A 71,477-nucleotide genomic window follows, 5' to 3' on the forward strand; every position below is an offset into this window, starting at 1 on the left:
AGTAACCAAGATTGGTTTGTGTCTGCTCGATTAAAGCTCAATTGAGATTGATTCATTAAAATAAGCTAAGCTTGAATATAATTTTAAAATTCCTTAAGTTTCCATTGATTCAAGTTCGAAATAACATTTCATAATGGTGGCTGGAATGAGGAAAAAATAATTTCATTTTGTTTTGCTCTCAGCCCTCCATCTGTCTAGTACTGTGGCCTATAAAACCACACACAGCAGAGACATTTCCCTTCCATCTCTCTCTGTGTGTGTGTGTGACAGTGTGTGCGTCACATTTCACACACACTCTCTCCCACTATGGCCTCATACAACTGCTCCGCCACAGACCTCATCCTCCACCTCGGCCCCGCCGTCGCCAACGCCACCGCGGTCGCGAACGCAATCTGCGGCGGCTTCTCCGACACCACGTACGCCATCAACAACACCTACCTCCTCTTCTCCGCGTACCTCGTGTTCGCGATGCAGCTCGGCTTCGCCATGCTCTGCGCCGGCTCCGTCAGGGCCAAGAACACCATGAACATAATGCTCACCAACGTCCTCGACGCCGCGGCCGGTGGCCTCTCCTACTACCTCTTTGGCTTCGCCTTCGCCTTCGGCACGTCCTCCAACGGCTTCATCGGCCACCACTCGTTCGGACTCACCGGCGTCCCTTCGCCGGATTTCGACTACAGCTTCTTCCTCTACCAATGGGCTTTTGCCATCGCCGCAGCCGGTAATATTGTTGGAATCTAAGTTTCCCGGTATTGGTGGAAAGTGGTTTTAGAGATGTGAATAGTTTTTAGTCAATGGTCATCTCTTTTCTCATTTAAAGAGTTTTAATTTATTTATTTTTAATATTAAGGAGATTTAAATTAAGAGGTGTTTTTTAAAAGGCGCTTTAGAATCTTATAGGGATCACGATTCACCCTCATCGTTTTGGATGTGAAAATATACAGTTTGATTTCTCATGTAATACATGTAATTCGTTTTTTTCGAACTTCAGAAAATATCATTCATCGTGTCTCATTTCACGATCGAAACCGGCAGTTCATATATTTTATAGGCGTTAATGTGTAATTATTCATGTAATGATATCTAATTGATCAAACATCGCTAATCATTTAGTTGAATCATATTTTTCAAAAGAAAAATAAATGGTCACCCTCTGACTGTTTATTTTATCTTGAATAAGTAAGATGAATTAATGTTCGATAGATCTTGAACGAATGATAAAAAAATATATTTATTATGGTAGTTCACCGTTGACCAACAAAATCTTTACCAAAAGAGGTAAATGGGGATTGCTGCAAATCAGTGCAGAGCAACAATCGACAGTTTGGATTTTAATCGAGTAATGAACGGTTCGGATTTGTATGCGATTTATATGTGCTCAGATTTAATTTGAATTGTTCGTGCTGAGATGAACGACTGTATTAGCCGCTCTGCACCCTCGGCAGCATCATGCTTCTATGCCCACTTCTATTTGAAATTTTCTTGTGCTCATACAGTACTGATTTTAGTGTTCTAAAAAATCCCCAACAGGCATAACCAGTGGTTCAATCGCGGAACGGACGCAATTCGTAGCCTACCTCATCTACTCTACCTTCTTAACCGGGTTCGTCTACCCGGTGGTCTCCCACTGGTTCTGGTCCAGCGACGGGTGGGCCAGCGCGTCCCGTACCGATGGCCACCTCCTTTTCAAATCTGGAGTCATCGACTTCGCCGGTTCGGGTGTGGTCCACATGGTCGGGGGCATCGCTGGTCTATGGGGTGCCTTAATTGAAGGCCCAAGAATCGGCCGGTTCGATCGAACCGGCCGATCCGTAGTCTTACGAGGCCACAGCGCCTCGTTGGTCGTCCTCGGTTCGTTCCTCCTCTGGTTTGGATGGTATGGGTTCAACCCCGGCTCGTTTCTAACCATCACGAAAACGTACGGGACTGACAGGACTTTTTACGGGCAGTGGAGTGGGGTCGGGAGGACAGCTGTCACGACGACATTGGCCGGGTGCACCGCGGCGCTTACAACCTTATTTAGCAAGAGGTTATTGGCTGGGCATTGGAACGTTACGGACGTGTGCAACGGTTTGCTGGGGGGTTTTGCTGCGATTACCTCTGGGTGTTCCGTGGTGGAACCGTGGTCGGCTATTGTTTGCGGGTTCGTGGCGGCTTGGGTTTTGATTGGGTGTAACAAGCTCGCGGAGAAGTTCAAGTACGACGACCCGTTAGAGGCGGCGCAGCTCCACGGTGGGTGCGGCGCGTGGGGTATACTCTTCACTGGGTTGTTTGCGAGAGAAAGGTATTTTTTAATTGTTTTTTTTTTTTCATTCATTAAATCTAATCTATTCTTCACCGAATTGTTTGCGAGAGAAAGGTATTTTTTTAGTTACTTGTGTAAAATAGGAAAAACAAGATGCAGTATAAGATTTTTTCCACAAAGTTGATTTTGAAATTACTATTTCCCAAACAGTTATGTGAGCGAGGTGTATTCACCGGGGCGGCCGTACGGGCTATTCATGGGCGGCGGAGGGAGGTTGCTGGCGGCGCAAATCATACAGATCTTGGTGATCTTCGGGTGGGTCACGGTTACCATGGGCCCACTTTTCTACGGGCTACACAAATTGATGCTGTTGCGGATCTCAAGCGAGGATGAGATGGCGGGAATGGATCAGACGAGGCACGGAGGGTTCGCGTATGTGTACCACGACGAAGACGATCAATCGACCATACCCGGTTTTACTTTGAAGAGGATCGAGCCCATGAACTCGAGTTCCATACATGATCGTAGCCCACCACCACCACCAAATGAGGTCTGAAAAACTCAAGCCAATGCTAGGGTTTTTCGGTGGGCCCCCCGTAATTAGAATAACGATAGTACTGCACTAAATTTGAGTTTATATAGAGGCAAGAATAAACACAAAAATCTAGAACCAACGGCACAAGTTGTTCCAGACACTTATTTTATTGTACGCGTATGCCTATGTTGGTTCTAACAAAAATGGTATAAATATGTGTGATAGTGTGAGGTGCTTCTTAGACAAAGACTTCGTTGGTTTTTTTTTTTTGGCCAGTTGAAAAAATTTGTGATGCATTTTGGGGACCTGATTGAGGCGGAAATTCATGCAAGAGCTCCAAGGCATTGCCAGCCCACCAGTTCTTCTGTACCGATTTTCCCGTGTTCTCGTATAACCAAGTGTGTTGAGCCGTTAGATCGATCGTGTCTTGAAATTTCTGTGTTTTGAAAACTGTCATGTGATATAACGGTTAGTGACACATAGGAATAGAGGTGCATAGAAAATCTGTACAAATGAATGATGCGCAGGGCTTCATCAAGACTAATTCTAAAAATACTGTGGTTTAGTATAAGGAAATTATTGAGCACAAACAGGTCGCAATAGAAAAATCTCACTCTTGTGCCGATGTCCTGCCACAGCAGCAAATCTCCACCACTGAGTCCTGCATAACATATTCTGGATTTCTCCTAGAGTTAGCATGCCAAAATAGCACTAATATTTCAGAATTTTACCATAAAAATACTCACATTCTGGCATGTTATATACGCATACGAAACGGAGGAAAAATTTTGGCAAAATTTCGCATAAAAAGTGGGTAAATATCCTTCTGAATATTTTGTCTCCCACCATACACTGAAATAAATTTTGTTTCATAAAAATAAGAACAATTCATGAGACTGTGGCTATTAAAAATTTAAGGCCACCCCACACTGCTTTGCAATATGAACCATATGTAACTAGAGAAAAAGACAACCACAGCCTTGCCCAGCTTATCATACACAATATACACCAAAGATTTTGAGCTAACAGCCCCCAGATTATCAAAAACTCACACTAGCCTCAAATTTATGCTTCATTGCCCTCACCATCAAGGCTGCAACCTGTGGAACACAACATCTGTGCATGATTTTGTTTTTTTGGCTGCTTCTGTACGTATCCGGCTCTTTCATTGTCAACTATTCGCAGATGTTGTCCTCTTTGTAGATTTCATACCACTGGAAAATTGTGGAAGATAATAGGATAATTTTGATGGGAGAGACTAGCTATTTTCGAGAAATACTGCACACACAACTTTAAAACACAACTCCGGATACAACTGTGTCCAGGACCGTTCGATGCACATTGGTCCGACACATACATCGAATGGTTCCCGACACAATTGCGACCGAAGTTGTGTTTTAAAGTTGTATGCGTAGACTTTCTAATCAAACCTAGAAAGAATATGGGTATAACGGCCAAATCCAACATATATACATGCTGAAAGAACTAGGCTATAGCAAATATTGATGGAAATATGGGACGAAACACAAACTTACGTCACTAGTTTCTTCCTTCTTTTTTAACCCTGAAAGCTGGAGGTAATGCGATGCATTTGTTCAATACGAATGTCTTTCCATTTAGATTGCAAATCATGCTAATTTTCAACTACATATATACTACGACTAAATTGTAACTTCTGCAAAAGTGCAATCGAGACAATTTGTAAAACCCTGAATGCAATTTCAAGCCTTCCCTCAAGAAAGTAAAGACTGTTGCCATAAATAATCATCTCAAGCATATGACCTGTGCTTCTCCTACAAAACAGCTCACTAATTTCGACTTCAACCAAGTATAACAACAGTTATGTTTATGCTGCTACTGCTGAGCAAAAGAAAGCAATTTATCACCTCCAAGTCCAACAAGAATGTACAGGTTGTTATCACAGATTCACAACAACTTGGTCCATGATCCCAGGAAAGGGAAAACAGATATCAAGAGTCTTAGAAGCAATGGTGTCTCTCTATTTTTTACTCTCCTGCTTAGTTTGCCTCTCTTCTGTTGCTGTGTCTCGTTTTCCCTTTGAGTCGGAGCTCTTTTGGGGACTTTATAAGATCCCACGCTTTTGTCTAGCTCGTCCCATCCCCCAAAGCTAGAAGCCCTCTTGTCACGCGTTTGTTTAGTAGAAATATCATTTGCTGCAGTCCATGACTGGTAACTCTCCCTTACATTGCCAGACTCAAAGTCTTCTCTGTCCTCACTAGTTCTCATACTACTTGCAGCTCTAGAAAAGGGTTTCTTCTTTGTCCTGCCCTTCGGCTTAGTGCTTCTACTTGGCTTCCCCCAGAATGTATCTATTGCGAAGGAAACAGCTGACTGAGCTAAGGGAAGCAATAATGTCATCAAGAAAGGGTTTGGTCCTGTGCCCAGTAGCATCGATAAGCCAACGGTAAATTGCTACCCCCCCCCCCCCCCCCCGCCCCCTGACACACACACCCCGGCCCCACCTCCCTTTTCCCAGTTTACCCCCGCCCCTCTCTCTCTCTCTCTCTCTCTCTCTCTCTCTCTCTTCTTTCTTTCCACCATTTGCTGCTTTTCTTCTTCTTTTTTTTCCTTTTCTTTTCCTGTTTTTTTTTCATTTTATTTTATTTTATTTCTTTCTAGTTTGAATTTTTTTCTCTCTTTAATAATAGGTTCAAATCTAATTCTAGGCTTTGTAAAGTAATTGAGAGAAAAAAAGTGTTTCAATTGATCATGTTTATCCCACTATTTTCTTTTTCTTTTTTTTGTCCTTTATAGATTAAAATATATAGTTACGAAAATAAGCGTTTCAATTTTCAATCCGTTTGAACTAGTGCAAAGATGTTATTTTTCTGATCATTTCATCCTAAATGGTCGTAATAAATTTTTGGCTCCAAAGCCTTTCAATGAACACCCTAAAAGAGTCCTGAAACTAAATAATGAGTTTTAGGGTGCTCGTTGAAAGGTCGTAAAATAAAAAATTCATTAAGATTACAATTAGTGTTCGGAAACTAATTACGAAATGTATTTTGCAAACGACATACTAATCCAGAATACAAATGTTATATTTAGGATTACTTTTTTTTAACTATAGTACAATTTTATAAATTTGTTAACCATTATTTAGCATAGATCCTCCTCTCAACTGATTCAGTAGTATGTAGCTTCAAATCACATTTATACTCCATAGGATTGCAAATGGATGGTTTCTATTTTTTTTTAACTAAAACGGAAACGTTTTAGGAGCTACTATGTCAATGGGGGCAGCAGAGCCCCCGGGTCCCTTATACTTTTTAATTTATTTTTTTATTTAATTACTTATATCTGATTTAACCTTTGTATATTTAAAAATATAATTCAAGAATTAAGTGATTTAATTCTCAATTCAATTAAATCAGAGCAAATATCATTTTTTTATTATTTTATTTTAAATGGTCATAATGAATTTTTTGGTTTAAGGCTTTTCAACAAATACCCTAAAACTCATTATTTAGTTTCAAGACTCACTTAAGGTGTCCATTAAAAGGTCTTGGAGCCAAAAATTATTATGACCATTTAAGATGAAATGATCAGAAAAATAACAACTTTGCACCGGTTCAAACAGATTAAAAATTGAAACACTTATTTTCGTAACTATATTTTTTAATCTATAAAGGACAAAAAAAGAAAAAAAAAATAGTGGGATAAACATGATCAATTGAAATACTTTTTTTCTCTTAATTATTTTACAAAGCCTAAAATTAGACTTGAACCTATTATTAAAGAAAGAAAAAAATTCAAACCGGAAAGAAATAAAATGAAATAAAATGAAAAAAAAAACTGGAAAAGAAAAGGAAAAAAAAAAAGAACAAAAGAAGCGAAAGGTGGAAAGAAAGGAAAGGGAGGGAGAGAGAGAGAGGGGGGGGGGGGGGGGGGGGGGGGGCGGGGAATAGCAGGTCTCATGCCAATGGCCGGAAGCATCCAACCTAAGGCATTAGAGCATGTAAATCAAGGCTAGTTAAAATACCTACTCAATTTGGACCTTTATCAATTTTACCTGTTAACTTTTTGTTTGGACTTGTACCAACAGTCTCTATCATCTTCTCTATCTTATAAAATACTATTAAATTCAATGGGGGAGAAGTATGGAAATCAATAGGGTGAGGGAAACGAGAGACAGCTGGAGTGAAAATAATATTTAAATTCACTATTGATGAATACTGGATCGCTTAAAATGATGAGGAAATGTGGCAAAGGTAAAAAAGATTCTCTTATACCTAATCTGGTGCAGTCAGTTTTTTTGGTTTTTCCTCTTTAGAATAGCTAAAAATGACATTTAGCTCAACTGGTGTACATGCCCTCGGGGGAAATAGCAGGTCTCATGCCAATGGCCGGAAGCATCCAACCTAAGGCATTAAAAATCTGCACTGACACATCAGAGTCGCGTCAAGTATATGTGTAAGGCTTGAAAGAAGAGGGCTGCTACTCCCCCCCCCTGACACACACACCCCCCCGGCCCCACCTTCTTTTTCCCAATTTACCCCCCCCCCCCCCCCCCCCTCCCCCCTCTCTCTCTCTCTCTTCCTTTTTTTTTTCCACTTTCTGCTTCTTTTTTTCCCTTTTCTTTTCCAGTTTTTTTTTTCATTTTCTTTCTTTTCGGTTTGAATTTTTTTTTCTTTTTAATAATAGGTTCAAGTCTAATTCTAGGCTTTGTAAAGTAATTGAAAGAAAAAAAGTGTTTCAATTGATCATGTTTATCTCACTGTTTTCTTTTTCTTTTTTTTGTCCTTTATAGATTAAAAAATATAGTTACGAAAATAAGTGTTTCAATTTTCAATCTGTTTGAACTGGTGCAAAGTTGTTATTTTTCTGATCATTTCATCCTAAATGGTCATAATAAATTTTTGGCTCCAAGGGTTTTCAATGGACACCCTAAGAGAGTCTTAAAACTAAATAATGAGTCTTAGGGAGTTTGTTGAAAAGTCTTAAACCAAAAAATTCATTATGACCATTTAAAATAAAATAATAAAAAAACGATATTTGCTCTGATTTAATTGAATTGAGAATTAAAGCACTTAATTCTTGAATTATATTTTTAAATATACAAATGGTGTATTTATAGAAATTAAATAAATAAGATATAAGTAATTAAATAAAAAAATAAATTAAAAAGTATGGGGGACCCGGGGGCTCTGCTGCCTCCATTGACATAGTAGCCCTTAAAACGTTTCCGTTTTAGTTATAAAAAAATAGAACCCATCCATTTGCAATCCTATGGAGTATAAACGTGATTTGAAGCAACATACTACTGAATCAGTTAAGAGGATCTATGCTAAATAATGGTTAACAAATTTATAAAATTGTACTATAGTTAAAAAAAAGTAATCCTGAATATAATATTTGTATTATGGATTAGTATGTCGTTTGCAAAATACATTTCGTAATTAGTTCCCGAACACTAATTGTAATCTTAATGAATTTTTTGCTTTACGACCTTTCAACGAGCAACCTAAGACTCATTATTTAGTTTCAGGACTCTCTTAGGGTGTTCATTGAAAGGCCTTGGAGCCAAAAATTTATTACGACCATTTAGGATGAAATGATCAGAAAAATAACATCTTTGCACTGGTTCAAACGGATTAAAAATTGAAACACTTATTTTCGTAATTATATTTTTTAATCTATAAAGGACAAAAAAAGAAAAAAAAACAGTGGGATAAACATGATCAATTGAAACACTTTTTTTCTCTCAATTACTTTACAAAGCCTAGAATTAGACTTGAACCTATTATTAAAAAGAAAAAAAAATTCAAACCGGAAAGAAAGAAAATGAAATAAAATGAAAAAAAAAACTGGAAAAGAAAAAAAAAAAAGAAGAAAAGAAGCAGAAAGTGGAAAAAAAGAAAAGGGAGAGAGAGAGAGAGAGAGAGAGAGAGAGAGGGGGGGCGGGGGTAAACTGGGAAAGGGAGGTGGGGCCGGGGGGGGGGGGGGGGTGTGTCAGGGGGGGGGGGTAGCAATTTACTTGAAAGAACGTCAACTTGAATAGCCAATTACCATATTTGTCCCTACCGTCACCGTGGGTAGCAAACTGTAGGAACGCGCGCCGTCCAACTTTATGTATGGTTCGCCGCTTGCATGTTAGTAGTAGCATTTAGGCATACCTTTTCGTTTAATAAATTATAAGTTTAAATAGTAAAACCACCAACATATGGGTTATATATAGCTCCCCTGTTCTGAGCATTAGATGGGCATTTTAGACAATAAATTTGTGTTTACGTTTTGGACAAAAGAACAAACTCATTCGTAAGAATTAAAATCGTGGTGGCGGAGTTGTTAAGGGGGGCGGGGTGGCACGTGCCATCACTCGGTCAGCTCGGAACCAAAAAATTATTTTTTCTACTTTTATATGATCCTAACCATTCAACTATTTTAAAATACTTGATTGGGTGGCTTTCAAAAAAAAAAAAAATTAGCCCGATTCAATAATCGTAAGTACTTTATCCAATTTTTCAATAAGATTTTAGGATCCTTGAATCTGAATGAACTTTGAAGAAAAATTAGATAATTGTGTGCCCGGATCCCTTTGATCTGAACTGCAGATATTGTAAGATTTGTGTATCAAAGTTTTAGGATCCAAAACATGTGTACAATTTTTAAATATTAGTGATACTAATATTTATTAATGCCACTTCCGACTTTAAAACCTGACTCCGCCACTGCAATCATGCATGGTATTCAAAGAGGATATAGCTAGCATGGGTTGAAAAGATGGGGATCTCTGTCTTGGCTTTGGCAATATGGAGGCACCGTGGATGGAACAAATGTCAAGACCCAAAACGCATTAATTATTGAGATTAATCGAAAACCAAAGTAAACTGTCACAATGATCGAGATTACACGGATTGCTCAGTTTGCATTCCGAATCTAGATCTAGACGGCAGAGAAGCCATTTCTTTCATTGATGGTCAAGTTGACTGAGATATTTGGTTATTAAAAAATAAAAAATTAAGCACTAATTATTAAAATTTTAGTGGATCATCTTGATAAACGAAAAAACTAATGTTGGTATTTAAAAAATAGGACAGAGGATGACAAGAATCTTGACCCTGAAAGCTGTTTCCTCCAATGGAAACGAATCAGATTCACGAGAGTTTCTTTGACCACCACATGAAATAGTAATAATACAAATACAAGAATAATACTAGTACATTATTTGTACAAAGATACGGGACGTAGGGATGACAAAGAACCAAATTTCTTGAGTTTAAGCTTGAGATCTTGAAGATCGATTTGTTATATATATAAGTGAACAAAGCTCGAGCGGATAAAAAATAAATAAATAAATAAATGAACTATCACTTGATTCGTTCGACTTATGATGTACTACGAAAGAAATCAAAGTAACCAAAATTGGTTTGTGTCTGCTCGATTAAAGCTCCATTGAGATTGATTCATCTAAAATAAGTTAAGCTTAAATATAATTTTAAAATTCCTTAAGTTTCCATTGATTCATTTTGTTTTGCTCTCAGCCCTCCATCTGTCTAGTACTGTAGCCTATAAAACCACACCCAGCAGAGACTCTTCCCTTCCATCTCTCTCTCTCTCTCTGTGTCACATTTCACACACACTCTCTCCCACAATGGCCTCATACACCTGCTCCGCCACAGACCTCATCCCCCACCTCGGCCCCGCCGTCGCCAACGCCACCGCGGTCGCGAACGCAATCTGCGGCGGCTTCTTCGCCGTCAACGCGAGCCTCTCCGACACCACGTACGCCATCAACAACACCTACCTCCTCTTCTCCGCGTACCTCGTGTTCGCGATGCAGCTCGGCTTCGCCATGCTCTGCGCCGGCTCCGTCAGGGCCAAGAACACCATGAACATAATGCTCACCAGCGTCCTCGACGCCGCGGCCGGTGGCCTCTCCTACTACCTCTTCGGCTTCGCCTTCGCCTTCGGCACGTCCTCCAACGGCTTCATCGGCCGCCACTCGTTCGGACTCACCGGCGTCCCTTCGCCGGATTTCGACTACAGCTTCTTCCTCTACCAATGGGCTTTTGCCATCGCCGCAGCCGGTAATATTGTTGGAATCTAAGTTTTCCGGTATTGGTGGAAAGTGGTTTTAGAGATGTAAATAGTTTTTAGTCAATGGTCATCTCTTTTCTCATTTAAAGAGTTTTAATTAATTTATTTTTTTGAATATTAAAGAGATTTAAATTAAGAGGTGTTTTTTGAAAAGGCACTCTAGAATCTTATTAGGATCACGATTCACCCTCATCGTTTTGGATGTGAAAATATACAGTTTGATTTCTCATGATACATGAAATTCGTTTTTTTCAAACTTTAGAAAATGTCATAATTCATCATGTCTCATTTCACGATCGAAACCCACGGTTCATATATTTTAGAGGCGCCAATGTGTAATTATTCATGTAATGATATCTAATTGATCAAACATCGCTCATCATTTAGTCGAATCATATTTTTCAAAAGAAAAATAAATGGTCACCCTCTAACTATTTATTTTTTCCCGAATAAGTAAGATGAATTAATGTTCGATAGATCTTGAACGGATTATAAAAATATATATTTATCATGGTAGTTCACAGTTGACCAACAAAATATTTACCAAAAGAGGTAAATGGGGATGCTGCAAAGCGGTGCAGAGCAGCAATCGATGGCTTGAATGTTAACCGAGTAATGGACGGTTCAAATTTGTATGCGATTTATATGTGTTCAGATTTAATTTGAATTGTCCGTGCTGAGATGAACGACCGTATTAGCCGCTCGGCAGCATCCTACTTCTATGCCCACTTCTATTTGAAATTTTCTTGTGTTCATACAGTACTGATTTTAGTCTTCTAAATCCCCAATAGGCATCACCAGTGGTTCAATCGCGGAACGGACGCAATTCGTAGCCTACCTCATCTACTCTACCTTCTTAACCGGGTTCGTCTACCCGGTGGTCTCCCACTGGTTCTGGTCCAAGGACGGGTGGGCCAGCGCGTATCGAACCGACGGCCACCGCCTTTTCAAATCCGGAGTCATCGACTTCGCCGGTTCGGGCGTGGTCCACATGGTCGGGGGCATCGCGGGTCTATGGGGTGCCTTAATTGAAGGCCCAAGAATTGGCCGGTTCGATGGAACCGGCCGATCCGTAGTTTTACGAGGCCACAGCGCCTCGCTGGTCGTCCTCGGTTCGTTCCTCCTCTGGTTTGGGTGGTATGGGTTCAACCCCGGCTCGTTTCTAACCATTGCGAAAACGTATGGGACCGACAGGCCTTTTTACGGGCAGTGGAGTGGGGTCGGGAGGACAGCTGTCACGACGACATTGGCCGGGTGCACCGCGGCGCTTACAACCTTATTTAGCAAGAGGTTATTGGCTGGGCATTGGAACGTTACGGACGTGTGCAACGGTTTGCTGGGGGGTTTTGCTGCGATTACCTCTGGGTGTTCCGTGGTGGAACCGTGGTCGGCTATTGTTTGCGGGTTCGTGGCGGCTTGGGTTTTGATTGGGTGTAACAAGCTCGCGGAGAAGTTCAAGTACGATGACCCGTTAGAGGCGGCGCAGCTCCACGGTGGGTGCGGCGCGTGGGGTATACTCTTCACTGGGTTGTTTGCGAGAGAAGGGTATTGTTTAGTTGTTTTTTTCATTCATTAAATCTAATCTATTCTTCACTGAATTATTTGCGAGAGAAAGGTATTTTTTTAGTTACTTGTGTAAAATATGAAAAACAAGATGGAGTATAAATTTTTTTCCACAAAGTTGATTTTGAAATTACTATTTCCCAAACAGGTATGTGAGCGAGGTGTATTCACCGGGCCGGCCGTATGGGCTATTCATGGGCGGCGGAGGGAGGTTGCTAGCGGCGCAAATCATACAGATCTTGGCGATCTTTGGGTGGGTCACGGTTACCATGGGCCCACTTTTCTACAGTCTACACAAATTGAAGCTGTTGCGGATCTCGAGCAAGGATGAGATGGCGGGAATAGATCAGACGAGGCACGGAGGGTTCGCGTATGTGTACCACGACGAAGACGATCAATCAACCATACCCGGTTTTACTATGAACAGGACCGAGCCCATGAACTCGAATTCCACACATGATCGTAGCCCACCACCACCACCACCACCAAATGAGGTCTGAAAAACTCAAGCCCATGCTAGGGTTTTTCGGTGGGTCATTGTTTGTACCATAACTGAGATTTCCTTTTACCCGTCGATCGAGCGACACGTGGCAAGGGTAAATATGGGCAAATAAAAGAATAGAATGAACTCACCTTAATTAGTTAGGATGGAATTGAATCGATGATGAAACCATAAAAAGTCTTGTCCGTCGATTGGCCAACACGTGGTGTATTTTTATGGTCCTTTGGTCCGTCGATCAGGTGACAGATGTCAAAGGGAATTAAGTCCCATGATTCCACGATTAAAGAGGATGTTAACCACGATTAACGAAATAATTTTCCAGACGTGGGCATGATCGGCAGTTGAAGAAGTTACTTCGCCAGAATTTGAAGGAATTCCAACAGCTACTTTGGAGGGAAGATTTGAATTCAAAAGTGAAGGGATCTCTATTTATAATCAAAGTGCAAGACGATTTACAAACACACAAACAACGCCAATCAGGCCTTTATCTTTTCTTTTCTAGGAGTAGAGTTAACTTGTAATTGTTCACTCAATCATCTTGATTGATTGTTCTTCTACTTTGAGGGTTAATAAAGTCCATTTTGTTAATCTTCTTTCATACTTCATCCACTTCATTGTTTGTTTCCAAAGAAGTCCTGAAATACGGCAAGGAACCAAATTCCACTTTTCACACCCACATTCCAGCAAGCTTACGATACGATTTTCCGTCGATTCTCCATCGATTGGAAAGAAAACAAGAATTTTGGTAACAATTTTGGCGTTAGAAGGATGGCACTTTACTAATTTGGGAGTAAGCAATGACACCAAAGACTAGGAATCAATTGCCAACAGATGGCAACAATGACAACAATTCTGCCAATACTAATGGTGGAAGTGATGCAAATGGAATCATTACTGTGAATCCAGACCAGAGGAGTCCAGAAAGTGGCCAACCAAATGGTCCAAAGATCGAGTCATTTGATTTGGTTCAACAATTTGCAAGAGTCTTAAATGATCCAGAAAGTGAAATAGCCAAAACTTTGATGGCTATGTCTAAGGCAGCAATGGCACGAAATCAACCAACGGTAGAAGTCCCAGTTAACGTAAACGTTAACCCTGGACAGACCAGTGGATATGTTAACCGTAGTACTGAAGTACCTTCTGCACAGGTATTTGATAATCTAACTTTTGAAACTGTTTTTACTGGAATGAATAGAGTTCCAAATAATGTTAGCAATGGTCAAAATCAGAGCTTTTATCAAAGTATACCAACTACTGTCCCTATGGGAACAGAGATTGGAAATAATGGAAATAATGCCCATGGAGGGCAAAATATTTATGCAAATATTTTTAGGAATGATAACAGAAACATTTCAAATATGGCTAATGGTGATCCAAATCTTTATGGATACGATCCATCAAACATAAGAAGACAAGATTATCCATATGGGTATGATATTAGACCTGAAATCCCTTTTCCTCCTAATCAAACTAGAAGGATTCAGGAGCCCTATCTAAGGGCTTAACTTACGAATATTATGCAAGACATGTATGGTCCTGGATTACGAAGAATTGAAAAACCTATGTTTAGGAAACCGTATCCAAATTGGGTTGATAATGTGCCTTTTTCTAGGCATTATAGAATTTCAGACTTAGTCCTTTTCAATGAAGAAGAAAATCAATCAACTATAGAGCATGTTGGAAGATTTTGCCTGCAAATAGGTGAAGCAGATTTGGATGAGGCTCTAAAATTAAAGTTGTTTCCTCATTCTTTTACTATAACTGCTTTTTCTTGGTTTATTAGTTTGCCTCCGAATTTTGTTCATTCTTGGAGAGAAATGGAAGAACAATTTCATACTCAATTCTTTAGGCATGCACCAGAAATTTCAGTAGCAGACTTGGCTAAAATCAAACAAAAGCCTTCAGAGTCTGTTGAACAATATATGAATAGGTTCAAAAAGATCAGGAATCAGTGTCATTTTTACATCCCCGAGTCTGAAATAGTTAAGATCGCTCAGGAAGGGCTTGATTATGATTTTAAGAAACACTTTACTGGAACTGAATTCAGAGATTTATTTGATGTTACTTCCAAAGCCATAGGATATGAGGCTATTCTTATGGAAGGAGAGTACAGAAAAAGTAAATCACTTGGTACATATTACCAAGATATAGAGGGTGACGTAGAGATTGATATTGCCCAAGTGATTGGAAAAGTACCAATTGTATGTGACACTTTAACAAAGGCTGAGAAGCCTGTGAATATGCCTTCATCTCATCCAAATAGGAGAAATCAAGCAAATTTTAGACAATACTCATTTGATTTATCCAAAGCTGATCAACTATTTGATGAACTAATTAATCAAAAGTTCTTAACTTTATTACCAGGGCATATGATTCCTCCTGAAAAGGACAGAAAAGGAAAAGATTACTGTATGTGGCATAATTCTTTTAGACACAATACTAATAATTGTGTTACATTTCGAAATTGTGTGCAGGACCTAATCCAGAAAGGGCTGTTACAATATGCTAAGGAAAATAAGAAAGTGATGGGTATTGATATTGATCCTTTTCCTTTGGTGGAAGTCAACATGGTGACTGCCAGATTGAAGAAAGGAAAAATGACATCTCAAATTGAAAGAAGGATTCAAGAAGAAGAAGAAATTATGGAAAGAGAAGAGGAGGTACAAGTGAGGCAGAAATTTGAGAATTATTTCTATTTGAGATGTGATGAGGAGATCAAGTCAGGGGAAGAGATTATTGCAGAAAAAGAGTATAATGGTACCTATGCTAAAGGTTCCATTAGATTTAATACTATGGGAAGTAATGATCTGCAGATTTATGTAGAACCAAAGTTGATTTTTGAAGATGAAGACCTTGGGATTTTTTTACCTTCTGAATCACTCAAATGGTATGGAGAAGATGATGGACCATTCCTATTTAAAGGGTATCCTGTGATTCCAACACTATCAGGGAAACCAGATACAAGTCTAATTTATCATCCTTCATTTATGAATGAAAGGGGAAGAGGTTTTTACCCAAAGGGTGCAAGATCAAGGGGAAGAATGCCTTTTGTTAGAGGATCAAGAAAGGATGATAATTCCACCAAATATCAAGCATCACGGGTGGGATACAGTGAGACATCCCAAGTTCCCAAATGTTAGGGAATTTGTTCCTAATTTGTTCCTATTACCAACACTCAGAAAAGAAGGTTACAAAGGAAGATTTCAGAAAGAGAAAGGAGAGACCAACAGATAATGATGGATTCAACATAGTGGCCAGAAATAAAGGCCAGAACAATTCCAAATCAGGCAGCCCCTATGATTTGGACTAGAGAGTCAACTGTACTAGTTTCAACAGTGCCTAAACAAAAAGCGAAGGAGGTAGAAAAACCTGGGGGGGCAAACAATCAAACCAACCATTACTCAAAGGCTTGGGGGGCAAAGCTCAAGTTCGTTCCCTGCTCTATCGATTAAGGAGCAAAAGGCGGAATTCAAGAAGAGCTTGAAGAAGAAGATGGAAGAATTCCAACAAGTGTTGTTAGAAGATGATGAAGATGATGATCTAATGTCAGTTAACAGTTCAGATATGATGAAAGAAGATTTCAAAGATGATAAGAATGAAGTAAACTCTCAAAAGTCTACCACTTTTGGCCAAGCACTGGATACAATCCAATTCGGGTCAGTTTTCCCTACTAGAATCCATTGCAACATGATTTTAGTTTTGCCAAAAACTTTTCAGGAAAAACCTAATCAACCCACAAGTTTAGAAGGGGATGTTGAAGACCAAACAGATGTTATAGTAAAAATAAATGAGCAAGAGGAAGACTCAAAACAGAAGTCTATTCAAATTGAGAAAGACACAAAAGGAAAAGATGTGGTTGTCTTGAGGACTCCTGAAAATGCCTTGGTCAGGCATTTAAAGCCATTATATATTATGATTCATATTAATGGACAACCTATTAATAAAGTTTTGATTGATAATGGAGCTATAGTAAACATCTTGCCCTCAAAAATGATGAAGATCTTGAACAAAAATGAGTCAGACTTGATCCCAATAGAAGTGACAGTTGGAAACTTTGCAGGAGGATGTTCACCTGCTAAAAGTGTGATTTCTTTGCAATTACAAATTGGAAACAGAAAAATGAACACTACTTTCTTTGTTATCGATTCTTCTTCCAATTATAATGTCTTGTTAGGCAGAGATTGGATTCACATAAACGGTTGTGTTCCCTCTTCTTTACATCAGGCATTAATATTTTTGAAACAAGGAGAGGATAAAGATGTTGGTGGAATGGAAATTTTCTGGGCAGACAAACATCCATTCAAAGCAGATACCAACAATGTGGAGGTGGGTCTATATGATGAAGACTTATGGCCGATCAAGTTTAAAGGTTCAAAAGTGAAGTCAGTAGGGGTAAGCCTTACTGAAAGCCAATTTCTTAAATACATTACAGATGGTTTTAAGGAAATAAGTAGAGATTTTGTTAGACCTAACATGATACTAAGGTCTAGTGATTCTAAATCAAAGATTTCTTATGACTAGTGACAATCTGAGCCATGTAAATGAAGAGTTAGCTACTTTTAAGAGATTATTTTCTTTTATTGTATCTAGGAAATTAGAGGTTGATGAGCCTATTTCTTGTAATTAGGCAGACTGTGTAGTGGATGATAGTCTTTTGACTATTAAGGAATTGATTATGGAAGATCTTAAAGCTGCTCCTGCTAAACTTGATGATTATAAAGCAGAAGTAAAAGATCCTTTAGAGGATTTTAATGTAGGAACAGAGGAAAACCCTAGAATTCTTCATGTATGTGCTGCTTTTCCTATTAAAGAGGACTTTGTTCCATATCAACAAATTCCAAGACAGATGACACCTGAAGTTCAAAGAGAAGTAAAGAAAGAAATGGAACGATTATTTAAGGCCAAATTTATTAGGCATGTTAAATATGTTGAATGGATTTCAAATATTGTTCCTGTAATTAAGAAAAATGGTAAGGTAAGAATATGCATCGATTTTAGAAATTTAAATATAGCATCACCAAAAGATGAGTATCATATGCCTGCTGTAGACCATTTAGTGGATGCAACTGCAGGTCATCGATTTCTTTCTTTCATGGATAGTTATTCTGGGTATAACAAGATATTTATTGCTGAAGAAGATACACACAAAACTGCATTGAGATGTCCAGGGTATATTGGACTGTTTGAATGGATTGTTATGGCATTTGGATTAAAAAATGCAGGGGCGACTTATCAGAGAACAATGAATGTAATTTTTCATGACCTAATTGGAAGGTTTATGGAAGTTTACATTGATGATATAGTAGTAAAATCACATACATTTGATGAGCATATAGACTACTTAAGGCAAGTCTTGATGAGGATGAGACAATACAAGTTGAAAATGAATGCAATGAAATGCGCTTTTGGAGTTACTGCTGGAAATTTTTTGGGATTTCTGGTTCATAAGAAAGGGATTGAGGTTGATAAAGATAAGGCTAAAGCTATAATAGAAGCACAACCTCCAACAAATAAACAAGAACTTCAACAGTTTTTGGGACAGGTAAATTTTCTCAGGAGATTTATCTCCAATTTATCTGGAAAAACTCTTGCTTTTTCCCCACTTTTGAAATTAAAGTCTCGGAAGATTTTAAATGGGAAAAAGAACATCAGAAAGCTTTTGAGTTTTTAAAACAATCATTGGTAAGGCCTCCTGTTCTGATGCCACCAATAATTGGAAAACCTTTAAAATTGTATATTTCAGTAGGACACCAATCAATTGGTTGTCTTTTGGCTCAAGATAATGAAAATGGTTATGAACAAACCATTTATTATCTTAGTAGGAGATTAAATGAATGTGAGATAAAATATAAGCCTATTGAGAAGTTATGCTTAACATTATATTTTTCTGCAATCAAGTTAAGAAATTACATGTTACCGTCAACGGTGCATGTAATTGCACAGATAGATATCATTAAATATATCTTAACAAGGCCCATATTAAGAGGCAAACAAGAAAAATGGTTGTTATCTCTAATAGAATATGATTTATAGTACGTGCCTCAAAAGACAGTAAAATGGCAAGCTTTAGCTGATTTTGTAGCTAATCATCCTAACATGTTAATGGAAAAGGATGAATTTGAGATACATATGATTGAAATAAAACCATGGAAATTATCATTCGATGGTTCTAAAACTGACAGAGGGGTTGGAGCAGGCATAGTTTTTACATCTCCGAAAGGGGAACTTTTACAGTTTTCTTTTCAGTGATATGAAAGTAGGATTTTAACCAATAATCAAGCTGAGTATGAAGCTTTGATTATCAGTTTAGAGATTGCAAAAGAATTGAATATTAGGTATTTAAATGTTACGGGGGATTTACAATTGGTGATTCGACAAATAACAGGTGAATATAAGTGCAATCATCCTTTGCTAGCATTACAACTACAGAAAGTTAAAATTCTTGTATCATATTTTGATGAAGTACGGTTACAACATGTTTATAGATTAGAAAATGGTGATGCTAATCAAATGGCACAAATTGCTTCTGGAATTAGGATTCCAGAAGGACAAAATGAAAAATTAATAAGAGTTCAAAAGAGATTCTTGCCTTTCTCTATCGAAAGAGATAGGAATGATTTTGATATAATGGAACTAAATTTGGTTGATGATTGAAGAGTTCCAATAAAGAAATTCCTAGAGAATCCGAGTGAAAAAACAAATAGAAATATAAAGCAAATGGCCATTAACTATGTTATAATAGGCAATGATTTGTTTAGAAAATCTTCAGATGAAGTATTATTGCTTTGTATTGCTAAACCCCAAACAATGATAGTTATGGGAGAAGTTCATGAAGGAACTTGTGGTTCTCATCAATCTGGAGAGAAAATGAAATGATTACTTAAAAAATATGGCTATTATTGGCCAACAATAAGGAAAGATTGCATCTCTTATGCTAAGGGATGTCAAAAATGTCAACAATATGGACCCATTCAAAGGGTTCCAGCTTTTCCTTTACAATCAATTGTTAAACCATGGCCTTTCAGAGGCTGGGCAATTGATATGATTGGAGAAATAATTCCTCATTCTTCTCAACAACATGAGTATGTAATGGTAGCTATTGATTATTTTACGAAATGGACAGAAGCTATCCCATTGAAGAGTGTAGCACAAAAACAGGTAATTGATTTCATTGAGGAGTATATTTTCTGTCGATTTGGTATTCCTGAAACAATTACGCTAGACCAAGCATCTGTGTTCAATGGTCACGAAATAATGACTTATGTTAATTCATATGGAGTAAAAATCTTGAATTCTTCTCTTTATTATGCCCAAGCAAATGGGCAAGTGGAATCTACTAATAAAATTATTAAGAATACTCTATCTAAAATAATAACTGATAATCTCAGAGAATGGCATGATTTATTGCCAAAAGTGCTATGGGCTTACAGGACTTCAAAAAGGGAAAGCACGAGAGCTACACCATATGATTTAATATATGGCCAAGCTGCAGTATTACCCGTTGAAATTAATATTAAATCTCATAGAGTTGCTAAGCATTATGATCCAAATAATGTTGATTTCGAAGAAGCAATGTATAAAGAGTTAGATGGACTAGAAGAGTCCAGAATAGATGCTTTAAATAATATATAAGCACAAAAGAAAAATCTAGAGAGAGTTTATAATAAAAGAGTTCATGAGAAATCATTTGCAGAAGGTGATTTGGTTTGGAAGGCAATTTTGCCTTTAGATAAGAAAAAGAAAATCTATTTTGGTAAATGGTCTCCAAATTGGAAGGGACCATTTCGTGTATTAAAAGTACTGAGAGGTGGAGCTTATCAGTTAGAATCCAATCTTGGAACTGTACATGAAAGAACAATCAATGGAAAGTATTTAAAGGCATATTTTCTATCTCCTTGGGAGTTAATCGATGGATAAAAGAGTTAAAGGTAATTCATACATAAACAGATCATTTGCAAAAACTTACAAACTAAGGCTTACTTCTCATTCAACATAAAACAAGTTACATTTCCTACTTACAAAAAGGAAATAAAACATAATATTTCCTACTTAAAAAGGAAACAGAATATAAAAAAATAGAATTTAAATAATGCCTATAAATTTAGGCATTGACAAGCGCAATAGGGTTACCATCAGCATCAATTCGAATGATTTCAAAATAATGTGGGAAACTCTAAGTGACAAAAACATGAAATTTTTTCCAAGCATAGGTTAGGAATTCATGCTCTTTGTCCCTAGCCATTTCCTTTGCATCCATCTTTATCTTTTTATCTACTAATGGCCTCATGGCCATTACACTCTTCTCAACTTTAGCCAAGAGATTGGCTCTCTTGTGATTTTTCTTTCGGAGCCAGTTCTGATATTTCTTGAGCAGAGTTTTTGAGGGGTTCGGTGGTAGCTCCCAGTTGGAATGATCTAGGTCCAATACTTTGTTATGAAGTTTAACCACTTTTTCATGGTGAACTTCATAATCAACCCAAAAGGGATCATAGTGAGCAGCAGTGCTGGTCTTCATCCAGAGCCTCATAAGAAGCAGTGCAGATTTAAAGCCATGAAGGTGGGTAGTAATGAGACTGCTCTCATAAAATTGGAGGGTTTCACATACCCACAAGAAGTTCAAATATGGGACATGTTCTTCCAGAATGTGGATATCCAGAAAGGCAAAAGTAGCCAGTAGTTCTTTTGCTGTATTTTCATCAAAGCCTCCATGAATCGAATACCCTGCATGGGCATGAGACAGTGGAGGGTTGTACCTTAATTTCTCCAATTCTTGGAACCAATCAGGGTTCTCAGGGAGAGGAGAGATGTCTGGCTGATCATCAGAAAAGCCATCAGGAAAACATGGCTTTCTCACCACTTTTTTCCAATAAGCTTGTTGATTTTTTGTCCTCTCGAAAAGGGATTCGTGATTTTCCAAGCTTGACTTGCCGCCTACCTCTGCCAGTTGAAATGGCATTGGCCTATATTGCATGGAAAGTAGTGAATCCAATAGCATTGCCATTGGTTCCTCTCTGACCCAGGGGAATTGATACCTGACTTTGACATGTAAGCGTCGAATACTTGAGTTGGGATACAGAGGAGGATCCTCCATTCTTACGACCACCCTTTCAATGGGTGGTTTGACGCTCCAATTGGCTGGAGGATTGGATGGCAAAGGGTCATCCCAGCCAGAAATGGCCGTAACGGGAGAGAGTGGTTGATCGACGGCATCAAAAGAAGACGAAGGGGTGGTTAGATCAATTTCCATGGCTTCAATTTGACTATGAGCAGAAAAATGAGAAGCCAAGTTAGAATAAAAAAGAGTCGATGTGAAACCATTCCATAAAGGTTTAATGTATAAAAGAAAAGATCAATAACAGTTCAGTTTTCTAAGCAGTTGATCAAGTAGTTATTACGCATGATCATCTCCACTATCAGGAAGTGGAGGAGACGGTTGGTGTTTCCCATGGGATGTCATTAGTTTATCCCATCGATGAAGAGTTAATATTTAGCCACGGTTTATATCCACTATCAAGAAACGGAATAGTCGGTTAATGGTTTTATGATTTCCTATGAAGTGACCCTATCAATAAGGATTGACGAATAGTCATAATTTGTTGCTTCAAGTGTAAAGAGGTAAACCGGTGAGGTTTGGTATTTCCCTATGGATTTCGAACGGGAATTGACTAGAGATCCTTAGAGTTTTGAGAAATGCAGGAATGGGATAAACATACTCAAAATTAATATAAATGTTCTTATCATAGAAGACAAAAGCCATAAAAGTCTGAAAAGTAGGCTAAACATTACAATAGAATAAAAGATACAACTAAAGAAGCCTGAAACATATAGGCCAAATTTACAGTTGTACTATACAGACTAGCTAATGATTCTTGGACTTAACTTCCAAGAACAACTTGGAGAAGTGGCTCCACTTGCTATTTGTAGCATTGTATTTCTCTTGATATTTCAGAAAGTCAGTGTTGGCCATTGTTATGATGGCTTTAGTCCCTTGCTCATCACAGAATATCTTGGACAATTCATGATTGATCAACTCTTTCCGTGCTAATAAAATTTTCTGTTGCTCATCGAGTTGACTTAAGCGTGCAAGGAGTTCAGCCTTTTCATTCTCAATTTGTTGCAATTCATCCTTCAGCTGATGAATGTCGCTCCCCATTGTGTCCAATTTTGTTGAAATAGCTGCAAACTGACTGAGAGTATCTTGCTTGTTCTTCATTTCTTTCTGGCAATAGGCTGCTATTGTCAGACTTTCGTTTATAATTGAGCCAAACTCCTCAAGTTTGATTTGCTCAGATAATGGAAAAACCTTCTTGGATATCAAATAATTCACACAGCTAGTAAAAGCTGTAGTGTGATTAGTAGCAATTTCCGATAAAGGAAGCTCAAGCAACTCAAATAAGGTTTTCATTTCATCTTTGGTTTGTTCACTAAATTCAAAGGAATTTGGAGGAGTCAAAGATTCAGAAAATTCAGAAATGGACCTTGAGTAGAATTCAGAATATTTCTTGGCTTTAGTCAGCATGAGGTCCAAGTCAGAGGTTGGTGAATTGGTTGTCAAATTAGCATCAGCCTTATTAACAGATGGAGGAGAGGCCATTGGAGTTGTGGATTTAATGGTCAAATCTGGGGTGTCGATTCCCACTTCAGTCTGTGGCTGCTCTAGGACCTCAGTAGCCTCAATCGACGGTTCCATTGAAAGAAAAGGCTCTGGCACTATTTCTCCTTGAGTAAGAGAATGAATCTCTGGCTGTTCAACATTAAAAGTCTCATTTTCTACAGGAGGTTCAACTTCAAGAATCGTAGGAAAATTAGGAACTGAACTCAAAATGAGGTCAGTAATAGGATCGAATGGTAAAACCCCTGGGGAAGTTGAAATGTTTCCCATGTCAGAAATATTGTCACCTTCATCCAAAATTGGTGCTGGACGTTTCCAAGGTGAAGGGGCATTAGATGAAAGATCAGGTTTATTGACAGAAGAGGGACTGACAGGAGTTAACAGGTTTGTAATCGAACTTTTGTCTTTATCACCTTCATCATCTGATTGAGGTGCCAGTTGGAGTTTTCTCCTTGTTTTCTAACATAAAAGAAATGAAATGAATCAATAAAGGACTAAAATATGATATCTAAGTCCAATAAATTAGCAGAGAAAATGAAATTACCCTTTGAAATGTTACCAATATCTCTGAGTCCTCAGCTATCTCTGTTAGACTTGTCTGTAGATCGGGGAAGTTAAGTCCCTTCATTGCATCTGCCATAAGTGGGGAATCTCGCAATGTATCTTGGACTTGAGAACTCCTGGTTCTTTTCTTTGTTGGAGGTAAAATCTCAGGTTTCTTTCCTTTATCTTGACCTCTTGGTTTAGAAACAGGAACCTTCTTAGGAACTGAAATTATGAAAAATCAATAGTAAGAATATAACCTTTATAACCATTAAGTAAAGGATGATTTCATAAACATAATGGAGGATACCTGGCAAGGAATCTTCAGGGTCAAGCCTCAAAAGACAGTTACTCAACTCTTTGTTGAATATGGTAGGTTTGACACAATCCCAAAACAACTTGAATTCTGAAGTGAAAGAAGGATCGGCCATAAAACTCACAAGCTGGAAATTGGCCTTGATACCTTGAAACTGACCAATCAATTCCTTGATCAGAGAAGTTTGAGTTACATTTGGCCTTGTCTTAGCCAAATCCTTAATCCTTGGATGAGTATGAGGGACAGGGATCCCCTACACCAAGCCAAATTGTCTAGCACATTGATTTGACATATAAACTTCAAAACTGCAGTTTGAGAAACGCGTAGTTGATGGAGAGAATCCTATCAATAGGAACCTCGAGATCAAGATACTAGCCCAAAATTCATTGACCGTTTGGGCTGGAACTAAATATTTAAGGATGGGTTCTATCCTTTTTGATGCTGAGTAATGACAGTCCTTAAAAGGAAGCCAATTAGGTAGTTCTTCAAAAACAGGGCTATAAAAAGCCTTGAAATACCTCTTGAAAGATGAATCTTCATGTTTGGGTTCATGAGCTAGTAAGTGTTCCGCATAGCTCAAGCATTCGCCCCCATCTTTCCTCTTCGGATAAAAACTCATGGGCTTAAGATATGGAAAGTAGGTGTACAGCCATGCTTGGAGGATCCAGAAGGGACCACCACAATTGCTAGTGATTTTATTCTGTGTGAATGTCCACAATCCTTTATATAATGTCCCTTGCACGAAGGGAGCTAATGCAAGCTTCGCATCTTGAGCCAAGCAAATGGCTAAGCGAAAATATTCTTTGGTAATCTTCAAACCAGACACACATAGTATGTATTTGTTGAGCTAATACAAGTAAAATGCTTCTTTTTCAGTAAATGATGGCTCTCTGAGATTAGAAGTACTAAAAATGGATATAAAATTTGCATAACTCCATGAGTTATCAGAATCCTCAAACGGTGGATCACAAGGGTGATGATCCAGGGCAGCATTAACTTCTGCGCCCGTACTCGATAGGCCAGTCAGATGAATAACGTCCAAAACAATGAGACTCATGGGGCCATACGGAAAAACAAAAGCGTTGGATGAAACAGACCAAAAACAAGCGGCAACAGCAATCAAATTAGGGTTAAATTCGAAGGCCTGTGCAGATAGGTCTATAGCTTCATAAATACCCATTGCATGCCATGAGAGATGTAAATATCTCTTCATACGATCAACCCACTTTGCCCAAGATGGGAACACGGTGGGCCATGATCGAATTGTTCCTTTGGTATTCCAATCAGTGCGATGGAGACCTGGGAGCGAAAAGAGCAAAAACTCGTTAAAATTCACCGGATAGTAAGTCGGTAGTGCTTCAGGGGAACTTGGAGAGTAAATAGGACCCAATATGAATTTGGAGGGATAATTAACTACAGGAATGAAATAGAGAGTTAACTAAGGTGTCTCCCTTAGACATTGAGGGTACCTTGGAAAATATGACTCTGTTGGGGTCTTAGTTTCTTGAGAACTCGATTATTTCTTCTTGCTTGACTGAAGAGTCAATGACTTGGAAGAAGCCTTTGAGGCCATTGCTTTGCTTAGTAGAGCTTTCTTGGGCGCCATCGATTCCGGAGTTGATTGTTTGTAACGGTGCCCTAATTTTTATAAACAAAATAGTATATATACATTGGAAGAACCCCATGTATTGATCACGCCTTTTAAAAAAGGTGAAGGACTTATTTATTCGAGTTTAATGATTTTAACTCAAATAAATAAGGTGGGCATTGTTTGTACCACAACTGAGATTTCCTTTTACCCGTTGATCGGGCGACACGTGGCAAGGGTAAATATGGGCAAATAAAAGAATAGAGTAGACTCACCTTAATTAGTTAGGATGAAATTGAATCGATGATGAAACTATGAAAAGTCTTGTCCGTCGATTTGCCAACACGTGGCGTATTTTTATGGTCCTTTGGTCCGTCGATCAGGTGACAGATGTCAAAGGGAATTAAGTCCCATGATTCCACGATTAAAGAGGATATTAACTACAATTAACGAAACAGTTTTCCAGACGTGGGCATGATCGGCAGTTGAAGAAGTTACTTCGCCAGAATTTGAAGGAGTTCCAACTGCTACTTCGGAGGGAAGATTTGAATTCAAAAGTGAAGGGATCTCTATTTATAATCAAAGTGCAAGACGATTTACAGACACACAAACAACGCCAATCAAGCCTTTATCTTTTCTTTTCTAGGAGTAGAATTAACTTGTAATTGTTCACTCAATCATCTTGATTGATTGTTCTTCTACTTTGAGGGTTAATAAAGTCCATTTTGTTAATCTTCTTTCATACTTCATCCACTTCATTGTTTATTTCCAAAGAAGTTCCGAAATACGGCAAGGAACCAAATTCCACTTTTCACACCCACATTCCAGCAAGCTTACGATACGATTTCCCGTCGATTCTCCATCGATTGGAAAGAAAACAAGAATTTTGGTAACAGCCCACCTGTAATTAGAATAATGATAGTACTAAATTTGATGTTTATATAGGCAAGAATAAACACAAAAATCTAGAACCAGCCGCGCAAGTTGTTCCAGACACTTACGGAGTATTTTATTGTACACGTATGCCTATGTTGGTTCTAACAAAAATGGCATAAATATGTGTGTGAGTGTGAGGTGCTTCTTAGACAGACTTCGTTGGTTTTTTTTTTTTGGCCAGTTGAAAAAATTTGTGATGCATTTTGGGGGCCTGATTGAGGCGGAAATTTATCCAAGAGCTCCAAGGCATTGCCAGCCCACCAGTTCTTCTGTACCGATTTTCCCCTGTTCTCGTATAACCAAGTGTGTTGAGCCGTTAGATCGTGTCTTGAAATTTCTGTGGGAGTATCATTTCCACAGAAACGGTTGTGAGAGTATCATTTCCGTTTGAAAACTGTCATGTGATATAATGGTTAGTAACAAATAGGAATAGAGGTGCATAGAAAATCGGTACAGAGGAATGATGCGCAGGGCTTCATCGAGACTAATTCTAAAAATACTGTGGTTTAGTATAAGGCAAATTATTGAGCACAAAAAAGTTGCAATAGAAAAATCTCACTCTTGTGCCGGTGTCGTGCCACAGCAGCAAATCTCCACCACTGAGTCCTGCATAACATATTCTGGATTTCTCCAAGAATTAGCATGCCAAATTAGCACTAATGTTTCAGAATTTTACCATACAAATACTCACATTCTGGCATGTTTTATACGCATACGAAACAGAGGAAAAAATTTGGCAAAATTTGGCATAAAAAGTGGGTAAATATCCTTCTGAATATTTTGTCTCCCACCATACACTGAAATAAATTTTGTTTCATAAAAATAAGAACAATTCATGAGAATGTGGCTATTAAAAATTCAAGGCCACCCCACACTGCTGTGCAATATGAACCATATGAAAATACAGAAAAAGCCAACCACAGCCCTGCCCCAGCTTATCAAAAACTCACACTAGCCTCAAATTTATGCTTCCAGCTTGTCGTGAATTCAGACTAGCCTCAAACTTATGCTTCATTGCCCTCACCATCCCGGCTGCAACCTGTGGAACACAACATCTGTGCATGTTTTTTTTTTTTTTTGGCTGCTTCTGTATCCGGCACTTTCATTGTCAACTATTCGCAGATGTTGTCCTCTTTGTAGATTTCATACCACTGGAAAATGGTGGAAGATAATAGGATAATTTTGATGGGAGAGACTAGCTATTTTCGAGCAATACTGCACACACAACTTTAAAACACAACTCCGGATACAACTGTGTCCAGGATTGTTCGATGCACAAGGGTCCGACACATACATCAAACGGTTCCCGACACAATTGCGACCGAAGTTGTGTGCATAGACTTTCTGATCAAACCTAGAAAGAATATGGGTATAACGGCCAAATCCACCATACATGCTGAAAGAACTAGGCTATATAGCAAATATTGATGGAAATATGGGACGAAAACACAAACTTACTTCACTATTTTGCTTCTTTTTTAACCCTGAAAGCTGGAGGTATTGCGATGCATTTGTTCAATACGAATGTCTTTCCATTTATACTACGACTAAATTGTAACTTCTGCAAAAGCGCAATCGAGACAATCTGTAAAACCCTGAATTCAATTTCAAGACTTAATTGTAACTTCTGCAAAAGCGCAATCGAGACAATCTGTAAAACCCTGAATTCAATTTCAAGCCTTCCCTCAATAAAGTAAAGACTGTAGACTTAAATAATCATCTCAAGCCTATGTCCTATGCTTCCGCTGCAAAACAGCTCACTAATTTCGACTTCAACCAAGTATAACAACAGTTATGTTTATGCTGCTACTGCTGAGCAAAAGAAAATTTATCACCTCCAAGTCCAGCAAGAATGTACAGGTTGTTATCACAGATTCACAACAACTTGGTCCATGATCCCAGGAACGGGAAAACAGAAATCAAGAGTCTTAGAAGCAATGGTGTCTCTCTATTTTTTACTCTCCTGCTTAGTTTACCTCTCTTCTGTTGCTGTGGCTCGTTTTCCCTTTGAGTTGGAGCTCTTTTGGGGACTTTATAAGATCCCACGCTTTTGTCTAGCTCGTCCCATCCCCCAAAGCTAGAAGCCCTCTTGTCGCTGGTTTGTTTAGTAGAAATATCATTTGCTGCAGTCCATGACTGGTAACTCTCCCTTACATTGCCAGACTCAAAGTCATCTCTGTCCTCACTCGTTCTCATACTACTTGCAGCTCTAGAAAAGGGTTTCTTCTTCGTCCTGCCCTTTGGCTTAGTGCTTCTACTTGGCTTCCCCCAGAAAGTATCTATTGCAAAGGAAACAGCTGACTGAGCTAAGGGAAGCACTAATGCCATCAAGAAAGGGTTTGGTCCTGTGCCCAGTAGCATTGATATGCCAATGGCCGGAAGCATCCAACCTAAGGCATTCAAAATCTGCACTGACACATCAGAGTCGTGTCAAGAATTACACAGGCTCCACATATTAATCATCGAGAAATCATTTAATAAAAGTTGTAAAACCGCTTAAAACACACTTTCAAAACATCGTCCCAAAACTTTTCAAACAGGAAATGAACAGGAAATCAGGAACTTTCAGTTCATATACGCCACAGAATTACACAAATTGCAATAATCTTTCCACCGAAGTCTTTATGACTTCAAACTTGAAGTTCATTAATTGACCTTGTACCAGATAATTATGAACATGTGAGTGAATTAACATCCATTGCTTTGCGAATTAAATATGACTAGTGTGAATGATTTAACTTCACCTAGACTGTCCTAGTTTACGACAGATCACATGCAAAGTGGCCCATTGCTAATTCTATGAAGCATTTTCATGTGACTATGCAGTATGCTATATAGTTTAACCTTCCCCACGAAATATGCATCTTGCGGTACGAGCTGAAGGCTACGGCTAGGAGTGTTGGTGAGTACAACTGAACGGAGTGATGTTAAAAACTTTGATATCAACGCTGCAACTGAGTTCATTAACAGTTTAGATGTGCTAAGAATAGATGATTTTAATGCTAAGGGCTTCTGGTTTTCTTGGTCTAGCAAAAGTGGGGTCAAGAAGAGTAGAATTGACGGAGCAACGTTGAATTATTGTTGGCTAAGATACTTTCACAGAATCTGAGGTTTTGTTTGTAGTATTTCTGATCATTGTCCTCTAACTCTGACTATTACCCCATTCAACAAGGATAAAACCTGTCGATCCAAAAAAAACAAGGATTAAACCTATTGCTAAGTTTTTAAATTTCTGGATGGATCATAAGTCATTCAGGTCTCTGTTAAATGAGTCTTGGAGGCAATACAGTTGGGACATCCTATGGAAAGACTAGTAATAACCATGATGAACTTGAAAGTCTTTTGAGGGACATGAATAAGAGCTGTTACAGAAATATAACAGGACTCTTGAAGCCAAGGAAAATCTAATATGAATATTGCAGCATCAAATGCCTTGCAGATGAGAACGTTTGAAACCTTGAGAAGGAGGCTACTCTATGAATACAGAAGGTTAACTATTGCAGAAGAGTCTTTCCAAAAGCAGAAATCCGGGGTTAGATTGTACAGCCTAGGGGTTAAAACATAGAAAAGTGCCTTCTGATAGAAAGAGGAATAAGATCCTTTCTACTTGTGATACTCAAGGAAGTAGGATTGAAGACCCTAAAGAAGTTAAAAAGGTTTGTGAAGTTCTATGAAGACCTACTTGGCTACAATTTTGATCAATGAAAACTAAAGCTTTTTTCTGAGAGAGGTGATAAAGAGGAAGGTGTCTGCTGAGCTGGGAACTGGACTTATTCAACCTGTGTCTGCTATTGAGACTAAAGAATGCCATGTTTTCTATCAGGGGAGACAGCGCCGGGCCAGATGGTTTCAACAGGAAAGCAATAGATCCTTATCCAGTGTTTGCATCTATTGGAAAGGATCAAAGGATATTAAAGATAAAGCGAGTACGGGGAACAAAGTTGAAGCCAAACAAGCAAGCTTGGGCTAGTAACTCTTGGAATATCTCTAAAAGATAGCTTAGGAATACTACATGTTAGACTCAATAGAGTAGTGATCTTTTGCATAGCTAGCTGTTTTGCTGTGGTGTATTGGGTTTTTTTTTTCTGTTTATCGTTGCCAGGGGATTCCCTGAACTGATGGTAGCAGTATGTTTTTTATTTGTATAAATTCAATTTACCACCACAAAAAAATGTGGCCAATGTTTGCACATTAAACTTGACCTGAATTGTCCCTATTGATTCACCAGCACCTGTAAAATGAAAGCCAGCAGTTTTCTCCAAATCTCGAAATTGAACCCTTATCCTCGCGTCAGTGATATCTCCAACTTCTAATAGTACCGTGCTAGCAAATGTTTCGTTTATCCCATTTGAACTAATGTACGGGTCTCTTCAAACACAACATAAGGAAACAAATCCCTATCAATTAAGATGGGCAGTGGGCACAACCGAAGGACAAGAAGAAGGAATTTGCACTATTCGACGAAACAAAATGCACTTGCATAACTTCCTGAGGCCATAGTCATACAAGCATTCCAGCCCATTTTACTTTTCTAGCAGAAGGACACACTGTTTCTTTAGATCCATTAGTTTGTAGTGGATTCAATACAGACTTTAATGGGAAATCAAATCGTTGTTCATGAACCTTTCTTTCTTGAGGTTCAAGCATAAGCTCATTCTACGCACGAACTCCAGATACACATACGCGACTCTATATATGCACGAACTCCAGATACACATACGCGACTCTATATATGAACAGCTGGGAATCGTCGAGGTATTTGTGAAAATAGATACAACCCAGACCATCCTAAAAGTATAAACACAAAAGAATTGCCTATAAATTTCGTTTTCCAGCATTTCCTAATTAACCAACTCAACCCAGCTAGAGCAGGAAGTGAAATTGTCGGCACCATATACTACCGTGCATTTCTAATGTTCAAATCTCACTAACTACAACTAAAAATGCTGACTTTCATTGAGTAAAAAAAAAAAGAACCACAGCTTGAGCAAAATTTAAAATTTCAAAATAACGATAGGCTTCTTCGGTTTGTACCTTAAGAATCCAGGACGTGTCCAAGGCCTCTTCCAAACCCCCAAACCCTCCTTTATCATCGTCGTCGTCGTCGTCCATATCCTCATCGGACCACCAGACCCTCTTCTTCGCACCTTCTCGAAAACCAAACCCACCTCCGACGTCGTTTTCGCGGCCTACATCGTCTTCGTAATTGAACCTAAATCGCTCGGCTCGGTGAGTTTTCTCGGCGTTGGAGACCCAGTCGGGCCTACCACTGCGGCCGCCGTGGCCGGTGGAAGGACACCAAGTGCCGCCAGGAAGGAGAGTGTTGCGACGGTTTGGAAGTAAAAGTGGCGGCGGCGATGGCGCAGTGGATGAGGGAGGGAACTGAAGCAGCCGAGCAGTCCCCATTTTGTCTCAACAATACGATTTGAAAAGGTAATAAATATGGACCGATAATAAAAAAAAAATCACGTAGGACAACATTTTAGATAAACAGTTGTTTTATTTGTCTAAAGTGTCGTTTTATTTGAAAATTTTCATTATCGATCCATATTTTTATGCATTTTCAATTTGTCTCATCGAGATGAACGATTAATCCAAAAATTAAGACGAAAAACTAAATTAAAAGCTACAAAGTAAAAAATACTAAAATAAATTTCACACTTATAAGTTTACAAGAATGAACCTAATGTATGCCGAACAGACGGCTCGAATGTCACGCTGCAACTCCTATAGTGCGGGCTCCACTACATACTCCTAGCCCCTGAGCAGTGCAATTATTTTGACATGTGTGTTAGGGACCGAGGCCTTCGTATCCCGAGGTGGGGATTCTTAAGCTCCGTTTGAAAAAGAAAGTAATTGCAAAGTCAAAAATTATCTGTTTACGTAAATAATTTTTCTATCAATATGGATTTTATTTGATAGATTTCATTGAGATCTTTTAAACGGTAAAAAAAATTAAAAAATTGTTTTTATTTTCATTATATTTGATCTTGAAATTATATTTTTTTTGAAAAAGAAGGTTTAAAAAGAAAGCAGAACGACAACTTATAGGCTTTGTTTTTTTTTCTTTCAATATTTTATATTTAGTGGGGAATTAACAAGGTGTTAGAGCATCCGCACTAGTATTTTTAAATTTTAGACCAAATTAAAGAGCAAAAAGTTACTTATTTATTATTTTAGCTACTCACTTTTAAAATGTATTTTGCAACAGGCTCTCTGTATTAAAACTATCCCATTAAAAATACTATTTCTTTATTTTAAAAAAAGCACCAAACTTTCCTATTCCAAGCAACTGTTTACTTGGTATTTATTATTTTTTAATATATAACCTGTCTAAAAAAATTAAGTGCTCTAATTTTCAATCCATTTGAATCGGTACGAAAATTTTATTTTTCTGATTATTCTATTTTAAAAGTTCATAATTAATATTTGTTTTTAGGACTTTCATATGAGAGTTATGGAACTAAATAAAGTGGTATTCATTTTTTAAGTGGTGGATTGCCTTCCATGCATTTAAGGCATCGTAATAATAATATACTACTCCATATCATGTAGCAAGGGAACAGTGACTAGCCAAAGAAAAAGAGCCACCGTAAACATTGGGCAAGTGGTCCCCACGTTTGAAGAGTTTGATGCGAGGCCAATTTCTGCCTTTGGCTAGATCAAGTGGCATACAGGGCAATTTGCCTTGTCTGACGGGATGCTCTTAGTATGTTACTTTACAGGGTTCAGACTTTAGAGGTTATCTATAATCTTAAATTCTAATCACGCTTCTTGTGGAGCTTGAACCCCTGCCTCCGAGGAGGGAGAGGGTAAGGCCAAGTGGCCAACCAAGGGATTAGAAGATTTCAACTAAATTTGTGTTTTATCTTTATTCAAAAAAATATGCATTTGTTGATTTTGCGCAAAAACAATTGGTTTTTTGGATTCGTCTCAAAAACCCAAAGTTTTTTATTTCTACTTAAATATTTTTAAAAATATCCAAGGTAAAACCAAGTTTTACACTATAGCTGGCTATAGTGACATTTTCTTGGATAATTTCAAAAATATTTAGGTAAAAGTAGAATTTTTGGATTCTTAGATTTGTCTTGATGAAACAAATCTAAAAATTCAATTTTTTTGCGCAAAATCAACAAACGTGAATTTTTTTTTGAATAAGGACAAAACACAGATTTTGTGGAAATCTCCTAAAACCAGAACAAAGCTTTATTCTTATTAACGTAATTGAAATTTATTTAGCTTGTATCAATGAGACCAACAGGGAAAAAATTTATTTTTTCAAAATATGACAATGTTTTAGGAAAGATAGTAGTGTTTCCACCAATGAAAAAGTTATGAAATATGATAGACGCGTAAATGTTCACATAAGCGCCTTCTAATTTATCTTTACTAAGTCTATTTATTTTATTACTTTGTGTTTTTAATGCTTAATTTTTGTGTTGTAAATTTTTGGAGGTTTTGATATTTTAATGTGCTCTGCTTAGCTGCTTACTGAATTAAAAGGATCATGGATGGCGCCTCACGATTTTTCTCCACCGGTGCTTCTGTCTTGTGATATTGGAAGTGAATGGGTAGCAATAATTGGTCGTGCACTTGATCTTGTAGGTGGGTCTTATTTATAATCTGGACTTAAGGTTGGGGCCAAGGTTTCAACAATTGTAGTACATGGCTAAGAGCCCGTTTCAAAAATCTTTTTAAAAAATAAACAGTTTATTTCACATTTTCAAACTAAAAAATAACGTAAATGAAAAATTTTTATTTTTATTTTTTTTGCACTGTATAAAAGATCTTAATGAGATCTATCAAATAAGATCTATATTTATAAAAAACTTATTTAGGTAAACATATTATTTTTAAATTTAAAATTATTTTATTAAAAAATAAGTACTTATTTATGGTTCTGAAACGAAGCGGCCCACAAGGATTATAAAAAGGCAACAATAGGGTTTTATATATATATTGAAAAAGTGGGTTGACTGATTCCTACAGAAAAAAAGGAAAAAAAAAACGGAAGAACTGATACGCACGACTTTATTCGCATACTTTCCGACAGAAAAGGCTGAACGAAGAACGTGGCAACGACAGAAGTTTCGAATTAGCCTTGTTCTTTTTGTAATTCAAAAAAAAATTTAAAAAAAATCCCCTTAGATTCTTCCTAGATTTTTTTATACTTTCAACATTTCTCTATCTATTTTTCTCCACTTATTACACCTACTATTTTTCAAAAAAAAATTCAAATATTAATCCATTTAGAGTTTTCTTTTCCTTTCAATTTTATTTGAAATTTAGTTCAATTACTTGCGTCCTAGTAACTTGTTTTTAATTTTTGTTTTTTTTATAAAAGTTGTTCGTTGGTTATTGTTTAACTTAGATCTTTTATTTATTTTTCATCTCGCGTATTAGAAGCATGATTCAAATTAGGGTTTCTTCTTTTTCATGCATAATAATTAATGAGTAATCGTATAAGTAGGGTCGTGAGGTGATTAGCACACCGTGGCCAATTCGGGTAATGCTCCTATTTTCAAATAATAAAAAAAAAGATTTTAGATTGAAAAAAATACTTTCCGTAGAAGAACCCGGGCATTGTCAGAACCCATTTGAACGGGGGAATGAGGGTCCAAAACTCATTCTCCGCTGCGTATGGGTAAACGGCGACCCTAAGGTTTCGCATCTTGCAGGGTATCTTTTGCAATGTAAAATTGAACGTTTTTAAGAACACCGAATCGAGCATGTTAATCCGGACTGGTTACAAGAGCTATGAACCCTTCGGTTGTACCTCATTTTAATTATTTGAAAAAAACAGTTGTTTCCTTAAGTTTTAGTTAATCACAATCAAATCGACAAGGGGTGACTACCTAAGAGCCTGTTAAATTAGTAAAACCCGAATTTTTAGTCAGCATACATCATCGTCTCTGTGGATTCGACTCCAGATTTACCGGATATTGTGTTGCGTCGGTCTCCGCTTTACGCTTAGGGCAACCAATAATTTAGAACTAGAAAATCGTCAAGCAAAACACAACTTTTTTATCTCGTCATTATTAAAAAAAATCGCATTTATTAGTTTTACGCTAAATTTTTATGGAACATTGATTTATTTAGTTAGAAGAGAAATCGAAAAAGTAAAAAATTATGATTTTTACACATCTTTTGAAATATCCAAACAAAATCCAAAAATCGACTTTTTGAGTTTTTCTTTGGATATTTTCCAAAGTACTTGTATTCGGTTGCAAAGTTTGAAAAAAAATTCAAATTTTTTAGAATACTTTTCTTCTCTCTTTACTCATTACTCCTCTCAAATCATTACTATATTTCTCTCTCCACTCATTATCACTCTCTCTAATCATTACAATCATTTCTCTCTATCTCTCAACTTAGGCTCCCGTTTGGCTAAATTAGCCAATTGGTTTATTTTTTTGACCTTATTCAATTTTTTTCGTATTTATAAGTTTTTGTCAATTTTTTGAGAATTATTACAATGTCATAACGAAAGAAATTTAAAAAATAAAAAATTATGATCTAAATCTAATTTTTTTAATAAAGACAAAAAAATTGATTTATTTTTGTCTTTATTAAAAAAATTAGGTTTTGATCGTAATTTTTTACTTTTTAGATTCTTCTTCTCATGACAATGCAATAATCCCAAAAAAATTGACGAAAAATTAACAAATAAGAAAAAAATTTGAATAAAGACAAAATAATAAGCCAGTGGGCTTATTTAGCCGAACAGGATTATTACTCTCATTTCTTTCTCCAATATTACCCAAAAAGTATTTTCAAAAACCAAACCAAACACTATATTAAAATACACGGATTAAAAAAAAACACTATCTCAAAAATATTACATAAATACCAACCAACTAAAGTCATAATTTTACTATTTCAATTCTTCTCGTCGAGACGAATCAATATTACATAAAAATTTGACATAAAATTAATAAATACAAAAAAAATTAAATAAAGAGAGAACAAAAAAATTGATAACTTTTTCATCACTGGAAATCCCCTATAAAAAAGGCTAATGACTTTGTCACTTCCCTATTTGTTAATATCACTTTCCTTTTTATTTTTATTAGGGTGAATTTACTAAAACACTATTACACTTTATGACGTTACTTTTTCTCACTTCGCAAATGTTAGGATGTTTTAGTAATAAATAAGAGAGTGACAAAATCAACTGTCATAAAAAAAATGAAAAAAGGGGGTGCTAAATTTATTGTCCACCCTTTGGACTGATTATTAGTGGGCCCCACAGCTTGAAAATCCATGGGGGAATTACATTTCAGTGGGAGTTGGGGCAAATAATGCCAACTCATGGAGGGGTTTTTTCAGAATTGCATAAATATGGAATGGAGGAAAAAAAATTCCCCATACATGAAATGCAAGAAAAAATATTCCTCATACATGGAGTCTATTGTAGTCGAATCTGGGTTTCTTAAGTTGCCATTTCTATGAATTTAAGTTGCCCCTTATATGGACCTAAGTTGTCCCTTCTATGAATGTAAGTTGTCCATTCTGTGAACTTCCTAGGTATTCAATTTTTCGAGCATTTCTTCAATCTTTTTACCATTTCTATTATTTTCTGAGAAATTTGGGATCTGGGTTACTTGCAGATTTGCATGAAAACGGACCAACTAACATTCTCCATGCATGAAATGGAAGAAAAAAAAATCTTAAAACATGAAGTCGGTTTGTAGTCAAATCTGAATTTAAATCTAAGTTGTCCCTTTTATAGATCTAAATTGTCCCTTCTATGAACTTAAGTTGTCCATTCTATAAACTTAAGTTGCACCTTATTTTTTTTTAAAAAAAACAGCCAGTGAAGCAAATTGGTAGTTAGTAGCATAACTTCTTCACATTTTCAAGTAAAACCAAACAAGAAATTTCAAGTGGTAATTCCTAGAATCTAAAAGCAAAAGTATAAAATGGATGCTAAAAAACATACATCTTATTTTCTCTATCATTTCTCTTTCTAAAAAATTACCCAAAATACACTAATCTTAAAGTACTTTAAAAACTCAAATTTGCAAGTAACCCAGATCTCAAATTTCTCAGGAAATAATAGAAATAGTAAAGATATTGAAGAAATGCTCAAAAAATCAAATATTCAGAAAGTAGACAGAATGGGCAACTTAGGTTCATAGAAGGGGCAACATAAGTCCATATAAGGGGCAACTTAAATTCATAGAAGGGGCAACTTAGGAAACCCAAATTCGACTACAACCGACTCCATGTATGGGGAATATTTTTTCCTCCGTTTCATGTACGAGGAATTTTTTTTCCTCCGTTCTATATTTATACAATTCCGAAAAAACATCTCCATGAGTTGGACATGAGAGATTATTCCATGCCCCCGGGGCATAATATAATTTTTCCTTTAATTAACAAAACTAGCATGTTGGGGACTTTCCACTTAACTTTCCCTCTTTTTTTCTTTTACTTTACTCTTTCTTTTTCCATTTCACACTGCATATTGAAGTTTTTTTTTTCGGTCCTCAATGCAATAGTTGTTATTTACGGGATCGACCTCTATTTTGGAAGTCATAAAAAAATTAAGGTATGTTTCACTCTGAAGCTGTGGTTTCAACCATGGAAAGTCTTAGGTCCCATTTGTTTTGGAATTTTGGATTTATAAGTAATAAATGTAAAGAGAAATAGAATAATGATTGGAAATATGAATAATGATTGGAGGGAGATAGAGAGAAAAATGAAAGTAATGATTGAAGAAAAATAGAATAATAATTAAAATTCAAAATCTAAAACCTTTAAACGAACATGGTCTAATCTTCACTTTGAGGCTCCGTTCCGGAACCAAAAAAAAAAGTCTTTATTTTTTAAGAAGGTAATTTCAAGCTTAAAAATTATGGGCTTATTGAAATATAAAAATATGCAATATGGATCTTGTTTGGAAGATCTCATTGAGATCTTTTATATGATGCAAAAAAAATTGAAAAATTATTTTTCATTTACTTTATTTTTTGAGTTTGAAAATGTGAAATAAGTTGCTTATTTTTTAAGAAGATTTCTGAAACGGGGCCTGAATCATTTACAGATTTGAAACCTAGTTTATTCGTTTTTTTTTTTTTTTGACATGGTCATAAGACCTAGTTTATTCCTTTATGACACATAATTGTGGATATCTATTGGTGAGTAAACACTCTTGAACTTTGTGAAAAACGCTGACTAACATTTGGGACCTATTTGAGTTAGTGGAATACCCGCTTATTGAATGTTAAAGTAAACACTCTTGAAAAATAAGTGCTTATTTGAGTTAGTGAAACGCCATCCTAATCTAGTTGTTAAGGAAATAGAGTCTCGCATTGCTTGGGAATGAAATGTGATAGTACTTAATAACATACCTCTCCACACATTGGTTTTGAGAAGGATATAGAGTTTTCACATGGTATCAGAGCGAAGTCCATTCCACCTCACATTTAAAAAAATTCACAATCCACACTTCAGGATAGCAGACTAGCAAAAAGGCTGCACGATGATAGGACTTAAAAAGTAATCACACGTGACAGACCTCAAACACGGCTTCACATAAGGGGATGTTAAGGAAATAGAGTCTCATATTGTTTGGGAGTGGAATGACTAATCACTCAATAATATTTGAGACCTCTCTACAAATTATCAATTGATTTTGAGTTGGATAAAAAGTTTTCACGCCAATAAGAAAAAAATAAAGGAAGTTAAAGCTGGAAGGAGAGAGAGAAGAGCTCGTCACACATTGTCAATTAATTTTGATTTATAGATATAAAATTTTCACATTAGTAAGGAAAAATATAAAAATAAGATAAAATTTCAAAATAGCACATGACCTTTCACACAAATCATACACAGGCATCTGACCTTTTAAAATTATCAAAAAAATACATGACCTATTTAAAAACCCATCAATTTTCCACCCGCCGTTAATTTTCCATCCAAAACAGACTGAAATACTAAAAATGTGCATTTTGGCACGAATATTGGCAAAACAAGATTAAGGCTCATTTCGGCAAAACACAATATTATACTCATAAACAAGATTAATGCTCGATTTGGCTTTAAAAGTCAATTAATAACTTAAATTTTGTCTTTATTCAAAAGAAAAAAAACACATTTGTTAGATTTGCGTCAAAACGAATCAATAAATCACAAAAATTACTTAATTTTTCAATCCAAACCCACCCTAAATAAGGAATCAAGCTTAATTTAGTAATTAAATACCCATAACTTTTCACTTTTCACTTTTCACACTTACCAATGACTATTCTATGTTTTTTATTTTTGTTTTTACATTTTTCCTTATTTAATACAGAGTAATCTTATTTGACTGGATAGTTATGGGTATTTAATTACTAAATTAAGCTTGATTCCTTATTTAGAGTGGGTTTGAATTGAAAAGTTAAGTAATTTTTGTGACTTATTGATTCGTCTTGACGCAAATCTAACAAATGCGTTTTTTTTCTTTTAAATAAAGACAAAAATTAAGTTATTAATTGACTTTTAAAGCCAAATCGAGCATTAATCTTGTTTATGAGTATAATATTGTGTTTTGCCGAAATGAGCCTTAATCTTGTTTTGCCAATATTCGTGCCAAAATGCATATTTTTAGTATTTCTGTCTGTTTTGGATGGAAAATTAATCGGCGGGTAGAGAATTGATGGGTTTTTAAATAGGTCAGGTGTTTTTTTTGATAATTTTAAAAAATCAAATGCCTATGTATGATTTGTGTAAAACGTCAAGTGCTATTTTGAATTTTTTTCCAAAAATAAAGTTAAAACAAGAAGAAGAGAGAGAATAAGAGAGCGAAGACATAAAGTTAGAGAGAGAAAAAGTGAGAAGCGTACGGAGTTCCGAAAAGATACGGTTTAGAATGGTCTTTTACAGCCTATGCAAAAGAATCCTTGCATTCATTGAAAACCTCGTCGGCAACTACAGATGTGGGACACGCGGGCTTCTACTCGGCTTCGTAGTGCGCTATAAATGTCAGGGCACTCTCGTCCTCGTCGTGTATACACCCTCTTCACGAGAGGTGCTCTTGAATTTCTTTTCTGATCAACAAATGGCTGCAACGGATGAGACAGTGCTGACAAAGATTGCCGAGGCTTTTAATGAACTCGCCGACGATGTGAATTCTCCTAGTACTCCGCCGCGACTTTCTCTGAGCAAGTTCTGTAGTGCTTGCCGACTGCTTTCCCCTCTTATCGGCTGCATGGGAATCGCCTGTAGGTTCGCCGAAATCGAATTCTCTGCTAAGGTGGGTACATGATCGTATTCATTATTCTTAATTTCTTGGATCTCAAGTTTTATTTGAATTCCGGGTCTGTGGAGAGCGAAAAAGGAAAGGGATTAATAGTTCAGATTCTAGCTTTAGCTTAATAGCCTTCACCTTTTCCACCGAACAGTCTCACACACAGGTGCATTTCGCTGATGAACACACACGAGCGCTTTTGTTTTTCCAGATACTACAAAAATGCAATTGGTTTTTCCAGGATACAAAAAAGAACTCTCTCGGCTTCCAAGAGAATCTAATGGGATTCCTATGTGCAAGCCATGTGCCACAAACGTGTAGAATGTTGCACCAAAAGACTAACCCACACAAATTAATACTTTGGGGTCAGACAAACTTGTTATTGGGCTTACAAAATACTAGGCTAGCATTAAGGAGGGAATCTAACATCTCCTAGCCGAAAAGCCATTTAGGGTGGTAAAAGAGGCTCTGATACTATGATGATGAGAGAGAAGAGAAAGTATATAAGGTGTTTAATTAACCCTAACACAATTAACTATTATTTATAATACGAGATAGACTGCTACAATACTTGACTTAGCGATGTGGGACTAACTATTCTAACAGTATTGTTGATTTATATGGTCCTATGTGTTTTCATATGTATGCGTACGTAGGATATGTGTTAAAAACCGATTGCTTCAAAACCTTAAGCTGATATGGAGCAATGTAACATGTGTGTTTATTCAAACAATGCAAGTGTTGATATAGGATTATATACATCAAACATCACTGGCTTTTTTCTTTATTAAACATCACCAGAACGTTGTGTGTGGATGAAAGGTTGATGATCTTACAAAGGCATCGGAGTCCATCGATACAATAGAAGCTTTAATTGATCTAGACATTGCACATAGCGTTGGAAAGATTTCGTGGAGCAATTCGCGAAACCTTATCAGGGCGAACCGCACGGTCGACCTGCTTAGAATAATGTTCGAGCAGATTTTGGCTCAAAGGTAACTAAATAGAAAACTCCAATTCCATTTTTTTTTCTGTGGCTAATTTTCAAGAACTATTGGTATGTTTTTCATGATTTTATGGATCCTATTTCTATTTCTGTTAAATTTAAATTTAGATGGATGCAACATTCAAAACTTACACCTGAGGAATATATATTTACTCCTTGTGCAATGAGTCACTCGGACCCGGTTGAAATTTACAATATCTGTCAATTATCTATTGTAATATATAAAGGGAGAACACCCTTTGGTGTCACCTTTTTTTATTTATTTTGAAGCTGTGTAGACTTTTCAACTACCAAAAGCACCCTCTAAAATTAAGCATTTTTTACCCCTTAAATGTTGGGAAATGATAATGCCAAAATCGTTTTTGTTGGTGTCAAAATTAACTCTAATGTACAAAAGGCTTGTACCATTTGCAATGTACAAGACTTTTATGCTCTGGAGTTTTGACACCAACAAAAATAATTTTGGCATTATTATTTTCCATGATGTTTTCGGTAGCCGCTTTGCATATTTGGTAGCCGCTCTTGTGCTCTCTCTTAAACCATGTAACCACCCGCCCCACACCCAAAAAAAACTATCCACCCCCACTCCCACTCCCACTCTCAAATATTTCACTTGCACTTGCCAATGCATACATGGAGGGTGTGCCCCCAACCGCTAGTAAAAATAATACGGTAATGAGGTTTTTGATTTCTCAATGATACTAAATAATTCCATCGTATGTGAAGATTAGGGCAGAGTTTAAACTTTGTCGAAGTTTTAGCAGATTCAATGTTTTAGTACGCATCTACTGAATTTTGAATAAATCAAGAATTCATCTTGAATGATACTATCAAGCAAGATTGGATAGAGCCACCTTAAATGCTATGAAAATTACATTGGATTATGAACTCACATGGGACATTGCATCGCATATAAAATTTTCTGTTTACACAATTGTCTTGATAATATTATCTCATAGAAAAAGAAAAAGTGACGGTTGGGGTATGATTAGCAAGGCATTTTTTTTTTCCCCATCTTGACGTATCTATAATTTCTGAAGAATTAGTGAGCAACTAAGTTTGTGTTTTCAGAATTCTGTACCAATATTACAATTTCATTGACAGGGGAAACTTCATAACTGGTCCGGGTTTAACAGCATACGAGCTGGTATTTGCTCCATACCATAGTTTGGCCATCAAGACAGCCGTCCGTGCTGTGGCATTGACCCTTCCCACAAAGGCACAGTTGTTGAGAAAGCTAAAGGAAAATGGTAATTGCATATTATTAAACAACATGCTAAGTACCTACGTACGTATCACATGGACTCGGGTGCAGTGTGAGATTCATCTAATTCTTGTGTCTGAAAATACACGACTAGATTATGTAATTTTAAATTATTATTTAACGTTCTTATGGTAAAATGGTATTCACAAACTAACATAGAAAATTTCATGAGTGGAGGCTTATGGCTCATGCGTCATTGACTCATTGCACAGTAGTGATCAACTACTTGGCACGCTTATGGCCGGGTGCGTGTCTAACTAAGCGCGCATCTCGGACAGATATCCCATAGTTCCTTACTCAAGTGTGAATGTAGGGTCTGAGTACTCCATAAATTTTGACCCAAGTACTCCACAAATTTAGAAGCGTACTTCCATATAACACAGTTACACAGCATGCCACTACACGCAGAATACTTTATGCATATATGTATGATATGTAATAGCTCATCCAGTTCATCAGTGAGGTTCTAAAGTTGGCCCCTCTCATTCTATTAATCTTTTGAGAGTCATAACTATGCATGTTTGCGGATATGTTCATGTTTGATTATCGCACAAACTATCAATTCATTTGCTTGTGCAATTTTCAGAGGCCTCTGCAAATGTTCAGATGCAGAAGTTTGTTATTGCATCCTCCACCGTCATACAATACATTAACAACCTGTTTCACTCAAAGGAGTATGCTGATGAGTTGCTCGAAATGATATAATTTAATTAGTTGGTTCTCTGGTTATATATAGCTTGTAATTAATAACATGGCTTCATCAAGATCGATCTTGTCAATGCGCTCGGGCGCGGGTTTGTGTGTACGTGTACTTCGAAACTATATATCTTGTATTCACCTTCCAGAATCTGGAAATGAGGTTATAAGGAATAAAGCTTAGTGGATATATGATATATACTTGTCACTTTTACTGCTAATATATATGTAAAATTGGTTTAGTTGGTGGAACAAACATACGATCAATCTGCAGGGTGGTGAAAAAAGTACTATTGGATGAGTTGCCTGTGCCAAAAAAGACTTGATTTGTTTTTGTTTCCTAGCAGTTTTTAATAGTGGTTATGCCATGTTAAATTTATGTGCGTACCTATTAAGCTATTTCCTTTTCAGCACAAAAAAGTTTTAGTTTACCAATTTTTATTGGGTAAATTTGATTGACCTCCCCTGAGTTTTTCTGACAAATGTAGGGACCTCTCCTGAGGTTTCTGAAATATTACTGACCTCCCTTACTTATAAAAATATTATTGAGATTCCCCCTTCGGTTACTCTACCATTAAAAAACTAATAGAATTCGCTAATGTCAGCTAGTTTAGTTCTTGAAATTCCAAGGTTGTCCATAATCAGTAATGAAAAATCTCAAAAGGCCTCAAGAAATTTTCACCCCCTTTTAAATTCTCAAATTTCTTTTTGTGAAGGAGAGAGAAACAAGGTCATGAGTGAGACGAGGCTTTCTTGGAGGAGAGAAAGACTACTTGTACAAGCAAAATCAAACATAAATATCTCTTAATAAACTTTGTGTGGACCGACTAATGAGTTTGCTCTATTTTGTCCAATCTGCACTCTATATATTCTTTCTAAAGTTTTTCCCCCCCAATTGTGAGGGTTTTCCATAAACCATGAGATGGATTTCACGCTATTTTCTAAAGTTTTTTTTTTTAATTTCAAAAAGAAAAAAAGTGGAGGCCTTGGTATGTATCTCCCCGATTGCCCTAAGCGTAGCTCGATCCATGGCATCATTGGCATGGAAAGGCTGCAATTTAATAGGGAAGTGCCTCACTTTCCCAACACATATTTTCATCTAATTCTTTATGAATCATTTACTCTTTTCTTTCTACAAATGGTTACTTTTAATTTGTATTTTTTCCTTCAACAAAGTGGTCATTTGTTGTAGACTAAAATAGTCGGTTTTGTCATGGATGCATGCGGTATAAAAACAGTTTCTTAGGAATTGATTTGGTGGGTTGACAGTCAAATAAGTACTGAATACGTTACTTTATGCCCTGACCCATTATATTATCTGTTGGCAATAAAGAAGAGTGTTAGAAAATGTAATTTGTAATCTTCTAGAATAATGTAGAATAGGTATTTAAATATTTAAGTTAAAAATAATTAGAAGTGTGTAGAAGTAATAATTATATTTATGCACATGGGTAGAATTAAATAATTCTAGAAGATGAGAGATCTTTCATGTAATTAAGCACATGTGTTTAACTAGACTTTTCTAGAGGAAGAAAAGTCGGTGGAGTAGCTTTATAAATAGAGCATTGATGTACTTTTTCATGTATGAATGCAATCCTAAAGCCTTTGACTTCTTTGTACTAATTCCATCAATCATCCCTTTCTTTCTTTACAACCTACTTCTCTCGACCAATTTCATTCAAAATATAACTAAACACCCCAACAATTTTGGTATCAGAGCCAACATAACCGATCAATCCTTTGTGTGGACTGCGATAACTCCTTTTCCTTTCACATTTTGCAGCTTCCCATCTCCCAGCTTTACTTGTGAAGAGATTTTATCATCAAGCTGCACGAACTTTTCACGATTGCTTGTCATATGATTACTGCATCCACTATCCAGATATCAAATATTATCTGATTCTTGTTGAGCATTCATGTAAGATAATAGGTGTTCAGCTTCATTTCTTCTGAAAAATTAGCTTTGTTTTTTTCTTATTTGAACCAGCAATCTCGATCAGAATGATTAGAAACCTTGCATCTCTTGCATTTAAATCTGCAATCTTTGGATGCATGATTAGTTTTTTTGCAAATAATGCAAGAAGGGTTAGAGTTACCACCATTAGGATTCCTCTGATTGTCATATCCTTTTCCTTTGTTCCGGGCTTGAAATGCATTTTGGCCTCAACGTCTTTTTGCGTTCATGCCTCCTCCTTGAGATGAGCCCTTCTTTTGATCTTCTTGGTTCTTTCCTCCAAAATTGATTTTGTTTTGAAATGCTTGCTCCAAGAATTGATTTGTGAACCTGCTCATTCTTTGTTCATGGGCCTCGAGAGAACTCATTCGTTCATATCGAGTTTAGACAAATCCTTAGATTCTTCGATAGCAGCTACAACATGATCAAACTTTGGAGGCAAACTCCTAAGAACCTTTTCGACAATTCTTTTATCCAGAAGGGTATCTTCATAACTTCGAATTTGATTGATAATTCCAGCAACTCGGGAAAAGAACGTTTGAACGGATTCATTTTCCTTCATTGCTAGATTATCAAAGTCTCTCCATAGTGTTTGAAGTTTAATGGAGATAACCCTATCATAACCTTGATATTCAATTTTTAATATCTCCCATGCTTCTTTTGAAGTTTTTGCACCCATAATTCTTGGAAAGATAGATTTGCTTACCCCACGTTGAATGTTGAGGAGAGCCAAAGCATCTCTCTTCTTGAACTTCTTCTTCCTTGCTTCCGTCCAAGTTGCTTTTTGTTCGGCATTTACCGGTGCCTCGTATCTGCTTTCAACAAGATCTCACAATTCTTGTGAGACAAATAAAGTATAACGCCCCCAATTTTGGGAACGTTAAATGGACAATTTCATTTCAAGATAAATGGAGTCTGACTCAATATTACATTATCAACCCTACAAAGGTACTTTTATTACAAAAGGGAGAGGTAAACTAGGGCCTATCTACTGTTCCGCTTCCTTCTCCATCCTAGCAAGCTCCTCGGCTCCGAAAGCTTCTAAGGTATAGTATTCACCCTGTTCATCTATAAGGTCTGACACATTATACCGGCGTCGCCACCAATATAATATGTCAGGGTCACCAAAGGTAACACCGTGAGCTACAAAAGCTCAATAGAATAAACCCTACCCACTAACTCTTAACTTACAACAATAGATCATAAGATCAACATAGTATATGCAAATTTAACAAAACGATAAACGATAACACATTCACATTCATTATTAACGTTGGTGTCCGTGGTTTTCTGTGTTTCTCCTATGGGACTCATCGTAGACCGTGTCACCATTTTCACTTTTCTTTGTCCAAATCAACATTTCCAAAATCATTTTTAACACACCCAACCTCGGTTCCGCCGTTCCGGGTTTCCGAGTATCCTCCCAATGGTTCCGCCGTCCCGGGTTCCCATTGGCACACATTTGCATTGGCTCCTCTCCGCGGATAACCAAGCCACACACCCAACCTCGGGAACCTGGAAGTTCCGCCGTTCCTGGTTCCCGAGTATCCTCACAATGGTTCCGCCATCCCGGGTTCCTATTGGCACACACTCACACACACATCTCATATAATGCCATCAAAATCGGTCATTATGTAGTTTCAAAAATATTTCCTCATTCGAAACACATTTTTCTTGTTAACCACACCTTAGGTGTCATGTTTCTATTTTCTCGATTTTCGTGTCTCGTTCTCATGCATAGACTCCGCGGTAGGACTTTTTTTCAAAGTAAACATAAAATCATTCATTGAAATCTTGAAACTAAACTAACAAGATCATCCAACTCTATATTACAAATCATGCTTATAACCATTCAAAGATCAAAATACGAATACCTAGAATAAAGTCTTAACTTTCGAAAAACCGTTCTTTCTTTCTTTTGAGAAATTCTAAGCAACATATGTTTATTTCGAGTAACAAGTTGATTAATTCAACATACTCGCCTTCCTTTTCCTCTTTTTAAAGAAAACTCCATTCAAGTTCTTCATGTATACAAGTATCACACATAACATTTAAAGTCTAACAGGTAAGTAACCTTTACGCATACTTAGTAAGTAAGTAGAGATATGAATTTTATACTTCGAGAGAGTGGTAAGAAGTATTCTACGTATATTTAGAGATAGAGGTAAGAGTATTCTACATGATCGTAATGTCATTTCAAGATTTTTGTAAAACGAGCTTGCTAATTATTCCTAATACTTTAACTTGCCTTATCATAAACAAAAATAACTAAAGTTATACTAGGGAGAATGAGTAGAGATTTATCTACCTTGATCCGAAACTAGTCGGGGCCGAATAAGCTAGTTGGAAGTTTTCTACGGGCGGTGAAACTCGCAAATCTGGACCAAACTTTGGATGGCAGTAACTCGGTCAATATTTGGCCGAATATGATCGTTCTTGGGTCGAAATTGAAGCTCTCGAAGTGCTCTACAACTTTTGTGAAGGAAGTTGATCCTAGAAACTACTTTAGGTAGGAGAAAAATGGTGATAAAGGAAGAGACAGTATGCTGTCTGGAAATGGAAATCTGAGATTTTTACTGAACTTCAGATGCCAATATCTTTGTCATTTCTTTACCGATTGAGGTGGTTCTTGGGTCTAACTTGAAGGTCTCGAAGTGCTCTACAACTTTCCCGAAGGGAGTTGGTTCTAAAAACTACTTTAAGCAGGAGAAAAATGGAGATTTGTGAAGGGCAGTAGGCTGTTTGGAAATGGAAATGGTTTCTAGAGAGAAGTGAGAGCAAAGGAAGGAAGGTGTGAGTTGAAACTTGAAGTGAGCTTGCTATTTATAGGCAAAAGTCTTGGCTCCCTCTCCCTCCATATGGCCGGCCCCCCTCCCTCTCCCTTTTCCCATGGATTTTGCTCCATTGAATTGTCATTTCATGCCTTTCAATCAGCCATGCCTTCCATGACTTGTCATTTCTTCTTTAAGCCAAATCCTAGACATTCATGGAGGGTTTCATGGCTTGTCAAGTCTATGGGGAGGTTTCTTGCAAGAAAGCACAAAATCATTGTACTTTGGAAGACTAGAAATGGGTTGGAAAATGGTTTATAGGCTTATGGGCTAAAGGTTACATGTTGGAGTAGACAAAACACATGCACACACTCCACCTCTCTCCCTCACTCTCGGCTTCTCTCTCTCTCTCTCTCTCTCTCTCTCTCTCTCTCTCTCTCTCTCTCTCTCTCTCTCGCTTATATATACCTACGTATATACATGAGTACACTAGACTTACTAAGACTAAGGAAAAGTAATGAAGGGAAGTTAAGGCTTTCAATGACAAGAACATTGTCCAATGAATAATATTTCTCCTAGAAGGTGCATGTATAGTCATCTATAGGCATGCTTATTATAGGCTATGAGGTGTATATACCTATAGATAAGGATATCTTGTGTATTTTAAGACTCTAGGAAAGTAACTGTAGAATAATTAGGCTTAAGGCTATGACATGGCTAGGCTTGCTTTATTTAGAAGCAAGATGATGGCTATGGCTTGTCTTGTCCAAGTCATACACACATTGGCAAGTCAAATATCCATTAACCAAGGGATAATAATTTCCCTAACAATTATGGATCAAAGGTTAAAGTTTTCCCTTGCTTTTATTATCCGATAGGTAGAGGAATAATGATGACAAGGCTTGGCTTGCTTCATTTAGAAGCAAAAATGATTGAAAGAATCTCATGAGTTGTCTTGTCAAGTACATCCATTCATTGGCATGCCTAATATCTATTGTTCAATGGATAATATCCTCCCTAACTTTTATTGTCCAAGAGATAATATTTCCCCTAGTATTTATTGTCCAATGGTCAAAGAAATATTTGTAAGTTGGATATGACTAGTCATGGGATATAATGATTATCTCTAGTGGCCTATTGGTTCAATTAGGGTTAGGAGGGTTCATAAGGCTTGAAGACGGTCAAAAGGGTCCATCTAGGGTTAGGGAATTGTAACTAGGTGGATTGGTAGTTCGGTTTGTCTAACCAATTAGTTGGATGCTAATTCTTCTTGCCAAGTAGGATTTCTAGCCAAGAAATATAATTTAAAGATTTTATCTAACTCGTTAGGAAAATATACAAGTGCTTTTATAAGCATACTTGTCTTTCGAAAATGACTTGATTGCTCGGCGTGAAAGATATAATTTTATAAGTCTCAAATCTAATTATGACGGATTATTAAAATTAAAAAGAAATTTTTAGTAGCAAATTCAAGTAATTAAAATAAAATTTAAATATTTAACGAAATTTTTATTTACTAAAAATCAGGGTCGTTACATAAAGTTTGCATATGGATGCTCCAATAGTCATAGTTCTCTCCCTCAAATATAGAGATGAGATTTTGTGCATAGTTGAAAGTGGAAGAGTTGGTCTCCATGGTGGGTGGAAGACGGACAAGGATGGATCGGTTATGTTGACTCTGATACCAAAATTGTTGGGGTGCTTAGTTAGATTTTGAAGTAAATTGGACAAGAGAGTGAGATTTATAAAGAAAGGATGAGTGAGAGATGTTATAAGGAGAAGTTCTGAAAGGCATTTGTTAGATTTTCATTGTAACAAAATGAGTACAACAAGGCTCTATTTATAGAGGACATCCAATTCTCTAGAATTGTCTAGCTAGAGATAAGCACATGCACTTTAATTACAAAGATCTCCTAACTTTTAATTTTTTCTAGTTTTATGATAAGCACCCGTTAATACAATGCAGGGTGCGCTAGTATCTAGTTTTAGTTAATTTCATCGCTTAATTAGTTGCTTCTTAATTGCGTTTACTCATAAGATATGTTTTTAGTGCTTTCAGGTAAATCATGTGAATAAGGCATATTTTGACATCATCCATGGCCCGAGTGCGTCCAAGTACCCGAGGAACCAATGAAGACCCTGTCGGCCCCTGAAAATCTGTCTAAGTATGGAAAAATCACTTTTCGAAAAAATATCGATTTTCGAGATAAAAAATGACGGTAATTGATCCTTGAATTTTTCTAAAAGCAACTTCAAAATTGCAAGGTTTTATTCAAAGATTAAGGTCATGTTTTGAGTCATTTATTCGATAGAAAAGTGTGCTGTTTTCTGTTTTACACTAAAAGCTGGGGGTCAACATTTTGATTGGATTGAAATCTCAAAATTCTGGTAACGCCATTGTTTCCAAATGGGGGGTACTTCCTTATTTTCATTAAATAAATTAAAGTAAAGAAAAGGTAAAAGAAAGGTTTAAAATGCAATCTTTACTTGAGCAGAAGCAGAATTGCCCGAGCAGGAGTTGATTTGCCCGAGCAGAAGCTGAGTTGCCCGAGCAGAACCAGATTTGCCCGAGCAAGAAGCAGATGGCCCAGGCAGCAGCAGGCCAGAGCGCCGAGCTATGGGGTTCGGCATCGATGGGAAGAATGGAGATCCATCGATGCCGAAGCACTTAAGAAAATCTGAGCTATGGACCTCGGCATCGATGTATGGTTTCAAGGTCCATCGATGCCGAGCATGTTAGCAGAGCACCCTAAGGTCGTTGCCATCGATGCCGAGGGGCTTAGCATGGGATTTTCAGAGCATCTAGGGAATATTCCAGGCGCGGATCTTAGAAGTATAAAAGCTTATTTCATTGTTAAGTAGCATAGGGGTAGACTTAGATTTGCTTACCTAATTTTAGATCTAGATCTAGATTCAAATTGTTCTTGAGTGTTCTTGTTGTTCTTCATTTTTTCAGCACTTATCTTTTAATTTTCTGTCCTTAGTTGTTACTTTTTGTTATTGTTACCTTTATTAAAGTTGTTTATCTTCTCCCGATCTATCTTAATCTCTAATTTTCTTCTAGTGTTGCTTTTCAATTATGCTAAGTAGTTTTTCACTTGCTTTTATCTCTCTAGATATGAGTGAGTAGTTTCAAGGGTTAGGTCATGGGATGATTAGCACCTCATGGCTCGGGCGAAAATTGCATTTTGCACCCAATAAAGCTTTAAACTTTGATTTGAAAATTGATGTGGGGTTCGGGTTTGTTTGTCAAATCACCGAGGTGTTAACCTCTTTGATCATGTGTAGGTGGGAGCTTCGCCTACCCACCACACATGATGCTTAGAGCTCTTTCGCACGAAGTATTTGCCAAATGAACTCTAGAGCTAGCTTGGTTCTCAAATCATTTTATTTTCCGATTTGAGAACTTTAACCAAGAATCTTAAATTGTGTAGTTGGGTGGAAAGTGTAATTTAGCTTGAGTCTTGGGTGTTAATAATTCCTAGACCTCGCCTATCTTTTCTCTAGTTAATTCGTTTTTAATTTAGCCTTTTATTTCCACCGTTTAAAGTAAAACAAAGTTGGCTGTCTTAAAGCCGAAAGCCCCTACTTGCACCTACAAATCCTAGCAAGCCATATAATTATTCCCTCGGGTACGATCCCGGATTTCCGGTTTATTATGCTTCAACAGACGTTTTAGGCCCTACTCTTGGGGCGTTATTCCATTACATCGGAGCAAACGAAGCATTTTACCCATACAAAAATCTTCCTAGGGTAATTATATCTTCTACACACTTCTTTAGACTTTTAGCTTAGAAATTTTATTACATGTTCTACATTATTCTAGAACAAGATTACAAAGAGATGTGTTCGCACCACACTTAGCGTGCCTACATCTCACAGATGAGTCCAGGTGTGTTTGTGTTTGTGTTTATGGATGGAAACTTTTGCCAAGTTTTTTGTGGCATATTGTAGGTGACACTAATATGGCAATTGTATCATGATGGTGTTTTTATAACACGAAAATGTGTTATGTGGCTCTCAATGAGCAATGTTTGGTGGCCTTGATCAAGAATCAGATTACGTATTGGGATAAGTACAAGGTTAGAGTACTATTGGACACGTGATCGGTGGTTAACCGAATTGGTAACTATTTCAATTACAGTATCTTGAATGTTTTGCTTTGTGCAAATACTATATATGGAGGTTTTTGACATTCTTAGTTTGAAAGTCATTTCCAAACTGAACATACCATCATAAGTTCGTAAAATTTATATGCATGTTCTTTGCATAAAGTAATCAAAATAATGAGTGTTATGAATTCTTTAATGAATGGGTTTGTGTTTATATAGGAAAGTAAAAGCAGACGGTGTGGCTCTTCTCTTGCCTTTACCAAAATACACTTTGATATATACATGTTAATAATGTATATATGTAGAGGTTAAAGATTTAACCACTAAGGATAACTTAAAAGGTGTGACTCTTGGTTTAGATTAAATGGTGTGACCATTGGAAGGTAACCAAGGGATGTGAAAACCTTCTGAAATCTCTGATGCTCATGCCTCATGCTAATTTGCTTCAAGGATTGGCATTCTGTTTTATAAAAAAGGTACATCCTATATTTTTCGTACTTTTCCTAATTCCTATCATCCATGCCTTTTAGTTCTCCATGTAGAGTTTAATTTTCAAATTTTGTCCACTACCATTACCACACCTTCATGTGCACTAAATTTCAGTGTCACAATATGGCAGACCACAAAGGGGGAAAATTGACGTCGGATTAAGTGCAGCAATCATTCTACAACTACAAATACTTACACAAATTTACATTTGGGTCCACACACACTACACTTCCAGTGTGTGTGAGATCCACCAAAAAATGTAAGTGTGTGTGTGAAGTACTTGTTTGTGTATATGTGTGTGGTTATAAAATAATTGTAAATGTAAAACATGTGACACGCGCTTGGGACTAAATGCAGTTTGGGACTCTCTTTTCATTTAAAAATCTTCTCAGAGATTAATGTTTTTTTATTTTATTTTACGGAGAGTGCAATTGGGTTGTTTATGTTGAAAAAAAAAAAAAGTGGATTGTTTAACATATTGATTGTCTTTGTTCACAGTTCATAGCTAAATAGAGGGAATTCATCTTATTCTCCACAAATTCAAGCATGTTTCTCGCAATTTTTTTATTTTCAGCAACTCATTTTCGTCCTACTGTAACCTTTTCTACCATTTGTTTTACCCTATCGATGTCTTTGTTTAAAGGTTGTATTGCGATTTCTAATTCATTTTTTTCTTCTGCCTATGTGTAGTTTCTCTCTTAGGCCGTGTTTTACTGGGAATTGTCTTCATAAATCGAGGTATGTTTCTCTCAACTTTTATATTTTAACTAGAGGCCGGACACAAGCGATGCATGTGCAAATCAGAATGTTGACAAAATAATTAAGTTGGAAGCTAATGCGCAAGTCAAATGTTGAAATATGAGCATCTTCCGGTGTATTTTTATCAACATTCAACTTGCATATGCATCAAGTGCGCCCGACCTCTGGTTTCAAATGAAACTGGAAGTTCATGAGTTCTCTTTGTTACTGTATTATTAATTCAAGGCTAAATTTATTCTCTGCCCTTTGGGTTATTGGTGGGTACCATCTTGAAAATTCTGTACGCGTCTTTGGAGGATGTGGCAAGTAAAAAGTGTGTAGATTGTTTCAATTAAAATGATTGAAATAACACCTTCCCTCCCTTTAATTAACAAAATTAGCATGTTGGGGACTTTTTCCACCAAATCACGGCCACTTTTTCCGCGTAACTTTCCCTCTTTTTTTCTTTTACTTTACTCTTTCGTTTTTCCATTTCAGACTGCATGTTGAAATGTCGGTCTTCCATTTCAGACTGCATGTTGATGAAGTTTTTTTTGTTGTTCTTCAACGCAATAGTTGTTATCTATGGGATCGACCAGATATTTGGCCGAAATCTCTGTACGAATCACCCCTATCGGTGACATGTAAGCTCTAATTTAGAAGTCATAAAAAAATAAGGTATGTTTAAGCGGTGGTTTCAACCATGGGAAGCCTTATGCTGTGTTTGGATGAGTTTTTGAGAAATTTTGTAAGATTATGAATAGAGAGAGAAATGAGAGTAATGATTGGAAGTAGAGAAAATGATTGAAAAAAGATAGAAAGAGAAATAAAAATAATGATAGGAGATAGAGGTGAATAATTATTGAAATTAGGAGTAATGAGTGTTTTTTGAGTTGAGAATTTTTTTTTCCAGAAAGCAATTCATACAAAGCAAATCTTCACTCTAAATCATTCACAGATTTGAACTTATTCCTTTATGACACATAATTGTGGATATCTATCGGTGAGTAAACACTCTTGAATTTTGTGAAACTGACTAATATTTGGGACCTATTTGAGTCAGTGGAACACCCTCTTTTTGAATGTTAAAGTAAACACTCTTGAAAAATAAGTACTTATTTGAATTAGTGAAACATCCTCTTATTCTAATTGTTAAGGAAATAGAGTTTCATATTATTTGGAAGTAGAATGAGATATTACTAAATAACATTTAGAATCTCTCTACACATTGATTTTGAGATGGATATAAAGTTTTCACATGGTATTAGAACGGAGTCCATTCCATCCCATATTTAAAAATTCACAATCTACACTCCATGATAACAGACCAGCAAAAATATTGTACGATGATAGAACCCACAAAATAACCACATGTGACAAACCTCAAATGCGGCTGCATATAAGGGGATGTTAAGGAAATAGAGTCTCATATTGTTTAAGAGTGGAATGAGTGATCACTTAACAACATTTGAGACATCTCTACAAATTTTGCCAATTGATTTTGAGTTGAATATAAAGTTTTCACATTAGTAAGGAAAAATATAATAAAAAGAAAGAAAGTTAAAGCCAGAAGGAGAGAGAGAAGACCTCTTCACACATTATCAATTAATTTTGAGTTAAATATAAAGTATTCACACTAATAAAGAAAAATAAAAAAAAATAATGTGAAAGAATGAAGAAGAGAGCGAGTAAGAGAGAGAAGACATAAAATTAAAGAGAGAAAAAGTGAGAAGTGACAGAGTTCCGAAAAGATACGTTTAGAATAGTCTTACTATCTATGCAAAACGAGAGTTGTAAAACGGGCAGTGCCGTGCTGGCCTGACCCGTTTAGCTTCGTGCCAATTGTGCCGGTCTGTTTACTTAAATTATGTCGTGCCATGCTTTTTTCAATTTTGTTGTGCCGTGCCGGCTCGTTTATTTGATTGTGTCGTGCCATTTTTTAATTGTGTTGTGCCGGCCCGTTTACGGTTTACTTGGTGGTGCTCGTTTGCGGTATGGTGGTAAAGTGTGTTGCCACTAACGGTCCGTTTGGATGCGGGATAAGGATTGGGGGTATTAGTTAATAAGGGGAGATAAGATAGTAGGGGGTATTAGTTAATAAGGGATGACCCACGTTGATGTGATGTTTATGGAGGGGAGATTAAATAGTAGGTTGTTTGGATGAGGTATTAGATAAGGGGGATTAAATAATACTTTGTTTGGATGGAGGATTAATAGGGGGTATAAGGGAGGGTGGATGATGTAAAAAGCTATCAAATGACCTTTTTGCCCTTGTACAGTCCCTAAATTAATTATGTATTACGTTTTATATATAATTACAAATTTAATTATTCTTTCACAATTTAAGCCGCAATAATTTATTTTACTTATAATCTAATCATTGTAACAAGTATCAAAAATTAGAATTTTTTTTAAGTGTTTTATTTTATAATTTCATTTATTTTGGATCAAAAGCAAGCAATAATTTCGGTTTTTTAAGCATAGTGGATGGGTGGGGTTGCATGGGCACACATGCACTGAGTAATTTTTCCCAATCCTTTTATAATCTCGGAGAGAGAGAGAGAGAGAGAGAGAGAGAGAGAGTCAGAGAACAACCGAAGAAGAAGAAAAGAAGAAGAAGAAGCGCAGCAGCAGCAGCCGTCGTCCCAATTCGTCGTCGATCGTCGGCGGCTCCTCGCCGTCGTCACTGTACGTCTCTCTCTCTCTCTCTCTCTCTCTCTCTCTCTCTCTCTCTCTCTCCCATTTTCCCCAATCTGGGTGTGCATGTGTGTGATAAAGTGGGCTACTCCAGAAATGGAAGATCGGGGTTGAGGGAAGGGGGATAGAGAAGGGTAAAATCGTCAGATTTTGAGGGGATTGGGGGGGTATAACTTATGGATACCTCAAACCCTATCCGAAAATAAGACCCCCGATGCCCCCTTTCTCCGGTCTTGGCCAAGAACCGGTCTTCCTGAAAACCCCTCTGTTTTTGGTTTCCAAACGGGGGTAAAGCCTGGGTCCCAGGTCTTATGAAGGGGTGAAAGCTAATCCCTCCTCTCATGGATGCATCCAAACGACCCCTAACGTGATAAGCTTGGGTTCGAATTTCCCCAGCGCCATTTGTTCCTCCTTTTTTTATATGGTGGTGGCGTGTTGCCACTATTTTTTGTCCCTTAATTTTTTTTTCTATTTCCCTAAAACTCATCTCTCTCTCTCTAAATTTTTGGATAGATTCCCATAAAATTTGTATTTTTTCCACTAATTGAAAAAAAAAAAAAAACAACATGAGTCACATGACCCATTCGGAGATTAAATTTTTACGTGACCCATTTCAACAATTTTTTTTTATAATGTACAATTTACAAACGAAACCCTATTGTCTAAGTTCAAAATAAACTAAAATAATTTCATTCAATAAAAATTGATAATTTGTTTTCAAATCATCGTAAGATAAAACGCAATGTATGTGCGGTATTTTGTCAAATTTACATGGCAAGCCATTTTTTTTTACCTTAATTAATGACATTACAAGAATACGAGTCATAGACTCATGATATAGCAAGTCAATTTATTTAATAACATTAAAATTATTATCTATTTTTTCGTGTCGTGTTGTGTTGAAAAATGTATGCATTATAATTTGTGAAAATTTATATGCATCTCTATTAATTATTTTGATGATTAATTCAATGATATTTTTATTCGGCAAATACAAAATTATCGAAAAGTCGATTCCCGAATTAAATATTTTCGTGACCTTGAAATATAGCATAAAGTCTCTTGGATTCATGATTTATATTTACAAAGACTTTATTGAGCTCAATACATGCTTTAACGGTTTATTTAGATGAAATTGTGAGCCACAGGTTGACGAACCGGCTGACAAGCCGGCTGTCTGAACAGAAAGCTGTGACAACCGGACGACCACCCGGATGACCACTCTATCAAACGGCTAGTTTCAAACGGCTAGTTTCCAACGGCTAGTTTCAAACGGCTAGTTTCCAACGGCTAGTTTCCAACGGCTAGTTTCAAACGGCTAGTTTCCAACGGCTAGTTTCCAACGGCTAGTTCCAACGGCTAGTTTCCAACGGCTAGGAAGCATATGGATGGCTATATAAGGCATCAAGAACTCATTAATGAGTACATACACAAGCTACAACATTCCATATTATTGCAAGAGCAAATTCTCAAAAGATCAAAGCCAAAAATTCTCATTGTTCTTCCACTTTCATATTATTCTTGAGAGAAAATTTGTACAAGTCGTGAGCGATAATTTTCATACCTTCTTCACATACTTGTATTTCCTAAGTGAGTGTTTGAGTCAAACACTTGAAAGCTTAGAAGACCAAATTCGGGTTGGAATTTGGGTGTTATTGTTTTTGAGAAGTTTTCGGAGAAAATTCTTGCGGTTGTGCTAGCTCCTCGGGAAAGCTAGAGGCATTCGGTTCTTGTAAGCACCCGCAAGACTTACAAGTTGTAATCTTTTAAAGATTAGTCTAACCTTCAAGTAATTGCTTGAGGAGAAGTGGAGTAGGGCCGGACCGTGGACAAATCCGGACCGAACCACTATAAACGGGTTCTATCTCTCTATCTCTCTATTTTGATTGCATACTTATTGTTTGCATATATTGTTAGAGATAAATTTTTATTGGTAATTATTACTAGCAATCCTATTCACCCCCCCTCTAGGTTGCATAATTTGGGTAACAATTGGTATCAGAGCCTCGGCTCTTGTTTGTAGATTTAACCATCTAAGAGTTAAGATCCATGGCAACCACTAGTAATGTTTCTTGTATCGAAGGTCAATCGTCCAATAGACCTCCCTTGTTCACCGGAGAAAATTACTCTCATTGGAAAAATAGAATGATGATCTTTATTCAATCCACGGATTATGATCTATGGAAAATTATCAAAAATGGTCCCATTATTCCTACTAAGAAAATTGGAGAAGAGACTATGCCTAAACCAGATTATGAGTGGAGTCATTTGGAAAAGGCTTCAATAGAAAAGAACTATAGAGCTATGAACCTTCTTTTTTGTGCTATTACTCCCAATGAATATGATTGTGTTTCCGCATGTGAATCGGCTAAAGAAATATGGGATAAGTTAGAAATGTCACATGAAGGAGATAGTCAAGTTAAGGAGTCCAAAATTGATATTCTTGTGCATAGCTATGAGCTCTTCAAAATGAAACCGGATGAATCTATATCTCAAATGTTTGCTAGATTTGCTAGTATTACTAACGGTTTAAAAGCTCTTGGAAAGATTTACAGTCAATCCGAAATGACAAGGAAGGTGCTCCGTTCCATGCCAACCAATTGGGACACTACCACCTCCATCATCCTACAATCCAAAGATTTCTCAACATACACGATGGACAAGCTCATGGGATCTCTCATGACGGAGGAAATGCATCACAACCTCAAGGGTGAAAAAGAGAAGAAAGTTAAGGATCTTGCCTTCAAAAGTACAACAAGCAAATCAAAAAGCAAGAAGGATTCAAGCAACGAAAGTGAGGATGATGAAATGGCGCTCATCACAAAAACGTTCAAGAAACTCCTCAAAAATAGAGCATCTCACAAAGGCAGAGGATTTTCAAGAAAAGATGGAGGCAAAGAAGAAAATAGTAAAAAGGATCCAATCATTTGCTACGAATGCAAAAAGCCCGGCCACATCAAAAGTGAATGTCCATATGCAAAAAAATATTCAAAGAAGGACAAAAAGAGAGCTATGATGGCCGCATGGGACAATAGTGACGATAGTAGCTCCGATGAGGACGATGAGCAACAAGAGGTCGCTAACTTGTGTTTCATGGCCATCGAAGAAAACGAGGTAGATCTCGACTCATCCTATTCCTTTGATGAATTATTTATTGCCTATAAAGAGTTGAAAGTAGAATTTGAAAAGGTTGTTTCTAAAAACAAATTTCTTAAAAAGGTTGCTAAAGATCTTTCACTAGAAATAGATGATTTAATTGAAGAGAAAGATATTTTGGAGGAAGAAAATGAAAGTTTAAGAACCTCTTTGGAAAAAGAAAAAGAGTATTTGAAGGATACTTCCAAAAACGAATCTTTAGAAAAACAAATTGATGATTTAACTAATTCTCTTTCAAAACTCACTAATGGAAAAGAAAGTTTAGACATTCTTCTTGGAAAACAAATGGTTTCTTTTCACAAGGCCGGAATTGGTTATAATCCCACTCAACACAAAAATCTTTTTGAAAAAGATGTTCCTCCTTCTAGCCATTCTAAATTGACATGTCATTATTGTGGTAAAATTGGTCATATTTCTCCTACATGTCCTATGAAAGGATACTCATCTTCTAATGCAAAAAAGGTTTGGGTTCCTAAGAACCGTATCAATGCTAACCTTCAAGGACCCAAGATGATTTGGGTACCAAAAGTCAAGAATTGATGTGCTATTGTAGGTATGCTTCAAAAGTTCTCTCAAGGAAGGAAGTTGGTACCTTGATAGTGGATGTTCAAGACACATGACCGGTGACAAGAGGGCTTTCAATTCTCTTTCGTCTAAAGATGGTGGACATGTCACATTTGGAGACAACAACAAAGGTGAAATCATAGGAATCGGCAATATAGGTAATTCTCCTATTATTGAAGATGTTTTACTTGTTAATGGTTTAAAACACAATCTTCTTAGCATAAGTCAATTATGTGATAGAGGAAATCGTGTTATCTTTGAAAAATCTAAATGTATCATTGAAAATGTCAAAAGCAACAAGACACTCTTCGTTGGACAAAGACTTGAAAATGTATATGTTTTTAATCTCAATGATTTAAGTAATTGTGATATAAAATGTTTTTCCGCTTTGAGTGAAAATAGTTGGCTTTGGCATAGGCGCCTAGGACATGCAAGTATGGATGCTATTTCAAAACTCTCTAGAAAAAATTTGGTAAAAGGTCTTCCTAAAATCAAATTTGAAAAAGATAGACTTTGTGGTCCTTGCCAACAAGGAAAACAAACCAAGGTTTCTTTTAAGTCCAAAAATGTTGTTTCAACTACTAGACCTTTGCAATTACTTCATATGGATTTGTTTGGACCAACTCGCTCTCCAAGTCTTTGTGGAAACTATTATTGTCTTGTTGTTGTTGATGATTTCTCTAGATATACATGGGTGATGTTCCTAGCTCATAAGAATGAGGCTTATCCTAATTTCACTAAACTTTGTAGAAGAGTTCAAAATGAAAAAGGATTTGTTATTTCTAACATTCGTACGGATCATGGAAAAGAACTTGACAATTCTTTATATGAAAAGTTTTGTGATGAACATGGTATTGGTCATAACTTTTCCGTACCTCGTACTCCTCAACAAAATGGAGTAGTAGAGAGAAAAAAATCGTACTCTGGAAGAAATGGCCCGCACTATGCTTTGTGAAAACTCTTTGCCAAAATATTTTTGGGCGGAAGCCGTTAATACCTCATGCTATATTTTGAATCGAGTTTTAATTAGGCCTATCCTCAAGAAAACTCCTTATGAGCTTTGGAATGGTAGAATACCCAACATTAATTACTTTCATGCCTTCGGTTGTAAATGTTATGTATTAAACAATGGAAAAGATAACTTGGGTAAATTTGATTCAAAATCGGATGAAGGCATCTTTATTGGTTACTCTCTTACTAGCAAAGCATATAGAATTTATAATAAGCGCACTAATCTTGTTGAAGAATCTATTCACGTTTCCTTTGATGAATCTAATCCTTGTGCTACTAAGGATGTTGTTGATAATGATGACTTAGAGATTACACATAAGATTCATGGCTTGACAATTCAAGAAAAAGTTGATGGTGATACTCAAGTAGAAAGCTCTCAAATCAAAGAAGATGAAGTTATTAATCAACCTCAAGATGCCATGGGAGACAACCAAGATCTTTCCAAGGATTGGAGATTCGTGCAAAACCATCCAAAGGACTTGATTCTTGGAGAAGTTTCGAAAGGGGTAACCACTCGCTCGTCTCATAGAAATTTTTGTGAAAATCAAGCTTTTGTTTCTCAAATTGAGCCTAAAAACTTTCCGGAAGCTCAAGATGATGAAAATTGGATTTTGGCCATGCAAGATGAGTTAAATCAATTTGAAAGGAATAAAGTTTGGGCATTAGTACCTAAGCCTCTTGATCACACTATTATAGGTACTAAATGGGTTTTTCGTAACAAGCTAGATGAATCCGGAAATATTGTTAGGAATAAAGCTAGACTTGTTGCTCAAGGTTATAATCAAGAAGAAGGTATTGATTTTGAAGAAACTTTTGCACCGGTAGCTAGATTAGAGGCTATTCGCATATTGCTTGCCTTTGCATCTTTCAAAAATTTCAAGCTTTATCAAATGGATGTGAAAAGTGCATTTTTGAATGGGTTCATAAATGAGGAAGTTTATGTCAAACAACCTCCCGGCTTTGAAGATCATGTATACCCCGATCATGTTTTTAAACTCTCAAAAGCTCTATATGGTTTGAAGCAAGCACCACGTGCATGGTATGATAGACTTAGTTCATTCTTGCTTGACAATGGCTTTACTCGTGGAAAAATTGATACTACTCTTTTCATTAAAGCCAAAGGTAAAGATATGCTCATTATTCAAATATATGTTGATGATATTGTCTTTGGTGCCACTAATGATAATATGTGCAAAGAGTTTGCTAAGTGTATGCAAGGTGAATTTGAAATGAGTATGATGGGGGAGCTTAACTTCTTCCTCGGACTTCAAATCAAGCAAACAAATGAGGGGATCCTAATCAACCAAGCCAAGTATGCGAAAGAACTTATTAAGAAGTTTGGCATGGAAGGATCAAAGCCAATGAGCACACCAATGAGCACATCAACTAAGCTAGACAAAGATGAGAATGGTAAGGCCGTCAATGAAAAGATGTATCGAGGTATGATCGGCTCATTACTTTATCTCACTGCAAGTAGACCGGATATAATGTTTAGTGTTTGCATGTGTGCTAGATTTCAATCATGTCCTAAAGAATCGCATTTAAAAGCTATTAAACGTATTTTTAAATATGTTGCCGGTTCTCATGACTTAGGATTGTTTTATCCACGTGGAGTTGCATTTGATTTAATTGGTTATTCGGATGCGGATTTTGGAGGTTTCAAAGTTGATCGTAAAAGTACAAGTGGGACTTGCCAATTTCTAGGGCACTCTCTAGTGTCTTGGCATAGCAAGAAACAAAATTCCGTAGCTCTATCTACCGCCGAGGCGGAATATGTAGCGGCCGGAAGTTGTTGTGCCCAAATATTGTGGATCAAACAACAAATGGAGGATTTCAATTTGCAATATGATCATATTCCTATTAAATGTGATAATACTAGTGCAATTAGCTTAACCAAGAATCCAATTCAACATTCTCGAACAAAACATATTGAGATTAGACATCATTTTATAAGAGATCATGTTCAAAAAGGAGATATTGAACTTAACTTTATTAGTACCGACAAGCAATTGGCGGACATTTTCACAAAACCCCTTGGTGAAGAACAATTTTGTTTCATTCGACGAGAACTCGGCATGTCTAATCATTTATGAAAAAGTTGTGTTCTTGATGTCAAAAGTTTTTTTTTTTTTTTGGATTCAATGTTGAGTTGATTGAATTCGTAAATATCATACTTGATGGAGAGTACAAATGATCTTGATAAAGAAATCACCCTCCAAACATTTTATCATATGATTCATTTTCCTGTGTTTGGTATGCAGAAAAACAGTTTTATGGTCTTTAATGCTACTCCTCTTAAACGCTTTCTGGACTTAACCTGCATTTGTCAGTGTAGAGACCCGTATTTTATTTCCATAATTCTTTATGTTTTATTAAGGCATGAGTTGTGATATAAAATGGAGAATGAGTTCGGATGTCGAATGTGCTAGAATTTAGAAGTTCGGGATGCAAGTGTAATATGCATGGGTGTATAAGTGAAGGTGTGTGTAGGGGATAATTCTCCCCCACATATATTTCTTTTCTTTTCCGGGTAGACACACACACGTTTCTCTCTCTCTACTCCCTCGACCGACTCTCTCTCTTTCTCACCTCTCGTCCAAACTTCTCTCTTCGATTTCATCGCCTTAGAATGAGATTTCGGAAAAATCCCAAGTACTAAAGTTGTTCTACGCGACGAGATCTTCCTATTGATCGAAGAAGAATCATGATCGGAGCACTTTGAGGTTTCCTCCATGTTCGGGCTTGCTTCTAACCCTCGAGGTAGGGATCTCCTACCTTCTTTACATGTTTAAGTGTTGGTTAGATGTACAAGAATCAAGTTTGATCATTTATTTTGAGTCTTGAACAAATCTGTTATATGCTGATAATTTCGTGGGTTTTGGAAATCTGTCTTTTGGGAGCCCTCTGCTAGAAATCACTGGCATTTGTCATGATTAAGACCTCAAGGGGCGGGTCAGGGTCGTGACAGTCAGTCGGATGTCCAAGCGGATGTCCAACCGGACAACCGTGAGGTTGAGACTTATTCAAGCTTTTGCGTTGCTAACTCTGATTTATTAAGTCTCTTACACTTAGTTTGTATGAACTTCATGGCTTAGTGCTTAAATTGTCTCTTATATACTTCGCCGATATGAATTTCTTGTCTCTAAGCTTGCAGGGATAATCATTCTCGGTAATACCCCTCGCATTCTTTAAAAAAGCTCTCTTTTAGGGGGAGCATGTATTAAGGGGACACAACAATAAACACCCGAACACAATTTTCTTCCCCTATTCTTGTTCTTTTCGGCGCCACCCCTATTCTTGTCCTATTCGGCGCCGCATCCCCTATCCTATCTCTATTCGGTGCCGCATCCCCTATTATCTCTCTTTCGGCGCAGCAATTCAATCAATTCGGCGCACCATTTCAAACAATTCGGCGCCGCATCTCTATCCCTTATCCTCAAACACTTCTCTCATACTCTATAAATTCAACAACACTCTCTCTATCTCTTCATCTATCTATCTTTCCTTCTCTCTCGGCCTAAATCTCTCATCAAGCAATGGCAAACATACCGCAAGGGTTACCGTTTGAGTTTTACGAAAGAGATGCCGAACGAGCAGAGTTCAGGTTGTTTATCCAAACCATTTGGATGCAACTCTTTATCTTCATTCTGCTGTGTGCGTTACTTACCATGAGAATACCACCATGGTTCGGATGGAATGTAAATGTGGATACTCTGTGGTATTGGATTGGCATTATAGCTGCCGTTGTAGCAGCCATTATTCGAGAATACGAAAATCAAGGACGCCAAGCTCTCAATGAACGAAGATAGAGTGCTACAGGGCAAGAGCGGCATGGTGCTGGAACCATGGCCCTATTGTTTTTCTCTTTTTAGTTTTTTTTTTTATGATGTCACAGGGGGAGAAAAAGCCAAGTTTTAATTGATCTATCTTGCCATTTTGGGCAAATTTAAAAAAATTGCTTGCTATGATCTGATGATTATTGCTATTACTCGTTGATCATAGATAACTGCTTTGGTGCATGTATTAAGGGGGAGATTGGCATAACTCCTACTTGAATAAAAACTATCATTTTGTGTCATCATCAAAAAGGGGGAGATTGTTGAAAAATGTATGCATTATAATTTGTGAAAATTTATATGCATCTCTATTAATTATTTTGATGATTAATTCAATGATATTTTTATTCGGCAAATACAAAATTATCGAAAAGTCGATTCCCGAATTAAATATTTTCGTGACCTTGAAATATAGCATAAAGTCTCTTGGATTCATGATTTATATTTACAAAGACTTTATTGAGCTCAATACATGCTTTAACGGTTTATTTAGATGAAATTGTGAGCCACAGGTTGACGAACCGGCTGACAAGCCGGCTGTCTGAACAGAAAGCTGTGACAACCGGACGACCACCCGGATGACCACTCTATCAAACGGCTAGTTTCAAACGGCTAGTTTCCAACGGCTAGTTTCAAACGGCTAGTTTCCAACGGCTAGTTTCCAACGGCTAGTTTCAAACGGCTAGTTTCCAACGGCTAGTTTCCAACGGCTAGTTCCAACGGCTAGTTTCCAACGGCTAGGAAGCATATGGATGGCTATATAAGGCATCAAGAACTCATTAATGAGTACATACACAAGCTACAACATTCCATATTATTGCAAGAGCAAATTCTCAAAAGATCAAAGCCAAAAATTCTCATTGTTCTTCCACTTTCATATTATTCTTGAGAGAAAATTTGTACAAGTCGTGAGCGATAATTTTCATACCTTCTTCACATACTTGTATTTCCTAAGTGAGTGTTTGAGTCAAACACTTGAAAGCTTAGAAGACCAAATTCGGGTTGGAATTTGGGTGTTATTGTTTTTGAGAAGTTTTCGGAGAAAATTCTTGCGGTTGTGCTAGCTCCTCGGGAAAGCTAGAGGCATTCGGTTCTTGTAAGCACCCGCAAGACTTACAAGTTGTAATCTTTTAAAGATTAGTCTAACCTTCAAGTAATTGCTTGAGGAGAAGTGGAGTAGGGCCGGACCGTGGACAAATCCGGACCGAACCACTATAAACGGGTTCTATCTCTCTATCTCTCTATTTTGATTGCATACTTATTGTTTGCATATATTGTTAGAGATAAATTTTTATTGGTAATTATTACTAGCAATCCTATTCACCCCCCCTCTAGGTTGCATAATTTGGGTAACATGTTGTATTATGCCCAACCAAAATTGTGTCGTGCCGTGCTTGTCTCACTTTCGTGTCGTGTCTGGCTAAGACCAGGCTACGTTGTGCCCATCCCACCTCCGTGTCGTGTCGTGTTGTACCCGGCTAAGACTGTGTCGTGTTGTGCTGTGCCAGGTCAATTTCTGTGTCGTGTCGTGCCGTGCCAGGAGCACGATCGTGCCCGTGCCACATTTAAACGTGTCATGCTGGCCCAACCCACTTGACACCTCTATGCAAAAGAATCCTTCCATCTGCATTCTTGTAAACTTAACTTATTTTTTTATTTTGTGTTTTTTGAATTTTTGTTAGATTAGCAAGATTTTATTGGATTAATCATTCGTCTCGACAGGACGAGTCTAAAAAGTAATAAACTATGACCAAAGTGAAAAAAAGTTCAAAAAAGACGGCACTCAGGCTCCAAAAGATAGCTGTTTGATACTTTTTTTCGTTTTGAGTGAACTTTTTTACTATTTGTTATAATTTTGTACTTTTTAGACTTCTCTCATCGAGACGGGTGATTAATTCAAAAAAAAAAATTATGAATCTAACAAAAATTCAGAAAAGACGGAAAAAAAATTTAGTATAAGTTAAGTTTACAAGAAGGGAATGCAGCACGTGGGCTTCTGAGATTTAAAATAAACTAGTCAGATTTTGACAAAATGTTTGAAAATCCGATCAAACAATAAAAGGGAAGTTATTGTGCAAATTTTGTCAAAATTTGAGTTGCAAAAAATAAAGAAGATTTTAAAGTGAAAGATCTGTGCGACGATGCTATTAAAATGTATTTAGACTACAGTACATACATTTATCTCTAACATATATGAAATCTGTTCTAATTTTCACTAGGGGTGTTTTCTATAGTGAAAAATTCATAGATTTTTATTTGTAGTTGATAAGTTGTTAGGTGTTTTCGGTAGTAAATAAGTTGTTGAAAAATGTTAAATTATTTTCGGTAGTGAATAAGTTGCTAATAGGTTTGTGAGTAGAGTTATCATAGCAAAAAATATTTTTGTTGACAATTTTTTCGTTAGTGAAAACGAGATGATAAAATGCGTTAAAGTTTTTGTGATTTTTGTTAGCGAAAACATCCCCTAAATTGTGTTTTTTTCTTTATGTAGCATACCTAGCGGTACTTTTCTTCTTTGGTTTAATCCGGCATCCAATCCGGTTTGAAATAGATATAAAAAAATGATACTCTCTCTGTCCCTTTTTAAATGTCCTGCTTCGTAATTTCAACTTATTAAAAAGACATCATCATTATACCTTTCACATCAACTTTTTCCCCCATTTTCCCTACTTACCCATCATCATTACACTTTTATTCACTCACTTTTTAAAATGGAATCTACTTTTAGGGATAAAATAGACAATTCACCAATTTTTACCCACTAACTTTATAAAATGGACACTTTTTAAGGGACAACCCAAAATAAAATACCGGACTATAAATAAGGGACGGAGGGAGTACCTAGTATCTCATCGATACCATCTGACTAACCATTAACTAATAGCAACAATGGACCGAAGATTGCATTGTTATTGGGCCAATTTCACTGACCTCCCCTGAGGTTTTTGACAATTGCAGCAACCTCCCTTGAGGTTTCTGAAATATCACTGCCTTCCCTTACTTTTCAAAATATTATCTCCATTCCCCCTTCTGTTAGTATGTGCTGACTAAGTTAACAGAAATTGCTGATGTCACTTATTTTTCACTTCTTAATTCCCATAGTACCCCTAAACTCATGTTTTTACTCAACCAAACTTGATCTTTCTTGCTGAAACAACTGTAAGGAATACATAACTTATTTTTTCAAATCATTATTATCTTTGGTAATTTTATTTTAAATTTGATTCATTTGTTAATTTTTTTATTCCTCTCACTGAGATGAATCCACATGGTTAAATTTTTTTGCGCAAAAGTATAAAAAAAAGTGAATAAAACACAAATAAGAAATAGTTACTTTAGTCTAAACTACACTTATGGTCCTTTTCGCTAACTCAAATAAGTAAAGGTAATGTATTATGAGAGAACGACTTGTCTCATAAAGCAAAAAATAAATTTTAAAAAATAAGAACCTTAGTGGAATAGAGCCAAAATGCCTCATTCTTCCTTATTTTATTTTTGGTATTTTTTCTTTCAACACGTGCCGAAATATCCATACCCACCATTCTCCTTAAAATGTTTGACTTATTCTTCCTAAACTTTTCTTTTGTTTTTCTAAACATGATGTTGTTTCTTTACTCCCATTAGTTTTGTAATCTTCAAGATTAATGAAATTTTTTTGCCGTTCAAAAAAAAAAAAGAAAGAAGACAAAATGTTTGAAACAATTGGCATTTCTGTTATTAATATTGTCCTATCTCATTTTTTTTTTTTTACTTTTGACCACATTTTTTTACTCTTCTGATTCCTCTGGTCGAGACAAATAATTAATTCAAAAATTATGCTGAAAAACTCAATGAAAATAACAAAAATTAAATACTACCAAACAATGCCTAAAAAATGGTGAATGAATTGTCTTTAACATGAAGACAAAATGGGTCCAAAAATACCATTTAGATAAAATACGAAAAAAGGTTGGGGAGAACAAGGCCTATGTGCACCATAACACAGAAATAACAGTCCAAATTCTTAGTGGCGACTCGAGGGAAAACAATTAAGTGTTTGCCTTGGCCTCATATCAATTAGGGGCTCTATTTTGTGTATAATATTTTTGGACATCATTTCTCATTTAAAATTAAATATAAATATTTTTTTAACAATGTTAATTTTCAGAAACCAAGAAATAAATAAACTTATTAAATTTAAAACATAAAAATTTCTTGAATGGCCTTATATTTAATTTATCATGTTGCATTAACTTTGTTGGTCCCACTAGGCTAAATGATTTTTATGGATAACTTTGAATGCAAAGAAAATGTTGTTTGCTGAGGGTATAATAACCAATCTCGAGAGATTGATCCAATTTTTGCCTTTAATGGCTTTGTGGCTTTTTTCTGTTCAAAATTGTTTTGGCATTTATTAGTTCTGCGTCAATTTTTTGTGAGTTATTGCTTCATCTCGATGAGAAGAATTAGAAATCTAAAAAATTATGATCTAAACTCAGATTTTTTGGAATAAAGACAAAAATAAGCCAAAAATTTGTCTTTATGGCATATTTTTGTCTTTATTCTAAAAATTTTGAGTTTTGATCATACGTAATCTTTTACTTATTTGATTTTTATTATCGAGATAAACCAATAATTCACATATTTAAAGCAAAATCGACAAATGAAAAAAAAATGACAAAAAAAAAAAGCGCAACCTAGACTCATTTACCAAAACCAGGAAAAAAACAAAGAAGTACTCTATGTTGGTTTTTTTTTGTTTCTGTTGCATCTTGATTTTTTGTTACTCCGATGAACAAGGCAAAAATTACAGGAAAAAGTGGAAGAAATAGCTTTAGGCTTAAGGGCAAGACAGGCATTTAAAAATTTTGAGAGCAACTACTGTAGCCTGTAGGCTTTTGAAAAAGACGCATAAAAAGCTGGCACAAAGGACTTTGCTGTTCAAAAAGGACTTCACTTTTGCTTTTAAAAATGGTATTCTTATTCCCAAAGCAACAACGGAGCAACCCATCGGGCACTACCTAGCAAAACCTTTACCCAAAAAAGGTTATGCCCTGTTTGGTTTCACATTTGAAAAACAATTTACAATTCAAAAAATACTCATTATTTATACTTTTAATTATTATTTTAATTTTTCTCTCCACTTCTATTACTCTTATTTTTAATTATTATTATTATTTTTCTTTTTATCTCTCTCTATTCATTACTTCTATCTTTAATTATTATCCTAATTTCTCTTTTCACTTATTAACCTAAAAATCAAACCCAAAAAATTTCAAATCTCCATTTGAGCAATGGCAACGGAAATCATCCCACGCCAGTGTTCACAGGTCAGTGTAAACATAAGTACACAAATATACATACAGTATACACAGCATATCATATAAAAGGGAAGTGAACAAAAGTGCACACCTTTCAAGTTTGAATATGTACACATATATACAGTACTCCCTCCGTTCCATTTTGGTTGTTTATTTTCGTTTTTTGTGCCGTTCTTTCAACGCTTATATCTTCTAATATGAATTTTCAAAAATATGCAATATGAATCTTGATTGATAGTTCTCGGTTAGATTTATAATAGAAAGTTTTCAAAATTATGAAAAACATTATAGATTATGAGACATAAGCGTTGAAAGAATAACACGAAAAACGAAAATGTTACACAGCATATCATATAAAAGGGAAGTGAACAAAAGTGCACACCTTTCAAGTTTGAATATGTACACATATATACAGTACTCCCTCCGTTCCATTTTGGTTGTTTATTTTCGTTTTTTGTGCCGTTCTTTCAACGCTTATATCTTCTAATATGAATTTTCAAAAATATGCAATATGAATCTTGATTGATAGTTCTCGGTTAGATTTATAATAGAAAGTTTTCAAAATTATGAAAAACATTATAGATTATGAGACATAAGCGTTGAAAGAATAACACGAAAAACGAAAATGGATAACCAAAATGAGACGGGGGAGTATAAAATGGAAGTGAACAAAAAGTTCTTTTCGGCCCACTAAGTTTTGGCCCATTCTGAGCTTGTCCGAATTTTATCAAATCGGGTAATCTGAA

At 36.6% G+C, this 71,477-nt stretch overlaps 5 protein-coding genes across 9 annotated transcripts; 3 read left to right on the top strand and 2 right to left on the bottom strand.

Moving 5' to 3' along the window:
* The first annotated feature begins 241 nt into the window (after positions 1-241).
* Positions 242-3,027, top strand: LOC131301110 (ammonium transporter 1 member 2-like). 2 transcript variants are annotated; one of them, XR_009191167.1, is made up of 4 exons: positions 250-721; positions 1,531-2,284; positions 2,456-2,859; positions 2,895-3,027. XR_009191167.1 is itself a non-coding variant. In XM_058327261.1 (3 exons), exons 1-3 carry the CDS (start codon positions 307-309, stop codon positions 2,799-2,801), a joined length of 1,515 nt encoding a protein of 504 aa, XP_058183244.1. In that variant the 5' UTR covers positions 242-306; the 3' UTR covers positions 2,802-3,027. The 2 variants fall into 2 exon arrangements, 1 of the variants encoding a protein (XP_058183244.1); XM_058327261.1 differs by having other exon boundaries at positions 242-721; positions 2,456-3,027.
* Positions 3,028-4,641: 1,614 nt separating this feature from the next.
* Positions 4,642-5,200, bottom strand: LOC131301111 (uncharacterized). Its single transcript, XM_058327262.1, has one exon. It carries the CDS (start codon positions 5,190-5,192, stop codon positions 4,707-4,709), a length of 486 nt encoding a protein of 161 aa, XP_058183245.1. The 5' UTR covers positions 5,193-5,200; the 3' UTR covers positions 4,642-4,706.
* Positions 5,201-10,342: 5,142 nt separating this feature from the next.
* On the top strand, positions 10,343-27,046 carry LOC131301114 (ammonium transporter 1 member 2-like). 3 transcript variants are annotated; one of them, XM_058327264.1, is made up of 4 exons: positions 10,343-10,831; positions 11,633-12,386; positions 12,553-12,937; positions 26,862-27,046. In XM_058327264.1, the coding sequence occupies exons 1-3, from the start codon at positions 10,396-10,398 to the stop codon at positions 12,902-12,904; spliced, it is 1,542 nt and encodes a 513-aa protein (XP_058183247.1). In that variant the 5' UTR covers positions 10,343-10,395; the 3' UTR covers positions 12,905-12,937; positions 26,862-27,046. The 3 variants fall into 3 exon arrangements, with proteins under 3 accessions (XP_058183247.1, XP_058183250.1, XP_058183249.1); XM_058327267.1 differs by having other exon boundaries at positions 12,553-12,933; XM_058327266.1 differs by lacking the exon at positions 26,862-27,046 and having other exon boundaries at positions 12,553-13,496.
* Positions 27,047-27,551: 505 nt separating this feature from the next.
* On the bottom strand, positions 27,552-32,331 carry LOC131301115 (uncharacterized). Of its 2 annotated transcripts, XM_058327269.1 has the most exons (3): positions 31,936-32,331; positions 28,737-29,307; positions 27,552-28,052 (listed from the first exon to the last, which is right to left on the bottom strand). In XM_058327269.1, exons 1-2 carry the CDS (start codon positions 32,305-32,307, stop codon positions 28,777-28,779), a joined length of 903 nt encoding a protein of 300 aa, XP_058183252.1. In that variant the 5' UTR covers positions 32,308-32,331; the 3' UTR covers positions 27,552-28,052; positions 28,737-28,776. The 2 variants fall into 2 exon arrangements, with proteins under 2 accessions (XP_058183252.1, XP_058183251.1); XM_058327268.1 differs by lacking the exon at positions 27,552-28,052 and having other exon boundaries at positions 28,483-29,307.
* An 8,545-nt stretch (positions 32,332-40,876) lies between these two features.
* Positions 40,877-44,297, top strand: LOC131301117 (accelerated cell death 11-like). Its single transcript, XM_058327271.1, has 4 exons — positions 40,877-41,143; positions 41,960-42,132; positions 43,248-43,393; positions 43,994-44,297. The coding sequence occupies exons 1-4, from the start codon at positions 40,949-40,951 to the stop codon at positions 44,110-44,112; spliced, it is 633 nt and encodes a 210-aa protein (XP_058183254.1). The 5' UTR covers positions 40,877-40,948; the 3' UTR covers positions 44,113-44,297.
* The last annotated feature ends 27,180 nt before the right edge of the window (positions 44,298-71,477 follow it).

This window comes from Rhododendron vialii, chromosome 9a (assembly GCF_030253575.1).
Source record: "Rhododendron vialii isolate Sample 1 chromosome 9a, ASM3025357v1".
NCBI classification, from domain to species: Eukaryota; Viridiplantae; Streptophyta; class Magnoliopsida; order Ericales; family Ericaceae; genus Rhododendron; species Rhododendron vialii.

Bases quoted from the DNA above. Each gene is read 5' to 3' on its own strand.
- LOC131301110 (XM_058327261.1), top strand. From the start codon at position 307: ATGGCCTCATACAACTGCTCCGCCACAGACCTCATCCTCCACCTCGGC. The intron at 722-1,530 runs GTAATATTGTTG...AATCCCCAACAG, and splicing joins TTTTGCCATCGCCGCAGCCG to GCATAACCAGTGGTTCAATC. The intron at 2,285-2,455 runs GTATTTTTTAAT...TTTCCCAAACAG, and splicing joins GGGTTGTTTGCGAGAGAAAG to TTATGTGAGCGAGGTGTATT.
- LOC131301111 (XM_058327262.1), bottom strand. From the start codon at position 5,192: ATGCTACTGGGCACAGGACCAAACCCTTTCTTGATGACATTATTGCTT.
- LOC131301114 (XM_058327264.1), top strand. From the start codon at position 10,396: ATGGCCTCATACACCTGCTCCGCCACAGACCTCATCCCCCACCTCGGC. The intron at 10,832-11,632 runs GTAATATTGTTG...AATCCCCAATAG, and splicing joins TTTTGCCATCGCCGCAGCCG to GCATCACCAGTGGTTCAATC. The intron at 12,387-12,552 runs GTATTGTTTAGT...TTTCCCAAACAG, and splicing joins GGGTTGTTTGCGAGAGAAGG to GTATGTGAGCGAGGTGTATT.
- LOC131301115 (XM_058327269.1), bottom strand. From the start codon at position 32,307: ATGGGGACTGCTCGGCTGCTTCAGTTCCCTCCCTCATCCACTGCGCCA. The intron at 29,308-31,935 runs GTACAAACCGAA...GTGTCAGTGCAG, and splicing joins ACACGTCCTGGATTCTTAAG to ATTTTGAATGCCTTAGGTTG.
- LOC131301117 (XM_058327271.1), top strand. From the start codon at position 40,949: ATGGCTGCAACGGATGAGACAGTGCTGACAAAGATTGCCGAGGCTTTT. The intron at 41,144-41,959 runs GTGGGTACATGA...TGTGGATGAAAG, and splicing joins AAATCGAATTCTCTGCTAAG to GTTGATGATCTTACAAAGGC. The intron at 42,133-43,247 runs GTAACTAAATAG...TTTCATTGACAG, and splicing joins GAGCAGATTTTGGCTCAAAG to GGGAAACTTCATAACTGGTC.